At 38.5% G+C, this 72,089-nt stretch overlaps 2 non-coding genes across 2 annotated transcripts; one reads left to right on the top strand and one right to left on the bottom strand.

The window, feature by feature from the left end:
- Positions 1-2,826: 2,826 nt before the first annotated feature.
- Positions 2,827-2,934, bottom strand: LOC112788005 (small nucleolar RNA R71). The gene has a single exon (XR_003195386.1). It is a non-coding gene; the product is annotated as a small nucleolar RNA R71 (small nucleolar RNA).
- A 35,594-nt stretch (positions 2,935-38,528) lies between these two features.
- On the top strand, positions 38,529-38,636 carry LOC112787201 (small nucleolar RNA R71). Its single transcript, XR_003194627.1, has one exon. It is a non-coding gene; the product is annotated as a small nucleolar RNA R71 (small nucleolar RNA).
- The last annotated feature ends 33,453 nt before the right edge of the window (positions 38,637-72,089 follow it).

Genomic DNA, 72,089 nt, shown 5'->3' with positions numbered 1-72,089 from the left:
TGGACCTTTTTCACAAGAGGATGGGATGTAACCATTGACAACGGTGATGCCCTTACATAAAGCTTACCATGGAAAGGAGTAGGACTGATTGGATGAAGACAGCAAGAAAGTAGAAGTTCAGAAGAACGAAAGCACCTCTATACGCTTATTTGAAATTCTCACCAATGAATTACATAAGTATTTCTATCTTTATTTTCTATTTATTTAATATTATTATTCGAAAACTCCATAACCATTTGATATCCGCCTGACTGAGATTTACAAGATGACTATAGCTTGCTTCATACCAATAATCTCCGTGGGATCGACCCTTACTCACGTAAGGTTTTATTACTTGGACGACCCAGTGCACTTGCTGGTTAGTTGTGCGAAGTTGTGAAGTTATGTTTGGACCATGGTATTGTGCACCAGTTATTGGTGCCATTGCCAGGGAGAGAACGAACAACAAATTTTACAACCTCAGAGTAACAATTTCGCATATCAAGTTTTTGGCGCCGTTGCTAGGGATTGTTCGAGTTTGGACAACTGACGGTTCATCTTGTTGCTTAGATTAAGTAATTTTCTTTTTGTTTTATTTTCGAAAATTTTTCAAAAAATCTTTCAAAAAAAAATATTTTTATTTATGTTCTTCAGAATTTTTAAGAATGAATTCTAGTGTTTCATGAAGCCTGGCTGTAAAGCCTTGTCTAAATTCTTTTGGACTGGGGTTTCCAACCCAACATTATCAAGAGCAAGCTAGTTGTTGCTAATCCATCAGCTGCTGTATGCTTGATTTGTCACTTAAAGCTTGGCTGGCCATTGGCCATGTCTAGTGTTTTGAACCGGAATTTTCATTGAAAGCTTGGCTGGCTAGTGAGCCATGTCTAATTCCTGGACTGAAGCTTTAGACTAAGAATGCAAGATTCCTGGAATTCATATTAAAAATTTTGGAATCCTTATTTTTCTTTTTCAAATTAATTTTCGAAAAATACCAAAAAAAATTAGAAAATCATAAAAATAAAAAAAATATTTCATGTTTCTTGTTTGAGTCTTGAGTCAATTTTAAGTTTGGTGTCAATTGCATGTTTTAAAGTTTGCATAAAATTTTCGAAAAATTCATGCATTCATAGTGTTCTTCATGATCTTCAAGTTGTTCTTGGTAAGTCTTCTTGTTTGATCTTGATGTTTTCTTGTTTTGTGTCTTTTCTTGTTTTTCATGTGCATTTTGCATTCATAGTGTCTGAACATGAAAGATTTCTAAGTTTGGTGTCTTGCATGTTTTCTTTGCATATAAAATTTTCAAAAATAAGTTCTTGATGTTCATCATGATCTTCAAAGTGTTCTTGGTGTTCATCTTGACATTCATAGCATTCTTGCATGCATTCATTGTTTTGATCCAAAATTTTCATGCATTGCATCATTTTCATGTTTTTCTCTTTCATCATTAAAAATTCAAAAATCAAAAAAATACCTTTCCCTTTTTCACTCATAAATTTTGAAAATTTGAGTTGACGTCTTCAAAACTTTTTAAAACTTAGTTGTTTCTTATGAGTCAAATCAAATTTTCAATTTAAAAATCTTATCTTTTTCAAAATCTTTTTCAAAAATCAAATCTTTTTCATTTTTCTTATTTTTCGAAAATTTTAAAAATATTTTTCAAAAATCTTTTTCTTAATTTTATATCATATTTTCGAAAATATCTTCAACAATTAATGTTTTGATTCAAAAATTTCAAGTTTTTTACTTACTTGTTAAGAAAGATTCAAACTTTAAGTTCTAGAATCATATCTTGTGATTTCTTGTGAGTCAAGTCATTAATTATGATTTTAAAAATCAAATCTTTTTCAAAACTAATTCTAATCATATCTTCCTATCATATCTTTTTTTTTTTTAAAAATCTTATCTTTTTTCAAAAATTTGATTTTCAAATATCTTTTCTAACTTCTTATCTTCTTATCTTTTCAAAATTGATTTTCAAATCTTTTTCAACTAACTAATTGACTTTTTGTTTGTTTCTTATCTTTTTCAAAACTACCTAACTAACTCTCTCTATCTAATTTTCGAAAATCACTAACCCCTTTTCAAAATTTTATTTTCGAAAATCCTCTTTCTCTCTCATCTCCTTCTATTTATTTATTCATCTACTAACACTTCATCTCACCCAAATTCGAACCTCTTCCATCTGTGTTCGAATTTTCTCCTCTTTTCTTCTTTACATTACATTCTTTTCTTCTTCTACTCACACAGGGGAACCTCTATACCTGGGTAAAAAGGATCCCTATTATTATTATTTTTCTGTTCCCTCTTTTTCATATGAGCAGGAGCAAGGACAAGAACATTCTTGTTGAAGCAGACCCTGAACCTGAAAGGACTCTGAAGAGGAAACTAAGAGAAGCTAAAATACAACAATCCAGAGATAACCTTACAGAAATTTTCGAACAGGAAGAGGAGATGGCAGCCGAAAATAATAATAATGCAAGGAGGATGCTTGGTGACTTTACTGCACCTAATTCCAATTTACATGGAAGAAGCATCTCCATCCCTACCATTGGAGCAAACAATTTTGAGCTAAAACCTCAATTAGTTTCTCTGATGCAGTAAAACTGCAAGTTTCATGGACTTCCATCTGAAGATCCTTTTCAATTCTTAACTGAATTCTTGCAGATCTGTGACATTGTTAAGACCAATGGAGTAGATCCTGAAGTCTACAGGCTCATGCCTTTCCCGTTTGCTGTAAGAGACAGAGCTAGAATATGGTTGGACTCTCAACCTAAGGATAGCCTGAACTCTTGGGATAAGCTGGTCAAGGCTTTCTTAGCCAAGTTCTTTCCTCCTCAAAAGCTGAGTAAGCTTAGAGTGGATGTTCAAACCTTCAGACAGAAAGAAGGTGAATCCCTCTATGAAGCTTGGGAGAGATACAAGGAACTGACCAAAAAGTGTCCTTCTAACATGCTTTCAGAATGGACCATCCTGGATATATTCTATGATGGTCTGTCTGAATTAGCTAAGATGTCATTGGATATTTCTGCAGGTGGATGTATTCACCTAAAGAAAACGCCTGCAGAAGCTTAAGAACTCATTGATATGGTTGCTAATAACCAGTTTATGTACACTTCTGAGAGGAATCCTGTGAGTAATGGGACGCCTCATAAGAAGGGAGTTCTTGAGATTGATACTCTGAATTCCATATTGGCTCAGAACAAAATATTGACTCAGCAAGTCAATATGATTTCTCAGAGTCTGAATGGAATGCAAGCTGCATCCAACAGTACTCAAGAGGCATCTTCTGAAGAAGAAGCTTATGATCCTGAAAACCCTGCAATAGCAGAGGTGAATTACATGGGTGAACCATATGGAAACACCTATAATCCCTCATGGAGAAATCACCCAAATCTCTCATGGAAGGATCAACAAAAGCCTCAACAAGGATTTAATAATGGTGGAAGAAGCAGGTTTAGCAATAGCAAGCCTTTTCCATCATCCACTCAGCAACAGACAGAGAACTCTGAACAAAATACCTCTAATTTAGCAAACTTAGTCTCTGACCTATTTAAGGCCACTGTGAGTTTCATGAATAAAACAAGGTCCTCCATTAGAAATTTGGAAGCACAAGTGGGCCAGCTGAGTAAAAGAATCACTGAAACCCCTCCTAGTACTCTCCCAAGCAATACAGAAGAGAATCCAAAAGGAGAGTGCAAGGCTATTGAATTGACCATCATGGCCGAACCCACAATAGAGGAGAAGGACGTGAATCCCAAGGAGGAAGACCTCCTGGGACGTCCAGTGATCAATAAGGAGTTTCCCTCTGAGGAACCAAAGGACTCTGAGGCTCATCTAGAGACCATAGAGATTCCATTAAACCTCCTTACGTCTTTTATGAGCTCTGATGAGTATTCTTCTTCTGAAGAGAATGAGGATGTTACTGAAGAGCAAGTTGCCAAGTTCCTTGGTGCAATCATAAAGCTGAATGCCAATTTATTTGGTAAAGAGACTTGGGGAGATGAACCTCCCCTGTTCACCAATGAACTAAATGCATTGGATCAACTGAGATTGCCTCAGAAGAAACAGGATCCTGGAAAGTTCCTAATACCTTGTACCATAGGCACCATGACCTTTGAGAAGGCTCTATGTGATCTTGGGTCAGGAATAAACCTCATGCCACTCTCTGTAATAGAGAAACTGGAAATCTTTGAGGTACAAACTGCTAAAATCTCATTAGAGATGGCAGACAATTCTAGAAAACAGGCTTATGGACAAGTAGAGGACATATTAGTAAAGGTTGAAGGCCTTTACATCCCTGCTGATTTCATAACCCTAGATATTGGAAAGGATGAGGATGAATCCATCATCCTTGGAAGACCCTTCCTAGCCACAGCAAGAGCTGTGATTGATGTTAACAGAGGTGAACTAGTCCTTCAATTGAATGAGGACTCCCTTGAGTTTAAAACTCAAGGACATCCTTCTTTAAACATGGAAAAGAGGCACAGTAAGCTTCTCTCAAAACAGAGTCAACCAGAGCCCCCACAGTCAAACTCTAAATTTGGTGTTGGGAGGCCACAACCAAACTCTAAGTTTGGTGTTGAACTCCCATATCCAAACTCTAAGTTTGGTGTTGGGAAGTTTCAACAATGCTCTGAACATCTGTGAGGCTCCATGAGAGCCCACTATCAAGCTATTGACATTAAAGAAGCACTTGTTGGGAGGCAACCCAATTTTTATTTATTTAATTTTAATTTATTTTTATTATTATTTCATATTTTATTAGGTTCATGATCATGTGGAGTCACAAAATAAATATAAAAATTGAAAACAGAATCAAAAATAGCAGAAGAAAAATCACACCCTGGAGGAGGATCTTACTGGCGTTTAAACGCCAGTAAGAAGCATCTGGCTGGCGTTCAACGCCAGAACAGAGCATGGATCTGGCATTTAACGCCAGAAACAAGCAGCATCCTGGCGAAAATTTCAAAAATTTCTGTTAGGTCCTTGATAAATCACTATTTTATGGTTTATATTGTGTTTAATTGTGTGGTTTTATCATGATCCCGACCCACTTATTCATTAAAATATCATGTAATTATATTTCCTTCCTAAAATTATTACATGAGTGAAAACTGCTTCCTAGAGACTTTTAATTGTACATTTTACTTCTCCTTTATTCCATTCGATGCCGTGATCTGTGTGTTAAGCGTTTCAGGCTTTATAGGGCAAGAATGAGTTGGAGATTGGAAAGGAAGCTAGCAAAAATGGAAGGAAAACAAGAAATTGAGGAGATGACCAGCGAGAAGCGACGCGGCCGCATGGGCAACGCGACCACGCGGAGAAGATCAAATCGCAGTGACGCGGCCACATGGATGATGCAACCGCGCGAAATGGAAAAGTACGAGCGACGCGGAGGCGTGGACGACGCGTCCGCGTGGCAAAGCAAAAATGCGAATGACGCGTCCGCATGAGCGACGCGATCGCGTGACCTGCGCAATCTGCATAGTTTACAAATTCGCTGGGGGTTATTTCGGGCCCTATTTTGACCTAGTTTTCGGCCAGGAACAACAGACTAATGCCAGAGAACATGCAGGAACCAAAGACAACATTCATTCTACACAGTTTTTAGTTTTAGATCTAGTTTTGCTCCTCGTCTAGGTTTTCTCTCTACACATTCATAGTTCTTAGGATTTTAGTTTTCTCTTACTTTTTTGGCATTGGAACACTGAGAAGAGTTATTACCTCATCAAGACTTCGTCATTCTAGTTCGTTTTCTTTACTTGGTTTAATCTTCCATGTTCCTTGCTTTGTTTAATTTTACCATTGGAATATTCTTAGGATTATTTAATACAAGGATCACTTTTATTTTTAATTGACTATTTTAACTTTATTTACAATGTCTTTCTTTAATTCCTTTTTATATGCTATGAATTTTACATTCACAATGAGCGAGTAGTTCCCTAACTTGATGGGGAATTGATTGAAAGGAACCCTTGAGTTGGAAGGCTTGAAAGAAAAATTGCAATTGGGTTTATGGTTGGATTGCCTCCTAATCACTAACACCAATCCCTTTTTATTAAGTGGATTGCAACTTGTGAACGGACATAGCATTCCAACTTGTTTGACTTTCCTTCACCTAGCGAAGGATAACTAAACAGGATAACCTTTAATTGTCAGTTAATCCTGAAATTCATTCCAACAATAATAGGGATTCCAACTAATCAATTCCCAGTCAAGGCTTTTATTTACATTATTCAAATTTACCAATTTAATTTCCTATTTTCCCAATTCAAACCTTTTTTGAAAACCTCTGATTAATAAAATAGCACACTTTTCTGCGACTCGTTGGGAGACGACCTGGGATTCATACTCCTAGTATTTTAAATTCAATTTTCTGTGACACCTTTCTAAATTGAGGAGCAGATTTCTGGCAAGTTAAGAACTATACTTACAACGTAAATGTTTTAACAATTTTTAATTTGCCAATTTCTGCACACCATCAATTTTTGGCGCCATTGCCGGGGAGTTGCAATAGAGTGCTAAAGTTATTAATTAGAATTTATTTATTTGCATTTTATTTTATTTTGCTACTATGAGCTACCTGTTTCTTTCATCAAATGACGTGTTCACTTCCTGATCCGCGCTTGCTAGTATTCGATCCTGAAATTGAAAGGACTATTTCACGAATAAGGCGAGCTCGGCGTCGGTTAGTCCGCTCTGAGGGCGGATTTGAAAATGAACTTGAGGAAGAAACCAACTCCCGTTCTACTGATTCGATTGATTCACGTGCAGACGACATGGCAGCTAGGAGAGTTACCATCCAGGAGGAAGGAGCCCTTGATTTTACAATGCAACCGTTTCAAGCGCATCACCCAGCGGTGGCTACAAATTTTGAAATAAAGACCGCACTGCTCAATTTGATGCCCAAGTTTCATGGCTTACCTGCTCAAGAGCCCATCAAGCACCTGAGAGATTTCCACGCAGCCTGTTCTACTGTCAGGCGAGATGGTACAGATGAAACTTCAATTCTGCTGAAAGCTTTCCCGTTTTCTCTTGAGGGAAAGGCAAGAGAGTGGTACTACACTCAACCCCTAGCAAATGTATCCAACTGGGATACGCTCAGAAAAGAGTTTTTAGAGAAATTCTTTCCATCTGAAGTTACTGATAAACTGAGGAAAGACATTTCCACAATTTTTCAAGATGACAACGAGACTCTCTTTGAATATCGGGAGCGCTTCAATAATCTTCTGGAAGCATACCCCCACCACATGATTGATAAGATAGTGTTGCTCAGCTACATCACACAGGGTATGAGGCCCCAAGATAAGACCACATTGGAAAGTGTTAGCAATGGGTCTATGAAATAGTACAAGACCACTGATGAGGCATGGCAATTGATCAGTGACTTAGCTGAATCTACTAGGAACCACAGACAGAAGCAAGGCCGTTCAAAAGCCGTTGCAGAAGTATCTTCTAGCAGAGAGACTGCTGCTCTAACTCAGAGTATCTGTGAAATGACCAACTTGCTGAAGCAAATGCAATTGAATCAACAACAAGTTCAGCAAGCTCAACCTCCTTCACCACAGCAAGGCCAACAATTAGTCCCACAGGGAGTCTGCGAAATCTGTGCAGATTATAGCCATTATACTGATGAGTGTCCGCAGCTCCAGCAGGAAGATAACACCGTGGCAGCCACTCATAATTTCTACGACCGCCCCAACCAAGGGTACAATCAAGGTGGCAACTACAGCCATGGATGGCAGGTGATGCCAAGGCATCTTAGGCTAGTTTCACTAGCCTTTTTCTTTTATTTTTAGTTGTTTTATGCATTTTCTTGAGCCTTAAGTAATCATTTGGGCCAAATAATCATGCTTGTCTTAAATCATTCAACATGAAGATTTTGATGCAAATTCCATGAGTTTTTAGTTATATTACTTGAATGCTATGAATGGAAGATTTCTCATGAAATTTTGCAAGACTTTGATGCAATTGTTTGGATGATTTCAGGGAAGAAGAGGCTAGGCAAGGAAGCAACAAAATCAATAAAGGAAGCTTGAATATCACATGTGGAGTTTAAGTTCCAGTTTAAGCTTAAACTGGAACTTAAACTACCAAGCCATATAATGCTGGAATTGAAGTTTAACCTCCAGTTTAACCTTAAACTGGAGGTTAAACGCCAGAAGTGAGAATCTCACCAGGGGAGCATTTCCACGTTTAACCTCCAGTTTAACCTTAAACTGGAGGTTAAACGCCAGAAGTATGAAAGGCACCAGGAGCATTCCACGTTTAAGCTCCAGTTTAACCTTAAACTGGAGCTTAAACGTGTTCGACTATTTTTCTCCTCCAGGGTTGCTTTCTCATTTCCACGTTTAAGCTTCAGTTTAACCTTAAACTGAAGCTTAAACGTGCTCGAGCTTGTGCCTCCAGGGAGTGCCAGCGTTTAAGCTCCAGTTTAAGCTTAAACTGGAGCTTAAACGTGTTATATGGAACAGCTTGACCATGCCTTCTTCAAACATAAATAACTTGAACTACAAAACTCCAAATGAGGTGATTCAAAATGCATTGGAAAGAAGACATCTAGAGCTTTCCAAGCATATATGGCATGCATGGTGGATACTAAAAATTGAGGGAGAAAACAGCCCCGTAATGTGCATAGAAGAGCATAGTACCAACATGCAATCAGGCCAGCTGACCTCTTCACCTTCCATGGAGTATAACTCGAGTTGTAGAACTCCAAATGATGCGCTTCCAGTTGCATTGGAAAGTAGACATCCAGAGCTTTCCAACGATGTATAGAAGTATGGGGTGGACAATGCAACTGAGCTCCCAAAATTGGCATTTTCGAGCACGTTTAAGTGACTTAAACGTTGGCTTAAACGCTGTCAAACCAACCAGCAACCTTGTCACCTTCAATCAAGCATAACTTGAGCTATAGAGATCCAATTGAGGTGCTTCCAGTTGCGTTAGAAAGCTGACATCCATAGCTTTCCAACGAGGTATAATAGTCTATATTTGGCATCAAATTGGCAAGGTTGACAAGAGAACAAAGTGACGACTCAAGAAAGGGGGGTGCAACGTTTGAGTGTAGTTTAATGGATCATTATCCTTTTTGGATCAATTATGTCACTCTACCCTTCAAACAAGCAAGGCCCATCAACAACACCAAATCAAGGCCACAAGAATCATCTAGAATAGTTTATTTTCATTTGATTGTAATTTGCTTTGAATTTCATTTTCATTTTGTAATTTAGGGAGCCTATTTAAAGGCCTTAGTTTCTGCATTTGACGGGGGGATTGAAGGGGAATCCAGCCCCTGAGGGGGATCATCGGGAGAGAACTTTGGATCATTTTCTTTTAGTTTTGTAATTGAATTCAGAGCTATGACTCACTAAACCCCTTTCATTGGGTTAGGGAGCTCTATTGTAATTCAATGAATCAATAATAGTTTTATCTTCTTCTTCAATCTTTTCTCTTGAATTTTGTTAGAAAGCTTCTCGATCTAATTCCATTGGGTAGTTGTCTTGGGAAAGAAACTACCCATAATTGGAATCCTTCAGAACCTTGGGAAAGGAATGGAGGATTCATGCTAGAGAAGCTTTCTCACAGTGAATTGGATTGGGGTTTGGATGGATATTGTGACATGTAATCCTACCAAATTGTGGTTCATGAAACTGTGTGGTATAATCAGTGATCGAGCATCATCTCTTCTTATGAACATTTAAACCAAGGGATTGGGAATTTGTTCGTTTTTAGAGAGAATTGGTGAGCCAAGGGATTGGGATCCAATCATATAAGATTGCCAAGCAAAATTCAATGAATGCATTGGTTGAGGAAGGAATAAAAATGTTTTGATTCGGAGATCTCAATATCTCCTAACACCCAATGAATTCCCCATTTCTGATCTACCACTTTCTCTTTACATTCTGCAATTAAATTCATGCAATCACCCCATCCCTTTTAATTTCAGCAATTTAGCTTCTCGCTCTTTAATTCATGCAATTTTACATTCCGCAATTCTCATCTAAATTTTGATTCCGCTCAACTAGAACATACTTCTAATCCGAATTGCTCACTCAACCAATCCTTGTGGGATTCGACCTCACTCTATTGTGAGTTTTTACTTGACGATAACCGGTGCACTTGCCGGAAGGAATTTTGCCGATCGTGCAATTTCCTAAATCGTAGCATAACAAGTTTATGCGCATCAAGTTTATGGCGCCGTTGCCGGGGATTGGCTTTCGATTGACAATTCTCCAATTGGAAGTTAACTAGATTGAGCATTTTTTCTTTTCTTTTGTTAATAGTTTTTGTTTCAGTTTATTACTGCTAATTTCTGCAAATTTTAATTTGTTTTCTTTGCTTATTCACTTGTTAGCATACTAACCACTAGCTGTTTGTGATATTGCCTCACTATGGAATTTCCACTATCTTTGGATGAGTATTGTTTGAGACTGAGCACATTGCAAAAAAGAAAGGAGTATCCATCATCTTTTGGTCAATCAAAATTCATGAGAAACTCTCCACCACCACAGAATGATTCATGTTATTATGCTCATGGTGGGTGGGAGTATCAGGAACAGGAAACGGGGTACTTCCCAGAGCCACAAAATGGTCCATGTTTTGGTGAATTTGATCACTACTCAAGTTGTGGCTGGGAAGATCAAAACCAAAGAGATTTCACTTATTCACACCCCATTCATCAAGAGCCATCACCTCTGAATTATCCAACCTCACCTCCTTGTTTTACATATCCAAATTCTTCATCACTTGAGCATTTCTCAGCACAAAATTCCTTCTCAAATTCATACAATTCATTTCACTATCCACAAGACTCATTCCACTACACACAAGAGTCATACCACTACCAACACTCCAACCAAAGACTCTATCATACCACACAAAACACATACTCCCAGCCACCATATCACAGCCAAGATAATCAACCTCATCAACCCAATCCGAACCAACAATTTCAAGATCAATTAAACAGGATAGAAGGAATGATTGCAACTATGGGCAGAGATGTGGCCGATTTGAAAAGCTTTAAGGAAGAAGTGATATCCAACTTACAAAATCATGGTGCTGCCATTCAAAAGCTAGAAGCACAAATTGGATATCTATCAAAGCAAATCCCTACCCACAATTCTTCTAGTGATACCATGGCAAACCCAAGGGAGGAATCAGAAGAACAAGAAAGGGAGAAAGTCAATCAAGGGAGATCACACTCCAATGACACAGAGAGTTGCAAAGAGGAAGGGTTCATTGAACCACAAATTCAGGAAGCTTTTGATGAACAGGATACTCCAACTGTCCAACAACAACCAAGTTCTGAGATCAAGGATGTGAAGGCAGTAGAAACAAGCACCAAAATGAGGATTGTGACCGAGAAACAAAGAATCATATCCATGAAGAAGAGAAGGTCGAAGAACAATCCAACTCCTGAGCCAACAAGCAAGTTCACTCAAGCCAATCACAAGGGAAAGCTTGCTGGAAAGAAGCATTCACAACAAGGGGCACTAACTAGCTCCTTTATCCACTTGAAGTCATTCCTCTTAACAAACTGGAAGAAGAGGAAGAAAGTCAGGAACAGCATGTCAAGCTAATGACGTTAAAGAAGCGCTTGTTGGGAGGCAACCCAACCAAAGGTAGTTTTTCTTTTCTAGTTATTTCAATAAAAGAGTTAAGTAGATTTATCTGTATTGCAAGGAGCTAAGTTTGGTGTTGCACACCAAAACAATTCAAGGGTGAATGTGAGATTCTAAGTTTGGTGTTCCACCAAAAAACTTCATTAAAAGCACATTTCTACCTCAGCATGACTAGTCACTAGCTCCAACCAATCAGGGAAACTACTTAAACAATAGTTTAATTTCTAGTTCATAGTTTCTTTTTCTAGTTCATAGTTATTTTCTTAATAAAAGCACATGAGGTTTTCTGCATATGATCCCAATTGCTGCATATGGCAAGGAACTAAGTTTCGTGTTCACACACCAATCTAAGTTCAGAGGCCTACAAACATCCATGCATGCTAACCAATTCTCAAAGTGCTTGGGGAACAAGCAACTTCTAATAGCTTTGCAGGAAGACAATCAATCTCATGGAAGGAATATACATCATCATCAAAGAGAACACCAAGGCTAGGAAGGATGATGAACAACAAAGAAGATGCTAAAAGGTTGTATTGTCACTTAATTACTTGTACTTTGAATTGCTGATATTTGAAGTTTGCATGCACCCCTGCTTTAAGTTTGAGTCATTGCAGTTTTTGTTTGTCTGTTTGTTTAATTTCCAAATAAGTGATAGTCTAAGTGTCTGGATAAACTTCACTTGCTTAAATGTATGCTTGCCATGCTTGTTCTGTTTCCATAAAATAAAAGAAATGTTTGAACAAAAGTAACTCAATTCCATTTAGTAAGAAATCAAATAAGATTAAGTGGTGGTATGCATGTTTGATTGAATAGTCAGCTCACTAAGAAATAAAGTTAGAATTGTCACTTTTAGTGGAAATTAGGATGCTGTCTATGGATCTTGATGAATAAATGTCTTTGGCCATGAAAAAGAAAGAAGAAGAAGAAGAAAAAGCCACTGAAAAAGGGCAACCAAAAAGCAAAAAATTGAGAAAATAAGCTAGGCACCAATGGTTTGAACTTCTGAGACAAATGCCTGTGGTGTTTATGTATTAAGGATATGCTTGGATGAATAGGTTCTGAGGAGTGTTTCAACACTTGGTAACTTGGGTTAACTAACCCGGGATTATCAACCAAAAGTCCATTATCAAGAGCAACCTAAATACAAAACATTTAGTCACACAAAGAGGTGCTGGGTACCAATGTCTCAAGAAGAAATGTGAACTAAAATGCCTGTAGTGGATATGTGTAGTGCACTGATAAGAAAAAGAAAATGCCAAAGGCTTGTGCAACACATGACACTGAGCAACAAGGAGCAAATAAGCTCAAAGAAAAAGAAAAACAAAGAAAAGAAACTTGCCAAGGATATGTGAATAACAAGAGGCCATAGCAGTGTTTTAGTGGAAACATAAAAAGTGACATTCTTACCTAAGAAACAATAAAGTGATGCTGCAACAACTTTCTGCATGAACACGCCATTAATCAATGTCAATTACTTACTGATATGGCTAATGAATTTACTTTCTGTTTCATTCTTTCTTCTCAATAATTCAGAACTTGCTTGGGGACAAGCAAGGATTAAGTTTGGTGTTGTGATGCCAAGGCATCTTAGGCTAGTTTCACTAGCCTTTTTCTTTTATTTTTAGTTGTTTTATGCATTTTCTTGAGCCTTAAGTAATCATTTGGGCCAAATAGTCATGCTTGTCTTAAATCATTCAACATGAAGATTTTGATGCAAATTCCATGAGTTTTTAGTTATATTACTTGAATGCTATGAATGGAAGATTTCTCATGAAATTTTGCAAGACTTTGATGCAATTGTTTGGATGATTTCAGGGAAGAAGAGGCTAGGCAAGGAAGCAACAAAATCAATAAAGGAAGCTTGAATATCACATGTGGAGTTTAAGTTCCAGTTTAAGCTTAAACTGGAACTTAAACTACCAAGCCATATAATGCTGGAATTGAAGTTTAACCTCCAGTTTAACCTTAAACTGGAGGTTAAACGCCAGAAGTGAGAATCTCACCAGGGGAGCATTTCCACGTTTAACCTCCAGTTTAACCTTAAACTGGAGGTTAAACGCCAGAAGTATGAAAGGCACCAGGAGCATTCCACGTTTAAGCTCCAATTTAACCTTAAACTGGAGCTTAAACGTGTTCGACTATTTTTCTCCTCCAGGGTTGCTTTCTCATTTCCACGTTTAAGCTTCAGTTTAACCTTAAACTGAAGCTTAAACGTGCTCGAGCTTGTGCCTCCAGGGAGTGCCAGCGTTTAAGCTCCAGTTTAAGCTTAAACTGGAGCTTAAACGTGTTATATGGAACAGCTTGACCATGCCTTCTTCAAACATAAATAACTTGAGCTACAAAACTCCAAATGAGGTGATTCAAAATGCATTGGAAAGAAGACATCTAGAGCTTTCCAAGCATATATGGCATGCATGGTGGATACTAAAAATTGAGGGAGAAAACAGCCCCGTAATGTGCATAGAAGAGCATAGTACCAACATGCAATCAGGCCAGCTGACCTCTTCACCTTCCATGGAGTATAACTCGAGTTGTAGAACTCCAAATGATGCGCTTCCAGTTGCATTGGAAAGTAGACATCCAGAGCTTTCCAACGATGTATAGAGGTATGGGGTGGACAATGCAACTGAGCTCCCAAAATTGGCATTTTCGAGCACGTTTAAGTGACTTAAACGTTGGCTTAAACGCTGTCAAACCAACCAGCAACCTTGTCACCTTCAATCAAGCATAACTTGAGCTATAGAGATCCAATTGAGGTGCTTCCAGTTGCGTTAGAAAGCTGACATCCATAGCTTTCCAACGAGGTATAATAGTCTATATTTGGCATCAAATTGGCAAGGTTGACAAGAGAACAAAGTGACGACTCAAGAAAGGGGGGTGCAACGTTTGAGTGTAGTTTAATGGATCATTATCCTTTTTGGATCAATTATGTCACTCTACCCTTCAAGCAAGCAAGGCCCATCAACAACACCAAATCAAGGCCACAAGAATCATCTAGAATAGTTTATTTTCATTTGATTGTAATTTGCTTTGAATTTCATTTTCATTTTGTAATTTAGGGAGCCTATTTAAAGGCCTTAGTTTCTGCATTTGACGGGGGGATTGAAGGGGAATCCAGCCCCTGAGGGGGATCATCGGGAGAGAACTTTGGATCATTTTCTTTTAGTTTTGTAATTGAATTCAGAGCTATGACTCACTAAACCCCTTTCAATGGGTTAGGGAGCTCTATTGTAATTCAATGAATCAATAATAGTTTTATCTTCTTCTTCAATCTTTTCTCTTGAATTTTGTTAGAAAGCTTCTCGATCTAATTCCATTGGGTAGTTGTCTTGGGAAAGAAACTACCCATAATTGGAATCCTTTGGAACCTTGGGAAAGGAATGGAGGATTCATGCTAGAGAAGCTTTCTCACAGTGAATTGGATTGGGGTTTGGATGGATATTGTGACATGTAATCCTACCAAATTGTGGTTCATGAAACTGTGTGGTATAATCAGTGATCGAGCATCATCTCTTCTTATGAACATTTAAACCAAGGGATTGGGAATTTGTTCGTTTTTAGAGAGAATTGGTGAGCCAAGGGATTGGGATCCAATCATATAAGATTGCCAAGCAAAATTCAATGAATGCATTGGTTGAGGAAGGAATAAAAATGTTTTGATTCGGAGATCTCAATATCTCCTAACACCCAATGAATTCCCCATTTCTGATCTACCACTTTCTCTTTACATTCTGCAATTAAATTCATGCAATCACCCCATCCCTTTTAATTTCAGCAATTTAGCTTCTCGCTCTTTAATTCATGCAATTTTACATTTCGCAATTCTCATCTAAATTTTGATTCCGCTCAACTAGAACATACTTCTAATCCGAATTGCTCACTCAACCAATCCTTGTGGGATTCGACCTCACTCTATTGTGAGTTTTTACTTGACGATAACCGGTGCACTTGCCGGAAGGAATTTTGCCGATCGTGCAATTTCCTAAATCGTAGCATAACAAGTTTATGCGCATCAGCAGGACAATTCTAACCAGAATTGGAGGGACAACAATAACAGAGGAGGCAGAGATAATCAGGGAAATCAGAGGTAGAATAATAATAACAACACGTAGCAGAACCAACCTTATAGAGCACCTCACTTGAGTCAATCCCAAGGACCACAGAATACCCAACAGCAGACCTCTCAATTTACTCATTCTTCTTTATCTCCTAATGAAGAGTTACTACAATCTTTTGAGCGAAGGCAACAGACCATGGAAAATAACATTATGAATAACATTAATGCTAGTCTGAATGGTCTGACCTCTACTTTGCAAGCTCTTGTTTCACAGATTGGATCAATGCAAAATTCTAGTAACCAACCTTCAAGCTCCATTGGAATCTCCTCTCAACCATTACCCAATCCAAAGGGAGGCATTAATGCCATCACCCTGAGGTCCGGAACCACACTGCAGGAGAGGAATCAGGAGGAGCCAAGCTCACCAGGACACGCCTCCGCTGAAGAGGTAGTAGAAATAGAAGATGTTGAAGAGGAAGAAGACATACAGGACATAGCTGAAAAAGAAGAAGTCCAACCACAGGAGGAAGCACCGAGAGGCACAGACACTGCAGAAAACACTACTCCTATTCCATTTCCACAACTTTCAAGGAAGCCCAGGAAGCAGCTGGAACCCGATCCCAAAATGGTAGAAATATTCAAAAAGGTTGAGGTAATCGTTCCTCGTTTTGATGTTATTCAACAAGTACCTTAATATGAAAAGTTTCTAAAAGATTTATATATACATAAAGACAAAATTAATGAATTAGAAACTATTCCTTTAGTTAGTTCCATATCTGCTTTAATGGGAGGATTACCTGAAAAGTGTAGTGACCCAGGTCCTTGTATAGTTAGTTGTACTATTGGTGGAGTAGTAATTTATGATTGCATGTGTGATTTAGGAGCATGTGTCAGTATAATGCCTTTGTCCATATATGATATTTTGAGGCTCCCTCCCTTAAAAAGGTCGGCAGCTCGTTTTGTGTTAGCAGATAAAAGCATTATTACAGTGGCTGGAGTTGCTGAAGATGTTTTAGTGAACATTAAAGGACTTACATTTCCCACTGATTTTTATATCTTGGAAATGCCCCATAATGACTCGGATAATCCATCATCAATCCTACTTGGAAGACCATTCCTGAAGACATCAAAATTCAAATTGGATGCTTTTTCAGGAACATACTCTTTTGAAATAGATGGCCGCACACTAATTTTCAATCTGAATGGAGTCATAAACAACCTTCCAGAAGATCATTCTATCTTCCAGAGTGATGTCATAGATGAAACTGTAGCTGCAGTTCACAAGGAAGAATTAGAAGAGAGGCACACTGGACAAGGTCCAAGTGTGGGGACCCTCTTAACTGACAATAAGGGCACTTCGCCATTTTCACAAGCTCCAGATAATCCAGAGCCTGCCCATGATCAGAAGTTAGAGTTGAAACCCCTCCATCCACATCTCAAATATGCTTATCTTGAAGATGAGCAGAAGTTTCCGGTTATCATTACAAGGGAACTTACTTCTCAACAAGAAGAGCAGTTACTTGATGTACTGAGGAAGCACAAGAAGGCAATTGGGTGGAGTTTGGCAGACATAGTAGGCATCAACCCTCAAGTATGCGACCACAGAATATTTTTAGAAGAAGGAGCAAGACCTGTCCGTCAACCCCAAAGGAGATTGAATCCCACTATCTTGGAAGTTGTCAAAAAGGAAGTGACTAGACTATTGGAAGCAGGTATCATCTATCCCATTTCAGACAGTGAATGGGTTAGCCCAGTACAAGTGGTGCCCAAGAAGTCTGGAGTCACTACAGTGAAGAATGAGCATGGAGAGCTCATAGCAACTAGAGTTCAGAATGCTTGGAGAGTCTACATTGATTACAGGCGTCTCAACCAAGCAACCCGTAAGGATCACTACCCACTTCTATTTATTGATCAAATGCTGGATCGCCTGTCAGGTAAATCACATTATTGCTTTTTAGATGGTTACACAGGTTATTTCCATATTCATATAGCTCCTGAGGATCAAGAAAAGACCACTTTTACATGTTCTTTTGGGACTTATGCTTACAAACGAATGCCCTTTGGCTTGTGCAATGCACCAGCTACTTTCCAAAGGTGCATGATGAGTCTTTTCTCTAATCTTATTGAGGACTGTATGGAGGTTTTTATGGATAATTTTAGCGTTTATGGTGATTCTTTTAGCCTTCGCTTAGATGGATTATCTAGAGTATTAGATAGATGTGTTAATACAAACCTTGTATTGAATTTTGAAAAATGTCATTTTATGGTAAAACAAGGGATTGTACTAGGACATGTGGTATCTAATACTGGCATTTCTGTAGACCCAGCAAAGGTGAATGTTATTTCTAGTTTACCTTACCCCTCTTCTGTGAGGGAAGTCCTTTCGTTCCTTGGCCATGCAGGTTTTTACAGGAGATTCATAAAGGACTTCAGTAAGGTAGCACTTCCCTTATCCAGATTACTACAGAAGGATATTGAGATCGAGTTCGGTGAAGAGTGCAAGCAAGCGTTTGATAAGCTGAAGACCGCACTGACTCAAGCTCCAATTGTAAGAGGACCAGACTGGAGCCAGCCGTTTGAAATCATGTGCGATGCTTCCAACCATGCAGTAGGAGCAACGCTAGCTCAGCGCGAAGGTAAGGACCCTTTTGTTATTGCTTATGCGTCTAAGACCTTAGACACTGCCCAGTCTAATTATACTACTACTGAGAAAGAGCTTCTTGCTATTGTTTTTGCTCTGGATAAATTCTGAGCTTATTTACGTGGTACTAGAGTAGTAGTGTATTCGGACCATGCAGCTTTAAAGTATCTATTAGCCAAAAAGGAGTCCAAACTTAGACCTATACGTTGGATACTGCTATTACAAGAATTTGATTTAGAAATAAAGGATAGGAGTGGTAACCAGAATTTAGTGGCAGACCACTTGAGTCGCCTTGAGCACATTAAGGATGATTCTACTCCTATAGATGATAATTTTCCATTTGATAACCTACAAGCAGTATCTGAAGTATCCCCTTGGTATGCACCTGTAGCTAATTATCTAGTTAGCCGCACATTTCCTCCAAACTTTTCTAAGCACCAAAGAGACAAGCTGAAAAGCGAGTCTAAATATTATATATGGGATGACCCATATTTATGGAGATGTGGCGCTGATCAGGTAATTAGACGTTGTGTGTCTCAATCAGAATTCCAGTCCATTTTAGAGGCCTGTCACTCATCTGAGAGTGGAGGACATTTTGGCCCTCAGAGAACTGCTAGAAAAATCTTGGACTGTGGATTCTAGTGGCCTACTCTTTTTAGAGACGCTGCTGAGTTTTGTAAATCTTGCCCCCCATGCCAAAAATTTGGTAATATATCTAAGAGGGATGAGATGCCTCAACAAATTATGCTTTTTTGTGAAATCTTTGATGTTTGGGGCATTGACTTCATGGGTCCATTTCCAAATTCTAATGGATATTTTTATATATTGTTAGCTGTGGATTACGTTTCCAAGTGGGTGGAAGAAATTCCTACCCGCACTGATGATGCTAACACTGTTATTTCCTTTGTGAGAAACCACATTATTTGTCGCTTTGGATCACCACGAGCAATCGTGAGCGATCAAGGCACCCATTTTTGTAACAGGAGACTAACAGGACTAATGAAGAAGCATGGGATAATTCATAAGGTTGCAACAACATACCACCCTCAGACCAATGGGCAAGCCGAGGTGTCAAACAGAGAAATAAAGCGTATCTTGCAGAAGATAGTCAAACCCCATAGAAAAGACTAGAGCACCAGGCTACAAGATGCACTCTGGGCATATAGAACAGCATATAAAACACCCATTGGGACAAGTTCTTTCCGCTTAGTTTATGGAAAAGCTTGTCATCTTCCAGTTGAAGTGGAGCACAAAGCCTTTTGTGCAGTCAAGGAGTGCAACATGGAAATTGGGAAAGCCGGAACTGAAAGGAAGTTGCAACTGCAAGAACTGGAGAGTCTTCGCCTAGAAGCTTATGAGAACTCAAAACTATACAAGGAAAAGATGAAGGCTGTACATGATCAGAACATCAAGAAAAAGGAGTTCCAGCCTGGGGATTTAGTCCTCCTTTACAAATCTCGACTGAGGCTCATGCCAGGCTAATTGAGATCAGGATGGGAAGGTCCATACAGAGTAGAGAAGGACGAACCGTACGGAGTTTATCACCTAAGCCATCCTTCACACTCTGAACTTATCAAAGTTAATGGACACCGTTTGAAGCTATACCATGGCGAGAAGATACAGAAGAATAAAGAGCTTGAGATCTTCCTCTTGGAAGACCCCCACATAGCAGAAGATTAAGCAAGTGGAGCGTCCAACTTACAGACGTTAAAGCAAAGTGCTAGGTGGGAGACAACCCACTATGGTATGATCGTTCTTTTCTTTATTTCTAGTTTCTCATATTCAATAACTCTTCTCTTTATCAGTACTTTTGTGCATCTACATCTGCATATTTATTAAAAAAAAAAAAATTTGCCACGCGACGCGACCGCATCAGCGATGCGTCCGCGTCGCATGGAGAGCGGAGAAAAATAAAAACGAACAGAGAGTCACGCTGGAGCGTGGCTAGAGGTGTGCCAATGACACAAATCATCCCACGCGACCACGTTGCAGACGCGATCGCGTCATATGGGCATACTGACCTCCCACGCGACCGCGTGCCCCACGCGACTGCGTGCCCTGATTTTCGACGTAAAAAGATGCACAGCTGAAAGTTGTGCTAGAGTGGTGCTGGACAGGCGCTGGACGCGCAATCTCCTTCACGCGACTGCATGCTCCACGCAGCTGCGTCGTTCCCTTCTGAAGCCTACTCACGCGATCGCATGCCCCACGCGATCGCATCACCTAGAATTTGGAATTTAATGATTTCGAACAGAGAGTTGTGCGAGTGCGAGGCAACCCTTGCGCCACTGGCACAAATTGGTTCATGCGACCGCTTGGCCGACGCGACCGCGTCAACCACCTTAAGCGCAAGTCGCGCGACCGCATGCCCCATGCGATCGCGTCGCTTGCGGCGCATAGTTTCTTTAATTTTGTCAAATATCATATCTTTTTCTCTCCAAATCCTATTTTTCTCTTTTCCCTCTCTACTTCTTCCTTCTCTCTTCTTCCTTCTATCTCACCTTTCACTCTCTGTCCCTCACCTCCATTAACAAGGTTTTATTTTCTTCTTCACCCTTTTCTCTTCTATCATTCTTCTTATTTTATATGTTATTTTCTTTTCTTTTCTTTTTCTTTTCATTATTCATATTTTCTTCCTACTTCTTTCCTATTTACATGGTGTTAGAATTTTATTTGAGTCATTATTTTTCATTATATGCTTGTGGATTGTTGCAAATTGTTTGACAATTATATATTATTTTCTTTAAAGGGTTGCTTGCATGTTCACTTTAATACTTTCTATAATTTATTTACCTTGCATGCTATGTGTTTGTAAAAAAGTCCATATGGCATTATGCACTTCTCTATGTTATTCTACTATTCAATGCTTGCTTTTCACAAATCCTCTTTACTATTATATTAATTAAATTTAATTGTCAATACAAACGTGATGGTTTGTTACAAAGTAATGCTTGGTCTATGCTACTCATGCCCTTTGCCGGCATGCCAATAAACACCTTGCATTCACTTGTCATCATATGCACTAACTATTCTCCATTAATGATCTTTCACATGTACTCATGAGCATGTGTTGACATCATTTACCTTTTAATGTGCATTTACAACCATCCCTTTTTCGTTCTCTTCATTGCTATATATCTCTTTGAATTTAATTTCCCTTCTCTTCCCTTTTTCAGGATGGCCACCAAGAAAGGAAAAGAGAAAGCTACTCCCAAACCTCCAGCAAGAAGAGGAACTAAAAGAGCACTAGTGGCAGCGCCTTCTTCAACTGCAGTCAAGCTCTCAACAAAAAGAGTTAAGAGGATCATAAAGGTTGATTAAAAGGAGAAAGCCTTTCCAGTGAAGGACACTGCGCGATTTTCCAATCGCTATTGTGAGCAGATGTTCCCTATTCTAGCTGAAAGGAGTTAAACAACGAACACCTTCTTATCCTCCCGCCCAATATTGCTACTTTTGTTAAGCCACAAATTGCATGAAGACAATGGGGTTTCCTACAGAGACAACAGAAGCAGGTCAATCTTTCTTGGATAGTCGAGTTCTACTCTAACTTCTACCTACCTACTCTGCAGTCTGTCTATGTACGTCAGAAGCAAGTCCCATTACAGAAGAGGCTATCCAACAAGCTTTGAGTCTTCCCCCTATTCCAGAAGGAATGGACGCCTTTCAAGAAGCCGCACTCAAGTGCCAGATATACCAATTTGACTGGGAAGCTGTTCTCAGAGTTATCGCACTACCTGGCAGCCGTTGGATCTATGGATACCATCGTACCCGCCCTAAGGGTATATTGGCTTCAGCACTTACCTTGGAGGCTCGCGTATGGGCACAAATTATGTCCTATTACGTCTTTCCGAGCACTCACGAGTCCTCCTTCACTGTGGACATGGCCGTTCTACTATGGTGCATCCTTACAGACCAGCCTCTGAATCTACCAAGACATATCCGGAATGCCATGGGACACGTACAAATTGCGGGAAATTTACCTTTTCCCGCCTTGGTCTTAGATCTTGTCTCAGCAGCCAGAGTTTCCTACAGAGCTGGAGACACCAAAGCCATGCTCCCACGGGATGATCAGTATGTCCCTAATGGGAAATACCTCAGACTTTCAGCAGCCACTACAAGCCTTCCCACTGCTCCGGTTGAAGATATCCATTCTCCACAAGCACCTACAACAGATGAACTACTCCAGCAGATAATCCAAAGGTTGGATCGGCAAGACCAGAAAATGAAGTTAAGAGAGCGCCGTAACGAGCGCCGATTCAAACACCTCAAGGAGCTACTCAAGGGAAAATTCAAGGACTCAGATACCCCGGACTCCACTTCCTTTACCAGCACAGGGAGCCATGATGGTCCCGACTGTGGAGATACTGCTACCAGCCCACCCTTGTTCCTGACAGATGGCACCGAGGATGGTGCAAAGCCTTAAGTGTGGGGAGGTCGGTCAGTACCTGACTTCTGGAGGTAATTTCTCTTCCCTAGCACTAATAAATTAGGATATTTAGTTAGATTTTCTTTCTTTTATAGAATAGGATAAATTGCATAGTAATAGGTTAGTTGCATGCATGTGCTACTTGATTGAAAAGACAATAAGTTTCTTCTAAGACTCTATCTTTGGAACAAAATTTCACTAATTTTCAAAATTTTTATGATAAATTTGCTTGAAGTTATATTTGGAACATGATGTTTGAGCTAAAGAACACACAACCCGTGAGATTTGAGCCTTTATGAATGGTTACATTATTTAACCATAATTATTTTATTCTTGTGTGTTTACTTCTCTATGATTGTAATCTATATTTTGTTTTATCTTATATGTCTAATATTTATTATATTTGTATGCTTGCATATGATTGAGGCCATTATTTGTTTAGCTTACTTATCCAAATTAAGCCTACCCTTTTAATTACCTTTGTTAACCACTTTGAGCCTTTAAATCCCATTTGTTCTATATTTCACCACATTACTAGCCTTAAGCGGAAAAACAATTGTATATCCCAAATTGAATCTTTGGTTAGCTTAAGATAAAATTGTGTATGCTAGTTAAGTATGGGAAATTGTGGGAACAAAAGTTATTAAGGGAATATGTCATGATAATACAATAGGAATTTGGATACCTACTTATGTGAAACTATAAGAATTAAAAATCTATGTGCATTGATAAGCTATGTTTATTTTTATGTTAAAAAAAAGCAATAAATAAATAAAGGGACAAAATTACCCCAATGTTGAATTAAGAATTCAAGGATCAATGCACATATGATAAAAATTGAAATAAAAAGTTGATACATGAGTATGGAATGTAAAAGGGGAGCTCTGGGTAGCTAGGCATGAATTCTAAAGTCATGTAAAATATATAGGTTTGGTTGAAGCTTAGGTTAATTAAAGATTCAATTTATAAGCTCACTTGACCATATATGTATCCCTAGCTTTACCTTAGCCCCATTACAACCTTGAAAAGACATCATGATGTTTGCATTGGTATGTTAACTGTTGTTGATTGATTATGAGAAAAACAAAAGTTAGAGAGCATGATTAGAGAAGGATAGAGTGATTACCCTATACACTAGAGAGAATACACCATCAGTGAGGGTTCCATGCTTGAATTTCTATGTTCCCTGCTATCATGAGCTATCCTCTTGCATTTTTATCTGCTCTTACTTTATAAGAATTGAATTAGTGGAATTTTAATTATAATTGTTTTGAAGAACTTATTTACTTTTGATCAAGTGGACAAGAATCATATAGTTGCATTCATATATATATAGGATTGCATTGCATTGCATGAGTTTTTGCATGTTCATACTTGTTTACTTTATCTCCTTCAATTAAGCATGAGGACATGCTAATGTTTAAGTGTGGGGAGGTTGATAAACCACTATTTTATGGTTTATATTGTGTTTAATTGTGTGGTTTTATCATGATCCTGACCCACTTATTCATTAAAATAGTATGCAATTATATTTCCTTTCTGAAATTATTACATGAGTGAAAACTTCTTTCTAGAGACTTTTAATTGTACATTTTACTTCTCCTTTATTCCATTCGATGCCGTGATCTGTGTGTTAAGCGTTTCAGGCTTTATAGGGCAAGAATGAGTTGGAGATTGGAAAGGAAGCTAGCAAAAATGGAAGGAACACAAGAAATTGAGGAGATGACCAGCGAGAAGTGACGCGGACGCATGGGCGACGCGACCGTGCGGAGAAGATCAAATCGCAGTGACGCGGCTACATGGATGACGCAACCGCGCGAAATGGAAAAGTACGAGCGACGCGGAGACGTGGACGACGCGTCCGTGTGGAAAAGCAGAAACGCGAATGACGCGTCCGCATGAGCGACGCGATCGCGTGACCTGCGCGATCTGCATAATTTACAGATTTGCTGGGGGCGATTTCGGGCCCTATTTTCACCCAGTTTTCAGCCCGAAACAGCAGACTAGAGCCAGAGAACATGCAGAAACCAAAGACAACATTCATTCTACACAGTTTTTAGTTTTAGATCTAGTTTTGCTCCTCCTCTAGGTTTTCTCTCTATACATTCATAGTTCTTAGGATTTTAGTTTTCTCTTACTTTTTTGGCATTGGAACACTGAGAAGAGTTATTACCTCATCAAGACTTCGTCATTCTAGTTCGTTTTCTTTACTTGGTTTAATCTTCCATGTTCCTTGCTTTGTTTAATTTTACCATTGGAATATTCTTAGGATTATTTAATACAAGGATCACTTTTATTTTTAATTGACTATTTTAACTTTATTTACAATGTCTTTCTTTAATTCCTTTTTATATGCTATGAATTTTACATTCACAATGAGCGAGTAGTTCCCTAACTTGATGGGGAATTGATTGAAAGGAACCCTTGATTTGGAAGGCTTGAAAGAAAAATTGCAATTGGGTTTATGGTTGGATTGCCTCCTAATCACTAACACCAATCCCTTTTTATTAAGTGGATTGCAACTTGTGAATGGACATAGCATTCCAACTTGTTTGACTTTCCTTCACCTAGCGAAGGATAACTAAACAGGATAACCTTTAATTGTCAATCAATCCTGAAATTCATTCCAACAATAATAGGGATTCCAACTAATCAATTCCCAGTCAAGGCTTTTATTTACATTATTCAAATTTACCAATTTAATTTCCTGTTTTCCCAATTCAAACCTTTTTTGAAAACCTCTGATTAATAAAATAGCACAATTTTCTGCGACTCGTTGGTAGACGACCTGGGATTCATACTCCGAGTATTTTAAATTCAATTTTCTGTGACACCTTTCTAAATTGAGGAGCAGATTTCTGGCAAGTTAAGAACTATACTTACAACGTAAATGTTTTAACAATTTTTAATTTGCCAATTTCTGCACACCATCAGTCCTCTCCAGAGAGTTGTGCTTTAGCTTCTCTTAGCTTCCTCTTCAAGGTCCTTTCAGGTTCAGGATTAGTTTCAACAAGAATGCCCTTGTCCTTGTTCCTGCTCATAAGAAAGAGAAGACAACAAGAAAGTATGGAATCCTCTATGTTAGTATAGAGATTCCTTGAGGTGTCAGAGGAAAACAGGAATAGAGGGATGAGGTAGGTAGATAAGAATTCGAACATATGAAGTTAGAGAGAGTCCAAATTGCTAATTGAGGAGGAGTGTTAGTCCTTAAATAGAAATAGATGAGAGAGGTTATTTTTAAAATTTTTTAAAAGAAACAAAATAAAATTAAAATTTAAAATAATTAGTTAATTAAAAGAAATTTTGAAAAATGGTTAATGGTTTTTCAAAAATTAAAAGTGAGAAAGTTGTTAGGTGATTTTGAAAAATATTTTAAAATCAGTAATCAAAAATATATGATTGAAAAATATTTTGAAAAAGATGTGGTTGAGAAGATATAATTGAGAAGATATGATTGAAAAATAATTTAAAAAAAAAAATTAATTAATGATATGATTGAGAAGATATGATTGGAAATTAATGACTTGGCTAACAAGAAATTTAAAAGATATGATTCTACAATTCAAATATTGAACATTTCTTAATAGGCAAGTAACAACTTGAAATTTTTGAATCAAATCATTAATTGTAGCAAGGATTTTTGAAAATATTGAAAAATAATTTAAAAAAGATTTGATTTTGAAAAAGATATGATTGATAAGAGAGGATATGAAAAAGATAAGATTTTGAAAAATTAGTTTTAAAACTTTCAAAATTGAAAAAGATTTGAATTGAAAACAAAATTAACTCCTTGATGCTATCCTAGCGTTAAACGCCCAGAATGGTATCCATTCTGGCGTTTAACGCCCAAAGTACTACCCTTTTGGGCATCTAACGCCCAGCCAGGTACCCTGGCTGGCGTTTAAATGCCAGTTTTCCTTCCTTACTGGGCGTTTTGAAAACCCAGCTTTTTCTCTGTAATTCCTCTGCTGTATGTTCTGAATCTTCAATTCTCTGTATTATTGACTTGAAAAGACAGAATTTTGAACTTTTTTTTTGAATTTTTAATCATGAGAGAGAACAACAACAAAATGAAACTAATCATAAAAAAAAACTAAGATCAAATAAACAATGCATGCAAGAACACGTTGAATGTCAAGATGAACATCAACATATATTTTTAAGAAAAGAAAGACATGCAAGATACCAAACTTAGAAATTTTCATATTAGAGGCACTAACAAATTGAGAATGCACATGAGAAACACAAAAGACACAAAACAAGAGAATTTAAAGATGAGAACCAAGAAAATCATCAAGAACAACTTGAAGATCAATGAAGAACATAATGCATATATATTTATTTATTTTTTTCGAAAATTTTTAAGATAATTTAAAGTTATGCAATTGACATCAAACTGAAAATTTGACACTAGACTCAAACAAGAAACACAAAATTTTTTGTTTTTATGATTTTATGAAATTTTTTTGTATTTTTCAAAAATTATTTGGAAAAAGAAAAAAATAAATAAAGTCAAAAAATTTTAATATGAATTCCAGGAATGATGCAATGTTAGTCTAAAGCTTCAGTCTAAAAAAGATTAAACATGGCTAGCCAAGTTTCAGCAGGACATTACATACAACAACCAAATTGATGGGAATAAAAAAGGCTCCTGTGATGATAAAAGCATCATCTGAAACTCTAGAATTCATTCTTAAAAATTCTGAAGAACATAGAATAATTTATTTTTGTTTTTTTTGAAAAAAATTTTCGAAAATAAAAAGCTTAAAAATAAAATAAAATTACCTAATCTGAGCAACAAGATAAACCGTCAGTTGTCCAAACTTGAACAATCCCTGGCAATCTCAACTCTTTTTCACAACCCCACACAACTAACCAGCAAGTGCACTGGGTCGTCCAAGTAATAAACCTTACGTGAGTAAGGGTCGATCCCACGGAGATTGTTGGCTTGAAGCAAGCTATGGTCATCTTGTAAATCTCAGTCTGGCATATTCAAATGGTTATGAGGTTTTGAGAATTAAAATATAAATAAAATATAAAATAAGATAGAAATACTTATGTAATTCATTAGTGGGATTTCAGATAAGCGTACGGAGATGCTTGTTGCTTCTGAATCTCTGCTTTCCTACTATCTTCATTCAATCATTCATACTCCTTTCCATGGCAAGCTGTATGTTGGGAGATCACCGTTGTCAATGGCTACTGTCCGTCCTCTCAGTGAAAATGGTCCAAATGCGCTATCACCGCACGGATAATCATCTGTCGATTCTTACTCATGTTGGAATAGGATCCATTGATCCTATTGCATCTGTCACTACGCCCAACATTCACGAGTTTGAAGCTTGTCACAGTCATCCCATCCCAGATCTTACTCAGAATACCATAGACAAGGTTTAGACTTTTTGGATCTCAAGAATGCTGCCAATTGATTCTAGCTTATACCACGAAGACTCTGATCTCAAGGAATTGAAGGCTCTGTTGTCAGGAGAGATAATCAAACGCATGGACCAGGAATCCAGGAGATATGCATTCAAGCTTGTTTTCATGTAGAATGGAAGTGTTTGTCAGGCATGCGTTCATAAGTGAGAATGGTGATGAGTGTCACTTGATCATCACATTCATCATGTTCTTGTGTGCGAATGAATATCTTAGAATAAGAATAAGCTTGAATTGAATAGAAAAATAATAGTACTTTGTATTAATTCATGAGGAACAGCAGAGCTCCACACCTTAATCTATGGGGTGTAGAAACTCCACCGTTGAAAATACATAAGTGATAATGGTCCAGGCATGGCCGAATGGCCAGCCCCCAAAACATGATCAAAGATGAAAAGATATAAAGATGATCTAAATATTCATTCTCCGATGTGAAATAAATTACTAAAAGTAGTTTTTATACTAAACTAGTCACTCAGAAATTGAGTAACTAAGTGCAGATAGCGCAGAAATCCACTTCGAGGGCCCACTTGGTGTGTGCCTAGGCTGAGCATTGAAGCTTTCACGTGTAGAGACTCTTCTTGGAGTTAAACGCCAGCTTTGGTGCCAGTTTGGGTGTTTAACTCCAGCTTTGGTGCCAGTTTGGGTGTTTAACGCCAGAATAGGGTAGAAAGTTGGCATTCAAACGCTAGTTTGCATTATCAAAACCTGGGCAAAGTATGGACTATTTTATATTGATGGAAAGCCCAATATGTCTACTTTCTAACGCAATTAAGAACGCGCCAATTGGGTTTCTGTAGCTCCAGAAAATCCATTTCCAGTGCAGGTAGGTCAGAATCTAACAGCATCTGCAGTCCTTTTTCAGCCTCTAAATCAGATTTTTGCTCAGGTCCCTCAATTTTAGCCAGAAAATACCTGAAATCACAGAAAAATACATAAACTCATAGTAAAGTCCAAAATTGAAATTTTTCTTGAAAACTAATAAAAATATACTAGAAAGTAGCTAGATCCTACTAAAAACTACCTAAAAACAATGACAAAAAGCGTATAAATTATCCGTTCATCAGCGTCGCTGTAAAATGCTCCAAGTCATGCGCATGCGTCAGCCGTGCGTGCACGTCGCTCCTTGCTTCTCAGTGATGGACCCCGTGGACTATGTTGGTATAGAATTTCTCAATAAAATCCCGTTGCAAATATAGCTCTTCCCAACAACAATCCTCGAGTATCAAATTTAGAAGGGAATTTGGTTGTCACAAGTTCAACCCCAATAAAATTAACCGAAGTATTCAAACCTCGTGTTCTCTCACAAGGAATGGGCAAACATGTGCTTCAACATTGGTTAGAAATCCGGGATTGCAAGTCATGAGCAAGAAATTAAACTAGGAATCTTAACAAGCAAGTATTCTTGAAATGCAAGAAACTAATTCAAACAACGAGAGCAAATTGTAAATAATTCCGAACTCATAAAATAACATCCAATGTAATTCTATTCTAAACTAAACAAAAAACTATAACTAAGACAAAATAATCAAGATTTTTGGGTTTTCAAATATGAATGATAAAAATAACTCTTGGCTAGACATGGGAATTGGGGTCACTATCCTTGTCTAATAACCATATCTTGACAATTATGAGGAACCAAACTCATTAAGTCTACATCTATACTTGAAGTATGTTAAATGGTTTGGTCAACATTAACCCATAAGGTCCACCCTAACTACCAATTAACTTGATAGTAGGCTAGTGTCAATGGCTATCAAATTGACCACTAAGGGTTCCCAAATCATCAAATTCATTAGACCCAATGACTCAAGTTTACCCGATTCCCTTAGCCTAGGCCAAGAGTAAAAAGGACTACTCCATAATCAAAGGAAACATTTCATCAAACACATGGTAAGCATTAATAAAAGACCTATTCAAACTGCAATTAAATTGGAACTAACATGTACCCACTAACAATTATCAACATACAATCACTCAAACAACACAATTAATCATGGAAATCATCAATGCAAAAATAACAAATCAAGATCTACAAGATTCATGAAATGGGTATAAAATAACAAACAACAAGAAAACATAAAACTAACACAAGATCTAAACAAAATTATACTAGAGAATTCAAATTAAAAAATTAAAACTAGTAATTGACAAGATCCAATTCAGAATTCAACAAGGGAAGATCAAATAAGAGCTAGATCTAGAGAAGAAGAAGGATTTCTCTCTCCAGAAAAACAAAGAACCAAAAACTAACTAAAATTATGTCTAAGTGTAAAATGATTAATCCCCCTTTTCCCCCTAGCATCCTTGGGTCTTTTCCATGCAGGAACAGCTTGAATTTGGGCCTGATGAGCCTCAGAAATCGCCAGGCACAATTTCCTTTAATGAGGTCATGTGCAGCTTTCCGCGCATGCGCGCCGATTGCTTTTGAAATCCACGCGTGCGCGTCGGTGGGAATTCTCTGATCCGCGCGAATGCGTCCATCCTTGCGCGCCGCTTCCAACTATCTTCATCCACGCGTGCGCGTCTGTGCTGAGGTTCCCAAAATCTAAGTCTTCATGTTCCTCCCTTTTGTGCATGCTTTCTTTCTCTCTTCTAGGCCATTCTTGTCCTATAAATCCTGAAATCACTCAACAAATATATCACGGCATCGAATGACAATAAAAGAGGATCAAAATATAGCAATTCTAAGGTAAAATAAGCATGTTTTTCATCATGAAGCAATATTAGGAAGAGAACACAAAATCATGCATTTTTTGTGGATAAGTATGAGAAATATTGACAAAACCCCCCAAATTCTACACAATATAAGCCACAAAATTGGGGTTTATCAAATCTCCCCACACTTAAACTAAGCATGTCCTCATGCTTAAAATAAAAAGACAAAAGATCATGGTAAGAAAGGGTTTATGCAATGCAAATTTCCTAAATGAATGCATGCAACTAAAGTGAAATCATCTATCTACTTGGTCAAAGGGTAAATCTATCCTCCAAGAACACATATGAGCATACGGGGTGAAAATGATATGTAGTTCATGAATCCTACCAATTTGAACATCAACATGAAGTGCATATAACTTGCTAGATGAACGCTTGTGAAAGCCGGGAACAAGGAGTTGAGCATCGAACCCTCACTGGAAGTGTATCCGCTCTATTCGCTTGAGTGTATAGGGTTCGTCACTAAATCCTCTCCTAATCATGCTTTCAAAGATTTGTCTTTCATCTAACAATCAACAATTACTTAAGGCATGCTTACAAGTATCATGAGGTCTTATTCATGGGTTGTAACGGGGCTAAGGTGAAGGTATGGATGTATATGGTCAAGTGAGCTTAAAATTTGAATCCTTGGTTAACTTAGGATCCCACTAGATACATAGAACAACCTATACAACTATAATACAATACCTAGCTACCCATATGTTTCACTTTTTGCATATTCATGCATTCTTTTCAGTTCACATCCCATATGCATTGTTATTATTACTTTGTCTTGGGGTATTTTTGTCCCCTTTCATTTCTTTCTCTTTTTCTGTTTTTGTTTCTTCTATTTTTCTATTTCTTTTTTGGTCCCCTTTTTCTTGGGGTTTCATGTACAAAAGTTCCAATGCACATGGCTCAATCATTCAATACATGAGTATGTTCCCACTTCCTAAAATTTACAATTACAATTACAAATACACACCTTTATATCTACCCAAGTTCCCAAGTACACCCTCCCAATTGAATGACACACACCCTAACTTACCTAAGCTAATCAAGGATCCAAATCTAGGGACATTCATTATTTTTCACTTAGGATTGTTGATGTGCTCTATTTAAGAACAAAGAGGGTTTATCATAGGCCCAAAACTGGTTAGCAATGGTAGATAAAAGGGTTAAGGACGTTTGGGAAAAGTGACTATTGAAATGATGGCTTCAATCATGTAAATGCATTCATACACAAAGTAATAGACATATAGAATCAGACAAAGCAAGGATTACAATCATAGAGAGAGAATAATGCACACAAGAATGGAAAATAATGGTTAGAAGATGTAACCACACAATAGGCTCAAAACTCACATGCTTGTGTTCTTAGCTCAATCACTATGTTCCAAAATACATTCTCGAAGCAAGTTTATCGCAAAAATTTTTTTTCAAAATTGGTAGGGAAACCCAAAACACAGCTTCTTGGGGAAGAAGTTATTATTTTGACCAAGTAACTCTATAGGAACTAACTATCATGCAAGGAGTATTTACAAGCAAGACTGACTACACATGCAATGTACTAACTACTAAGCAAAAGATAAATCCATCGGTGTTGAAAGGAAGAGATTGTTACCCATGGAGATCGAACGAACGACCTCTCCACATTTAGAATTTAGCACGGTCCTCCGTGCTACCAACAATGCTCAAAGAACGGTCGGGACCGGAACCTTCACTATCCCTTCCATCAGAGCTCCCATCACTTGGGTTTGAGGTAGATGTGAATATTTCGGGTTCCTCCATGCTAGGGGTAACTGGTATGCAAAATCGTGATCGTTCATTCCTTGGAAATGGCGTCAAAAACTTAATACGCACGTTCATAATTTTAGTTCTTTGTCACAACTTCACACAACTAACTAGCAAGTGCACTGGGTCATCCAAGTAATAAACCTTACGTGAGTAAAGGTCGATCCCACGGAGATTGTCGGCTTGAAGCAAGCTATGGTCACCTTGTAAATCTCAGTCTGGAGAATTTAATTGGTTATAGAGATTTGATAATTAAAAGATAAATAAAATATAAAATAGGATAGAGATACTTATGTAATTCATTGGTGAGAATTTCAGATAAGCGTATAGAGATGCTTTTGTTCCTCCTGAACCTCTACTTTCCTGCTGTCTTCATCCAATCATTCCTGTTCCTTTCCATGGAAAGCTTTATGTAGGGCATCACCGTTGTCAATGGCTACTTTCCGTCCTCTCAGTGAAAATGGTCCAAAATGCGCTGTCACTGCACGGCTAATCATCTGTCGGTTCTCGATCATACTGGAATAGGATTCAGTAATCCTTTTGCGTCTGTCACTACGCCCAGTACTCGCGAGTTTGAAGCTCGTCACAGCCATCCCTTCCCAGATCCTACTCGAAATACCACAGACAAGGTTTAGACTTTCCGAATCTCAAGAATGGCCGCCAATAATTCTAGCCTATACCACGAAGACTCTGATCTCACGATCAGGAGGCTAAGAGATACACATTCAAGCTTGTTTGCATGTAGAACGGAAGTGTTTGTCAGGCACGTGTTCATAAGTGAGAATGATGATGAGCGTCACATAATCATCACATTCATCATGTTCTTGTGTGCGAATGAATATCTTAGAGAAGAAATAGGCTTGAGTTGAATAGAAAAATAATAGTACTTTGCATTAATTCATGAGGAATAGCAGAGCTCCACACCTTAATCTATGGGGTGTAGAAACTCCACCGTTGAAAATACATAAGTGAAAATAGGGTAGACATGGCCAAGTGGCCAGCCTCAAAAACATGATCAAAGGATCAGAAGATAATCCAAAGATAAAACTTCTGATTTAAATACAATAGTAAAAAGTCCTATTTATATTAAACTAGTTACTAGGGTTTACAGAAATGAGTAAATGATGCAGAAATCCACTTCCGAGTCCACTTGGTGTGTGCTTGGGCTGAGCATTGAAGCTTTCACGTGTAGAGGTCTTTCTTGGAGTTAAACGCTAGTTTGTAACATGTTTTTGGCATTTAACTCTGCTTTGCAACCTGTTTCTGGCGTTTAACTCCAGAATAGGGTAGAGAGCTGGTGTTGAATGCCAGTTTGTGTTATCTAAACTCGGGCAAAGTATGGACTATTATATGTTGCTGGAAAACCTGGATGTCTACTTTCCAACGCAATTGAGAGCACGTCATTTGGACTCCTGTAGCTCCAGAAAATCCACTTTGAGTGCAGGGAGGTCAGAATCCAACAGCATCTGCAGTCCTTCTTCAACCTCTAAATCTGATTTTTGCTCAAGTCCCTCAATTTCAGCCAGAAAATACCTGAAATCATAGAAAAACACACAAACTCATAGTAAAGTCCAGAAATGTGATTTTTATTTAAAAACTAATAAAAATATACTAAAAACTAACTAAATCATACTAAAAACTATGTAAAAACAATGCCAAAAAGCGTATAAATTATCTGCTCATCACAACACCAAACTTAAATTGTTGCTTGTCCCCAAGCAACTGAAAATCAAATAGGATAAAAAGAAGAGAATATACTATAAATTCCAAAATATCAATGAAACTTAGCTCCAATCAGATGAGCGGGACTAGTAGCTTTTTGCCTCTTGAATAGTTTTGGCATCTCACTTTATCCCTTGAAGTTCAGAATGATTGGCATCTATAGGAACTCATAATTCAGATAGTGTTATTGATTCTCCTAGTTTAGTATGTTGATTCTTGAACACAACTACTTTATGAGTCTTGGCCGTGGCCCTAAGCACTTTGTTTTCCAGTATTACCACCGGATACATAAATGCCACAGACACATAATTGGGTGAACCTTTTTAGATTGTGACTCAGCTTTGCTAGAGTCCCCAATTAGAGGTGTCCAGGGTTCTTAAGCACACTTTGTTTTTGCTTTGGACCTCAACTTTAACTGCTCAGTCTCAAGTTTTCACTTGACACCTTCACGCCACAAGCACATGGTTAGGGACAGCTTGGTTTAGCTGCTTAGGCCAGGATTTTATTCCTTTAGGCCCTCCTATCCATTAATGCTCAAACCCTTGGATCCTTTTTATTACCCTTGCCTTTTGGTTTTAAGGGTTATTGGCTTTTTTCTCTTGCCTTTTGGTTTAAAGAGCTTTTGGCTTTTTCTGCTTGCTTTTTCTTTTTTTTTCGCCATTTTTCTTTTTCTTTTATTTTTGTTTTTTTTTGCAAGCTTTTGTATTCACTGCTTTTTCTTGCTTCGAGAATCATTTTTATGATTTTTCAGATCATCAAATAACATTTCTCCTTTTTCCTTATTCTCCAAGTGCCAACATATTTAACATTCATAAACCACAATATCAAAAGACATATGCACTGTTCAATCATTCATTCAGAAAATAAAAAGTATTGTCACCACATCAAAATAATTAAACTAGTTTCAAGGATGAATTTGAAACCATGTACTTCTTGTTCTTTTGTAATTAAAACATTTTTCATTTAAGAGAGGTGATGGATTTATAGGACATTCATAACTTTAAGGCATAGACACCTAAACACTAGTGATCATGTAATAAGACACAAACATAAATAAAACATAAAGCATAGTAAACGAAAAACAGAAAAATAAGAACAAGGAGATTAAGGAACAGGTCCACCTTAGTGAGGGTGGCGTCTTCCTCTTCTTGAAGAACTAATGGTGCTCTTGAACTCCTCTATGTCTCTTCCTTGCCTTTGTTGCTCCTCCCTCATAGCTCTTTGATCTTCTCTAATCTCATGGAGGATGATGGAGTGCTCTTGGTGCTCCACCCTTAGTTGTCCCATGTTGGAACTTAATTCTCCTAGGGAAGTGCTAATTTGCTCCCAATAGTTTTGTGGAGGAAAGTGCATCCCCTGAGGCATCTCAGGTATTTCATGGTGAGGAATTTCCTCATGCTCTTGTTGAGGTCCATGGTCTCTTATTTGCTCCATCCTCTTCTTAGTGATGGGCTTGTCCTCTTCAATGAGGATGTCTCTTGGCCACAACTTCGTAGAAGTGGTCTTGATGGACCTTTGAAATGAATCTCTCCATCTCCCATGACTCAGAGGTGGAAGCAATTGCCTTCCCTTTCCTCTTTCTTGAGGTTTCTCTGGTCTTAGGTGCCATTAGTGGTTATGAAAAAATAAAAAGCTATGCTTTTACCACACCAAACTTAAAATGTTTTCTCGTCCCCGAGAAAAAGAAGAAAGAAAGAAGTAGAAGAAGAAGAAAAATGGAAGAGAGGGAGAGAGATGTGTATTTGGCCAAGGGGAAGAAGAGAGGGTTGTGTTGTGTGAAAATGAAGAAGGAATGAGGGGTTTATATAGGAGTGTGGGAAGGTTTAGGGTTCGGCCATTAGGGTTCGGTTTGGGAGGGAAAAAATTTTGAATTTTAGAGGTAGGTGGGGTTTTTGGGGAAGAGAGGATAGATGTGAGTGGTGAAGAAGTGATGGGGAAGAGTGATTGAGGTGATTGGTGAGGGGTATTTGTGGAAGAGAGTCATGAAAAGGTGTGAGGAGGAGAGAAGAAAATGTGGGGATCCTGTGGGGTCCACAAATCCTGTGGGGTCAAGGACTTAACATCCCTGCTCCAATTAGGCGTGTAAAACGCCCTTAGCATGCATGTCTGGCGTTAAACGCCAGCTTGCTGCTTGTTTTTGGCGTTAAACGCCCAAATGTTGCTTGTTTCTGCCATTTAACGCCACTTACATGTTCTGTTCTGGTGTTAAACACCAGTCTGGTGCTTGTTTCTGGCGTTTAATGCCAGCTTGATGCTTCTTTCTAGCGTTAAATGCCAGTTTGATGCTTTTTACTGGCGTTTAAACGCCAGTAAGTTCTTCCTCCAGGGTGAGCTATTTTTAAAGCTGTTTTTCATTCTATTTTTTATTTTTTAATAGTTTTTGTGACTCAACATGATCATCAACCTAAAAGAATAAAATAAAATAACAATAGAATAAAATAGATATAATTAAATAACACTAGGTTGCCTCCCAATAAGCACTTCTTTAATGTCAATAGCTTGACAATGAGCTCTCATGGAGCCTCACAGATGTTCAGAGCATTGTTGGAACCTCCCAACACCAAACTTAGAGTTTGACTGTGGGAGCTTTGGTTGACTCTGCAGTGAGAGAAGCTTTTCATGCTTACTCTCCATGGTTACAGAAGGAGATCCTTGATTTTTAAACACAAGGTTGTCCTCATTCAGTTGGAGGACCAACTCTCCTCTATCCACATCAATCACAGCTCTTGCTGTGGCTAGGAAGGGTCTTCCAAGGATGATAGATTCATCCTCTTCCTTCCCAGTGTCTAGGATTATGAAATCAGCAGGGATGTAAAGGCCTTCAACCTTTACTAGCACGTTCTCTACTAGTCCATAAGCCTGTTTTCTTAAGTTGTCTGCCATCTTTAATGAGATTCTGGCAGCTTGCACCGCAAAGATCCCAAGTTTCTCCATTACAGAGAGTGGCATTAAGTTTATTCCTGACCCCAGGTCACACAAAGCTTTCTCAAAGGTCATCGTGCCTATGTTACAGGGAATTAAGAATTTACCAGGATCCTATTTCTTTTGAGGTATTTTCTGCCTATCCAATGCATTTTGTTCATTGGTGAGCAAGGGAGGTTCATCTTCCCAAGTCTGATTACCAAATAATTTGGCATTCAGCTTCATGATTGCACCAAGGTACTTAGTAACTTGCTCTTCAGTATTGTCTTCATCCTCTTCAGAGGATGAATACTCATCAGAGCTCATGAAGGGTAGAAAAAGGTTCAATGGAATCTCTATGGTCTCTAGATGAGCCTCAGATTCCTTTGGTTCCTCAGAGGGAAAATCCTTATTAGTCACTGAGCGTCCCAGGAGGTCTTCCTTACAAGGATTCACGTCCTCCTCCTCCTCTTTGGGTTTGGCCACACCAAGTAAGGTAATGGCCTTGCACTCTCTTTTTGGATTCTCTTATGTATTGCTTGGGAGAGTACTAGGAGGGGTTTCAGTGACTCTTTTACTCAGCTGGCCCACTTGTGCCTCCAAATTTCTAATGGAGGACCTTATTTCATTCATGAAACTTAAAGTGGCCTTAGATAGATCTGAGACTATATTTGCTAAGCTAGATGGATTCTGCTTAGAATTCTCTGTCCGTTGCTGAGTGAATGATGGAAAAGGCTTGCTATTGCTAAACCTATTTCTTCCACCATTATTAAAGCCTTGTTGAGGCTTTTGTTGATCCTTCCATGAGAAATTTGGATGATTTCTCCATGAGGGATTATAGGTATTTCCCTAGGGTTCCCCCATGTAATTCACCTCTGCTATTGCAGGGTTCTCAGGATCATAAGCTTCTTCTTCAGAAGATGCCTCTTGAGTACTGTTGGATGCAGGTTGCAATCCATTCAGACTCTGAGAAATTATATTGACTTGCTAAGTCAATATTTTGTTCTGAGCCAATATGGCATTCAGAGTATCAATTTCAAGAACTCCCTTCCTCTGAGGCATCCCATTACTCACAGGATTCCTTTCAGAAGTGTACATGAACTGGTTATTTGCAACCATGTCAATGAGTTCCTGAGCTTCTGCAGGCGTTTTCTTTAGGTGAATGGATCCACCTGCAGAATGGTCCAATGACATCTTCGATAATTCAGACAGACCATCATAGAATATATCCAGGATGGTCCATTCTGAAAGCATGTCAGAAGGACACTTTTTGGTTAGTTGCTTATATCTCTCCCAAGCTTCATAGAGGGATTCACCTTCTTTCTGTTTGAAGGTTTGAACATCCACTCTAAGCTTGCTAAGCTTTTGAGGAGGAAAGAACTTGGCCAAGAAAGCCGTGACCAGCTTATCCCAAGATTTCAGGCTATCTTTAGGTTGAGAGTCCAACCATATTCTAGCTCTGTCTCTTACAGCAAACGGGAAAAGCATAAGCTTGTAGACCTCAGAGTCAACTCCATTGGTCTTAATAGTATCACAGATCTGCAAGAATTCAGTTAAGAACTAAAAAGGATCTTCTGATGGAAGTCCATGAAACTTGCAGTTCTGTTGCATCAGAGAAGCTAATTGAGGCTTTAGCTCAAAATTGTTTACTCCAATGGCAGGGATTGAGATGCTTCTTCCATGTAAATTGGAATTTAGTGCAGTAAAGTCACCAAGCATCTTCCTTGCATTGTTATTATTTTCGGCCATGTCTCCTTCTTTTTCGAAAATTTCTGTCAGATTTTCTCCAGAGAGTTGTGCTTTAGCTTCCCTTAGCTTCCTCTTCAGAGTCCTTATCCTTGTTCAGGATCAGCCTCAACAAGAATGTTCTTATCCTTGTTCCTGCTCATATGAAAAAGAAGAAAACACAAAAGAAAATATGGAATCCTCTATGTCACAGTATATAGATTCCTTTATGTGAGTAGAAGAAGAAAAGAAATTCGAACACAGAAAGAGGGAGTGGGTTCGAATTTTTAAGAAAGAGAAGTGTTAATAGATAAATAAATAATTAGAAGGAGGTGAGAGAGAAGAATTTTTGAAAATAATTGAAAAGAAAAGAAAAATATTTTTGTTTTTATTTTGAATTTTGGTTAGAATTCGAAAATTAAGAAAAAAAATAAAATTAAATCAAATTAAATTTAAAACAAATAGTTAATTAAAAAGGAATTTTGAAAAAGAGGTTAGTGATTTTCGAAAATTAGAGAGAGAGAATTAGTTAGGTAGTTTTGAAAAAGATAAGAATCAAAGAGGATAAGATTAAATAGAAAAAGATTTGAAAATCAATTTTGAAAAGATAAGAAGTTAGAAAAGATTTTGAAAAGGATGTGATTGAAATTTATTTTGAAAAAGTTTTGAAAAATAAATTTTAAAAGATTTTATTTTGAAAATTAAAGTTGATTACTTGACTAACAAGAAACAAAAAGATATGACTTTAAAATTTAAAGATTGAACCTTTCTTAATAGGCAAGTAACAAACTTTAAAATTTTTGAATCAGTCATATTAGTTGTTAGTAAAGATTTTGAACTTATGAAACAAAATAAGAAAAAGATTTTTGAAAATCAATTTGAAATTTTCGAAAATATGAAAGAAAAAATGAGAAAGATTTGATTTTTGAAAAAGATTTGAAAAAGATAGGATTTTTTTAAATTGAAAATTTGATTTGACTCATAAGAAACAACTAGATTTTAAAAATTTTGAAAAAGTCAACTCAAATTTTCGAATTTTATGAGATGAAAAAGGGAAAGATATTTTTTTATTTTTAAATTTTGAATGAAGAAAGAGAAAAACACAAAAAAGACACAATGCATGAAAATTTTGGATCAAAACAAATGATGCATGCAAGAACACTATGAATGTCAAGATGAACACCAAGAACACTTTGAAGATCAAGATGAACATCAAGACTTATTTTTGAAAATTTTTAAGAAAAGAAGAGCATGCAAGACACCAAACTTAGAAATTTTTAATTTTTAGACACTATGAATGCAAGAATGCATATGAAAAACAAGATGCAACACACAACAAGAAAATATGAAGATCAAACAAGAGGATTCATCAAGAACAACTTGAAGATCATGAAGAATGCAATGCATGAAATTTTAAAAAATGCAAGAAAAAGATAAACATCCAATTGACACCAAACTTATAAATTGATAATAGACTCAAACAAGAAACACAAAATTATTTTTGGTTTTATGGTTTTAAAAATTTTTTGGATTTTTCGAAAATTATTTTGAAAAGGAAAATAAGGATTTCAAAATTTTTAATAAGAATTCTAGGAATCTTGCAATGTTAGTCTAAAACTCTGGTCCAGGAATTAGACATGGCTTACTAGCTAGCCAAGCTTTCAGTAAAAGTTCCAGTCCAAACCTCTAGACATGGCCAATGGCCAGCCAAGCTTTAGCATACATAGTTCAAGCATGTGAAGAAGAAGCCTCAGTCTAAAAGAATTTAGACATGACTTTACAGCCAGCCATGATTCAACATTTCCCATGAAATTCTAGAATTCCTTCTCAAAAATTCTGAAGCCATAGAATAATTTATTATTTTTTTAATTTTTTTTGAATATTTTTCGAAAATAAAAGAATAAAAAGAAAAAGCTTCAAATTAAAATAAAATTACCTAATATGAGCAACAAGATGAACCGTCAGTTGTCCAAACTCGAACAATCCCCGGCAACGGCGCCAAAAACTTTGTATACAAAATCGTGATCGTTCATTCCTTGGAAACGGCGTCAAAAACTTAATACGCACGTTCATAATTTTAGTTCTTTGTCACAACTTCGCACAACTAACCAGCAAGTGCACTGGGTCGTCCAAGTAATAAACCTTACGTGAGTAAGGGTCGATCCCACGGAGATTGTCGGCTTGAAGCAAGCTTTGGTCACATTGTAAATCTCAGTCAGGCGAATTCAATTGGTTATGGAGATTTGATAATTAAAAGATAAATAAAATATAAAATAGGATAGAGATACTTATGTAATTTATTGGTGAGAATTTCAGATAAGCGTATAGAGATGCTTTTGTTCCTTCTGAACCTCTGCTTTCCTGCTGTCTTCATCCAATCATTCCTGCTCCTTTCCATGGCAAGCTTTATGTAGGGCATCACCGTTGTCAATGGCTACTTCCCGTCCTCTCAGTGAAAATGGTCCAAAATGCGCTGTCACCACACGGCTAATCATCTGTCGATTCTCGATCATACTGGAATAGGATTCAGTAATCTTTTTGCATCTGTCATTACGCCCAGCACTCGCGAGTTTGAAGCTCGTCAAAGCCATCCCTTCCCAGATCCTACGCGGAATACCACAGACAAGGTTTAGACTTTCCAAATCTCAAGAATGGCTGTCAATAATTCTAGCCTATACCAGGAAGACTCTGATCTCACGATCAGGAGGCTAAGAGATACACATTCAAGCTTGTTTGCATGTAGAACGGAAGTGTTTGTCAAGCACGCCTTCATAAGTGAGAATGATGATGAGCGTCACGTAATCATCACATTCATCATGTTCTTGTGTGCGAATGAATATCTTAGAGAAGAAATAGGCTTGAGTTGAATAGAAAAATAATAGTACTTTGCATTAATTGATGAGGAACAGCAGAGCTCCACACCTTAATCTATGGGGTGTAGAAACTCCACTGTTGAAAATACATAAGTGAAAATAGGGTAGACATGGCTGAGTGGCCAGCCTCTAAAACGTGATCAAAGGATCAGAAGATAATCCAAAGATAAAACTTCCGATTTAAATACAATAGTAAAAAGTCCTATTTATACTAAACTAGTTACTAGGGTTTACAGAAATGAGTAAATGATGCAGAAATCCACTTCCGGGCCCACTTGGTGTGTGCTTGGGCTGAGCATTGAAGCTTTCATATGTAGAGGTCTTCCTTGGAGTTAAACGCCAGTTTGTAACGTGTTTTTGGCGTTTAACTCTGCTTTGCAACCTGTTTCTGGCATTTAACTCCAGAATAGGGCAGAGAGCTGGCGTTGAATGCCAGTTTGTCTAAACTCGGGAAATGTATGGACTATTATATATTTCTAGAAATCCCTGGATGTCTACTTTGCAACGCAATTGAGAGCGCGTCATTTGGACTCCTGTAGCTCTAGAAAATCCACTTTGAGTGCAGGGAGGTCAGAATCCAACAGCATCTGCAGTCCTTTAACCTCTGAATCTGATTTTTGCTCAAGTCCCTCAATTTCAGCAAGAAAATACCTGAAATCACAGAAAAACAAAGAAACTCATAGTAAAGTCCAGAAATATGATTTTTATTTAAAAACTAATAAAAATATACTAAAAACTAACTAAATCATACTAAAAACTATGTAAAAACAATGCCAAAAAGCGTATAAATTATCCGCTCATCAGTAACACAATGCAGAAGCTTCTTGATATAAGTATATCGGCGTTGGTTGCGTCGCTCATATCTATCAATCTTCCGGTGTAGATTTTCTATCCTTTGATGTGTGGATCTTTGCAGTGGTAGTGATGATGAGGTAGAAGGAATAGTAGATGGAAGGGCTATGTCAAGGCTTGGGTTGATCATGGGAAGATGTAAGTATTTTCCGCTTGGGACCACATCGCCCTTAGCCGGAATTATAGCCTTCGTGTCTATATCTTCCCAAGGAACACCTGCGGTAGCAACTAAATTGGATACCAATGCTGGAAATGGCAAATTACCACGACCGAGGACTTGACCCATCGCTTGCTTGACAAGAGGCGGAATGTTCACCAGTCTCTCCGTGAGAATACACCAAACAAGCAAAGCGAGATCCGCCGTGAAGGACGACTTGTGGTGCTAGGTAGCACATAGTGGGATAGGATCTGGGCCCAAGCTCTAGCTTCTACAGTGAGGAAGCGAGTGTCAATGCACTTGGGCCTCATCCAGAGTCGACCATGGGTCCAAAATGCCTCTGGTTCAGCAATGACTCGGAGAATCGAGTCCCAATCAAATCCAAACTTTTCTTGCTGATGTAAGACCTCTTGGTAGCCATCCATGTCACTTGGTACTGGTAAGACATTAAGCACATGCTGAATAGCCTCTTCTGAAACTGAAACTTGCTTCTGACGCACATATACCGATTGAAGAGAGGGAAGATGGTAGTTAGTGTAGAAATCTACCACCCATGAGAGATTGACCTCTTGTGGTTTTCTTAGAAGAAACTCCCATCCTCGCTGTTCAATGCGGGGTAAAATAGAAGGAGCAACCTTGTTCGGGGAAGCGAGTAGATGCTCAGCATGATAGTTCCTCTCAACCATGGCAGAAACACAAGTTCACAGAAGCGGTTGGGGAACTTTGAAGAATCCTTTGCCAGTTTGCTCTTCTCGTTTTCATCAATAGGAGCGGGTGCCTTCGCTTTCTTAGATAGCGGTTTAGCTCCTAATGAAGAGTGTGCCTTAGAGTTTGACCTTTGGAGTGCCCTCTTTGCGGCCGGTTTCCTTGAAGCTTTCTCCTTGCCTTTCTTGGTGGCCATCCTGAAAAAGGAAGGGAAAAAAAAAAGAAAACATGAAACCCAAATAATCATCTCAACAAAAACATGAAAGTGAAAGATAGTACCCAAAAAAAATATTGCAACAAAATAATCATAGAGACATGGGTCACAACACTTGGCATGGGATGCAAGAGGGAGTAAGGCATGCAAAATGGCATGAGAAGAATAATCTCAAACATCCATAACAACGAGCAAGTCATGTTCAATGAGTATCTGATTAGCAAGTGATAAGCAAGGTGGACTCAATGCATTTAGAAGAGAGCAAGTGAATGAGGAGGGAGCACCAAATTGAAGATACATGATTAAAATAAACCAAAATGGCATTTGTGCATTTTCTCGAACACTTGGTGTGCAATTATCAAGCAATGAGAAATTATGAGATACTCAACCAATCAGAAGCTCAAAATGAAACATCAATCATCACACAATATCACTTACATGACAAAGATAATGAAAAACAATCAAGAAGATCTATTGACACAATTGAAAACTCAAATTCAACATCCATGGAAGAACAAGAAAAAGGGAGAAGAAACAAACAAAAAGCAAGTAGTATAATCATGTAGCTAAAAGAGAAAATAAGTAATCAACAAGAAAAATCTACCAGAAGAAGAGATTATGCAAAGAAAGTACTAAATGAGATATGGAAGAAGTAGAACTTTGAGAGGGAGAAAAGAAGAAAGTGAACTTCTCTTCTTGTGAGAATGAGAAGGAGAGAAAAAATGTAGGGCCACCGAAAGCGGTGGTGATCGCCGGTAAGTAACCAGAGACAGTGATGGTGGATTGTGGAAGAAGAAGAAGAGAGAGAGGCGATGGGGTAGGAAGAAGAAGAAAGAAATAAGAAAGAGAGGTGGGAGAGGGACAGAATAGGGCACGCGCACACACGGTGCGCTGGCGCGTCGGTGAGGGTTGGGCAAGGGGCATGTATGCGTCAATGTCAGACGCGCGAGTACAGCTGTGCCCCTAGCATAGGATTGGCACAAAGTTGGCCTAAGTTTCGGGTAATTTGTACCAGAGTTGGCATGCAGCACAGGTGCGCGGACACGCACAGTGCGCGGACGCGTGCCTGAGTGAATTGCCGACCGACGCGGATGCGAGCAGTGCACGGGTGCGTCAATGTGGGCACAGGCTAGGCACAAGTGTGGCACAACTCTCTGATTTTTGTACCAGGGAGTTTATGTAGCACCATCAGCGCGCGCGCCGCACGTACGCTGACGCATGGGTGCCTAGCACGAAATGGGCATGAAGTGGGCATGAGTCTCGGGTTTTTGGCCCAAGAGTTTGAAATACACTTCCGGCGCGCGCGCGCACAGTGCGCTCGCGCGCACAGTGCGCTCCCGCGTGGATGCCCATTTTCCTTGCTTTTTGCTTTTTTTTTAAACAACATAGGGAAAAGCTATTCTAACACATCTTTGGCAGGTGTTCAAGCTAGGATTCAAGAAAACACTCATAAACTCTTCACCATTCAAGACAAGGCATTTTCTCTAACTTCAATAATTTATCCATACCAAAGTGATGAAAACTATATGAACATCCTATCGATCTAACAAGATCAACAAAACTAGCAATCCTATGCAATCAACAACATCAAGAAGTCACAAAATTCACAAGAATCTAAAACTAAAACAAGATGGTATACACAAATAAGATCTTACCACGGTGGTGTGCCTCCCACCAAGCACTTTTCTTTAACGTCCTTAAGTTGGACGCTCAGTCGCTTAAGCTTCTCCTCCTCTAGGTGCATCCATTAGCAGGAACACCTCTAGCTCCTTTGGGAGCTTGTAGCCATGGTACTTCTTCACTCTATGTCCATTCACCTTGAAAGTTGCTTCACTTTTAGGATCAAACAATTCCACCACTCCATAGGGCTTTATCTCGTTCACCTTGAAGGGTCCTTCCCATCCAGAACGGAGCTTGCCAGGCATGAATCTAAGCCTCGAGTTGTAGAGGAGAACCTCATACGCTTCGCTCCTCGAACACTCGAGCTCCTCTAGCTGTAATTTCCTGGCCACTCCCACCTTGGTTAGATCCATGTTGCACTGCTTTACTGCCCAATAGGCTTTGTGCTCGATTTCCACCGGAAGGTGGCATGCCTTACCATAGACAATCCGGAAGGGACTCATCCCTAACGGAGTCTTGTAGGCCGTCCTATACGCCCACAGTGCATCTCCTAGCCGGAAGCTCCAATCCTTCCTTTGTGGATTGACCACTTTCTTCAAGATTCTCTTGATCTCCTGGTTGGACACTTATGCTTGTCCATTGGTCTGCGGATGATAAGTAGTGGCAACCTTATGCAACACCCCATAGCGCTTGAGCAGTGCCTCTACTTTTCTGTTACAAAAGTGGGATCCTTGGTCACTCACGATTGCTCGTGGCGACCCATAACGGCATACAATGTGATTTCTAATAAAAGAAACAACGGTATTGGCGTCGTCAGGGCGGGTAGGTATTGCTTCTACCCACTTTGACACGTAGTCAACCGCTAACAGAATATATAGATACCCACTTGAATTGGAAAACGGTCCCATAAAGTCAATACCCCATACATCAAATATCTCACAGAACAACATAGGTTGCTGAGGCATCTCATCCCTTTGGCACGTGTTTCCCGACTTCTGACACTGATGGCAAGACACACAGAACCAGTTAGCATCCTTGAATAAGGTTGGCCACCAGAATCCACAATCCAGCACCTTTTTAGCTGTCCTTTGTGGGCCAAAGTGGCTACCACATTCGGATGAATGGCAAGCTTCAAGAATGGGTTGAATTTCAGATTTTGGCACACATCTTCAAATTACTTGGTCTACGCCCCTCTTCCACAAGTGAGGGTCATCCCAAATGTAGTATTTGGAATCACTCCTCAACTTGTCCCTTTGGTTTTTAGAAAAGTTGGGAGGGAAGATTTTCGCAACCAAGTATATCGCCATTGGGGCAAACCAAGGAAAGCTATCCGACACAGCATGCAAACTATCCAATAGGAATGAGTCATTGATCGGAAATGGGTCAAATTTTAAATTCTCAAGGCTGCTTAAATGATCCGCAACCAAGGTTTGAGACCCACTCCGGTCCCTAATCTCAATGTTGAATTCTTGCAAAAGCAAGATCCAACATATGAGTCTAGGCTTTGACTCATTCTTTGTCAATAAGTACTTTAAAGCTGCATGATCCGTGTATACCACTATCTTGGATCATAGCAAATAAGATCTAAATTTATCTAAGGCATGAACAATAGCTAGGAGTTCCTTTTCTGCAGTGGTATAGTTGGATTATGCTGCATCCAGTGTTTTAAAAGAGTAAGCAATGACATAAGGGAGTTTACCATCATGCTGTGCAAGCACGGCACCGACAGCATGGTTTGACGCATCGCACATTATCTCGAATGGCAACATCCAGTTGGGGTCTCGCACAACCGGTGCTGTGGTATGAACTCTCCTTAGCTCTTCAAACGCTTTCACACATGCACTGTCAAACTCAAAATCCACATCTTTTTGGAGTAGGCGCGACAATGGCAAAGCAATTTTGCTGAAATCTTTGATAAAGCGCCTGTAAAATCCTGCATGTCCCAAAAACAAGCGAACCTCCCTCACGGATGAGGGGTGAGGTAAAATGGTGATAACATCGACCTTGCCCGGGTCTACAGAAATGCCTTCATGAGAAACTATATGTCCCAACACTATGCCATGTCTTACCATAAAGTGACATTTTTCAAAGTTCAAGACAAGGTTAGTGTCACCACATCTAGCTAAGACCTTGGCCAAGTTCTCTAAGCAACAATCAAATAAAGTTCCATAAACACCGAAGTCATCCATAAAGACCTCCAGACAATTCTCCATTAGATGGAAAAGACACTGGTCATACACCGCTGAAAGGTAGCAGGTGCATTACATAGTCCAAATGGCATTCTTTTGTAGGCAAAGGTGCCAAAAGGGCAAGTAAATGTTGTCTTTTCTTGATCTTTAGGAGTAATCTGAATCTGGAAGTAACCAGTGAATCCATCAAGAAAGCAATAATGGGATTTACCTGCCAAACGGTCTAACATCTAATCAATAAAGGGCAAAGGGTAGTGGTCCTTTCTTGTAGCGGCGTTCAACCTCCTATAATCGATGCACACTCACCACGCATTTTGTACTCTCTTGGTGACCACTTCACCATCATCCTTTTTAACCGTAGTGACGCCTGATTTCTTGGGAACAACCTAGAATGGGCTCACCCATACACTGTCAGAAATTGGGTATATGATACCCGCATCAAGTAGTCTAGTGACCTCCTTCTTTACCACATCAAGGATGGTCGGGTTGAGCCTCCTTTGCGGTTGCCTAACCGGCCTAGCTCCCTCTTTGAGAAATATACGATGCATGCACTTGCGAGGGTCAATCCCCACAATATCAGCTAGGCTCCAACCGATTTCCTTCTTGTACCTTCTTAGAACATCTAGGAGCTTTTCTTCTTCTTCACTCGAAAGCTCACTAGCAATAATGACCGGAAACTTTTAATTGTTCTCTAAGAAAGCATACTTTAAATGAGATGGAAGAGGCTTCAGTTCACTCTTTGCCTCAAGCTGAGGTTCCTTTTCATCAAGCTCATGGAGTTCACTTTCAACAACTTTCTCATGTTCATCCTCTTTGTCATCCGTCTCTTCAACAATAGGGTAGCATAGCTTGTTGTGGTCTTCTTCGTGCACTTCCGCTACCACTTCATCAATTACATCACATCGGAGAATGGAATGCTCTTCGGGAGGATACTTCATGGCTTCTTCCAAATTGAACTTGATAGTCTTGTCTCCAACCTCAAAGAAATATATGCCGGTGAAGGCATCTAACTTGAATTTAGAAGTCTTGAGGAAGGGTCTACCTAGTAGAACGGAGGATGAGCTTCTATTTTCTGTTGGAGGCATTTCAAGGATGTAAAAGTCAACCAGAAAGACCAAGTCCTTGATTGCCAAGGAAGGGAATGGACTCATCCACTATAGCTTTCCTCTTGGGAATGGGATAGGAATGGACTTATCCACTATAGCTTTCCTCTTGGGCTCCTTAAGGCTTACACCTTCTTCATCATGCTTTTTGTCTACCTTCTCCTCTTCATGTGGAGCTTCAACAACCACTTCTTCCTCATGAATGTCTTCCCTGACCCTAGGAGGTATCTCCTCCAATATAGTCCCCGACCGTAGAGTGATGGCGTTGAGACTGCCCTTGGGATTTGGTTGGGGTTGGGAAGGGAGGCTAGAAGAGCTTGAGGGTTGGTTGGTATTGTTAGAGGACATGGCCATCTTTGAGATCATATCGGTGATATTGGCCAATTGAGCATTCATGGCCTCGAATTGAGCCTTATAGCCCTCGTCCCGTTTATCCACAGTGGCTCTAAGCTCATCAACTTGATTGGTGGAAGATGAAGAGAATTGGTTAGATTGTTGTCTATGGTGTGGTGCTTGGTATTTGGTGTAGTTGTTTTGGTTTTGGTTGTGGTGATTTTGGTTGGATTGGTGGTTCTTGTTGTTGTGATGGTATTGAGATGAAGGTTGGTTGTTGTTGTAATGAGAAGAAGAGTTGTTCCACCTTTGGTTTTGATTGCTCCCTTCTGCATTATCCCTCCACCCTTGATTTTGATTACTACCATGAGAGTAGTTATTTTGGCGTTGAGAAGGATAGAGCGGACGGTTGTAGTAATTCACATTGGCCACAATAAGAGCATGCTCCTCTTGAATTTGATGGCATTGATCGGTGTAATGCGTGGTGCTAGAGCACAAACCACAAATTCTAGGACGGCCTTCAAGTTGAGAAACTTGAGGTGGGGCTTGGATGGCTTGGATGGAGTAGTATTCCTTTTGATCTTTTTGTATTTGAGTGAGGATAGTAGTCATGTCCCCAAGCGCCTTGGTTAAGCTTGCTTCGGAAGGGGATGGTTCTACCACACCCTTGAGAGGATTACTTCTCACCCTTACATGTTGTGTAGCTTCGGCAACATCATTAATCAATTTCCAAGCTTCTCCTTCCGTCTTGTTCTTTGAAAGGGAACCACCACTAGAAGCGGTGAGCAATCTTCTATCTTCCGCACAAAGACCTCCGGTGAAGTAACTAATGAGCAAGTGAGTGTTCAATCCATGGTGTGGACAAGATTCCAATAGCCTCTTGAACCGAGTCCAATACTCATACAAACTCTCTTAGTCCTTTTGTATTATACCCGAAATCTCCTTCTGGATGTGGTCAGTCTTCTCCGGTGGGAAGAATTTATCTAGAAACTCTCTTATCAAGAAATCCTAATTAGTCACAATTTCATCCGGTTGTGAATAAAACCACATCTTTGCTTGCCCTTCAAGAGAGAAAGGGAATTTAAAAACCATAATAGCCAACTCATCGGCTCCATGCCTTCGAGCCGTAGAACAAGCAACTTGAAAATCTCTTAGATGTTGGATGGGGTCTTGACCCGGCAACCCATGATACTTAAGAAGTAGATTTATCAAGCTACTCTTCAACTCAAAGTTTGGATCAAGGTTGGGATACCTTGCTTGCAAAGGTTGAAGTATGATATCCGGAGCTCCTTGCTCATGCAAAGTGATCCGTCGTGGCTACGCCATGTATGGCTCACCTGTAGGATGCAAAGATGTATTAGTGGTGCCAACAGAAGAATAGGAAGTAGCGGACTCCAAGTCACTCTCGGTGCCGTCTAGTGATTCGGTATGTTCCTCAAGAGAGGCCGAAGTACTAGCTATATAATCCAACCGCCGTCTAGCTTGCCGAGTGTGTAGCAAGGTTCTTTCAATCTCAGGATCAAACTCGGCTAAGCTAGAATTCGGTTGAGACCGAGTCATCAAACTTGGGAGTCATAGCACACATATAAAAGAAATCTAAACTATAGCTAAGTATTAAAAGAAAGTAAACTATCTACAATATTCACATATTCACATAACCAATATCAAGGCATATGTTGAAACCATTCCCCGGCAACGACGCCAAAAATTTGATGGACCCCGTGGACTATGTTGGTATAGAATTTCTCAATAAAATCTGTTGCAAGTATAGCTCTTCCCAACAACAATCCTTGAGTATCAAATTTAGAAGGGAATTTGGTTGTCACAAGTTCAACCCCAATAAAAATAACCGAAGTATTCAAACCTCGGGTCGTCTCACAAGGAATGGGCAAACATGTGCTTCAACATTGGATAGAAATCTAGGGTTGCAAGCCATGAGCAAGAAATTAAACTAGGAATCTTAACAAGTAAGTATTCTTGAAATGCAAGAAACTAATTCAAACAACGAGAGCAAATTGTAAATAATTCCGAACTCATAAAATAACATCCAATGTAATTCTATTCTAAACTAAACAAGTAACTATAACTAAGACAAAATAACCAAGATTTTTGGGTTTTCAAATATGAATGATAAAAATAACTCTTGGCTAGACATGGGAATTGGGGTCACTATCCTTGTCTAATAACCATATCTTGACAATTATGAGGAACCAAACTCATTAAGTCTACATCTATACTTGAAGTATGTTAAATGGTTTGGTCAACATCAACCCATAAGGTCCAACCTAACTACCAATTAACTTGATAGTAGGCTAGTGTCAATGGCTATCAAATTGACCACTAAGGGTTCCCAAATCATCAAATCCATTAGACCCAATGACTCAAGTTTATCCAATTCCCTTAGCCTAGGCCAAGAGTAAAAAGGACTACTCCATAATCAAAGGAAATATTTCATCAAACACATGGTAAGCATTAATAAAAGACCTATTCAAATTACAATTAAATTGGAACTAACATGTACCCACTAACAATTATCAACATACAATCACTCAAAAAACACAATTAATCATGGAAATCATCAATGCAACAATAACAAATCAAGATCTACAAGATTCATGAAATGGGTATAAAATCACAAACAATAAGAAAACATAAAACTAACGCAAGATCTAAACAAAATTATACTAGAGAATTCAAATTAAACAATTAAAGCTAGTAATTGACAAGATCCAATTCAAAATTCAACAAGGGAAGATCAAATAAGAGCTAGATCTAGAGAGGAACAAGGATCTCTCTCTCTAGAAAAACAAAGAACCAAAAACTAACTTAAATTATGTCTAAGTGTAAAATGATTGATCCCACCCCTTCCCCCTAGCATCCTTGGGTCTTCTCCATGCAGAAACAGCTTGAATTTGGGCCTGATGAGCCTCAGAAATCGCCAGGCATGATTTTCTTTAATGAGGTCACGTGCAGCTTTTCGCGCGTGCGCGCCATGCGAGCGTGCTATTGCTTTTGTGATCCACACGTGCGCGCTATGTGCGCGTGCGCGTCGGTGGGAATTCTCTGATCCACGCGAATGTGTCCATCCTTGCACACCGCTTCCAACTATCCTCATCCACGCGTATGCGTGAAGTGCACGTGCGCGTCGGTGCTGAAGTTCCTAAAATCCAAGTCTTCATGTTCCTCCCTTTTGTGCATGCTTTCTTTCTCACTTCTAGGCAATTCTGGTCCTATAAATCCTGAAATCACTCAACAAATACATCACAGCATCGAATGACAATAAAAGAGGATCAAAATATAGCAATTCTAAGGTAAAATAAGCATGTTTTTCATCATGAAGCAATATTAGGAAGGGAACACAAAACCATGCATTTCTTGTGGATAAGTGTGAGAAATATTGACAAACCCCGCCCCCCGCCCCCTAAATTCTACACAATATAAATTACAAAATTGGGGTTTATCACTCAGCTCCTTAGTTTCTTGTGTTCCTTCCACTTTAAGATCCTTCCTCTTCATCCTTCAAGACATTCATGCCCTGTAAACCTAAAAATACTTCACAAACACATCACGGCATTGAATGGTAATAAAGAAGAATTAAAAATTGATAATTTAAAGGCTGATGAATGAGAATTCTTGTATGGTTCGGAATTAATCAAAAACAAGGATCAATTCGTTGGTAGCATAGTCTAAACCAAAAATGAATTCTCAAGATCAAATATTAAATCCAATACAAAATAACCGAGAGAAATTAAACCTTGGGTTGTCTTCCCTAGGTGTTGTAATGAAATGTCATATTATTGGCTATGGGAGGAAATGGGTAATTTGGAAATGAAAGCAAGAGAGCAAGAAATGTAAATAGCAAGAATGAAAACAAGCTTGCAAGGAATTAAAAGTCAAAGCAATGAAAATGGAAATTAAGTGCTAAAGAGGGCTCTTAGTGAGAATTGGGTAATTTAGGATTCCTATCCTAGTTATGGGCTACAAACATGGTAATTGTGTGGAATCAATCCAAATCAGTCAATCCTCCTTGAGAATTAGTCAAAACGCGTAATTGGTCTCAATCCATAAGTCCTAGTCAACTCACTAATTACTTAGTGAAAGACTAGCGTCAATGTAAACCAAACCAATTAACCATTCTCACACAATGCGGAATGGACATCCACAACTCAATTCGACCCAATCACCCAATTTCTCAACCAAGAGTGTGAAAATTAAACATGCAAGAAATTAAACATGAAAGCAATTAAATAAACATGCAAGGAATTAAAAGTCAAAGCAATTAAATGCAAGGAAAGGAAACTTAAAATGCAAGAAAACCTCTTGGCAAGCAATTGAGAGCTAAGGTTACCTATCCTAGCCATTGACCACAATCACATGACGATTATGAAGAGTTAATCCTACTTAGTCAACCTTACATCGAAGATAAGTCAAATAGGCATAGTTAATTTCAATCCCTAAGTTCTATGTCAACACTAAGGGGTCACTGATGACAAGTCATCTTATGCTAGTTTTACAAGCATTTTTCATTAGTTTCATTAGGTTTTATGCACTTTCTTGCACAATAAGTAAGTGATTGGAGTGGATTTTCATGATTATATTTAATCAATCAACCATCATTTATTTTACACAAAATCATTGGTTTTATGCTAGAATTAATTGATTTCATGAATAATGCAAAGACCTTGTAATTTTGGTGATACTTTGATTGTTTGTTTGGTTGCTTGTAGGTGAAGAAATGAAGAAAATGGGGAGGCCAATCAAGGGAGCAACGTTCAAAGAGTGAACTTGGAGTTCACTAATGCAACGCATCAAAGAGGCAAGGGATATCGTTCAAAAAGTGAACTTGGCATTCCCTTTATGAACTTTATTGTGGGTTTTAAGCCTTGGGGAGGAAGCTCAAGCCAAATGCACCAAAGAAGCAAAGGGTGGCGCTCAAACTTTGAACGTAGCGTTCAATAAGTGAACGCCCAAGGAAGGCCATCACGCACCAAGGAAACAAGCGCACCAAGGCGTGCAACAAAGGGTAGCGTTCAAAAGTGAACGCCACGTTCACTTAGTGAACGTTTTCGGAGAGAGAGCCAAGGGAAACAATGCACGTGTCCAAGACAGCACCCAACCAAGTGTAGCGCTCAAAATTTGAGTGCAGCGTTCAAATAGTGAACGCTAGAGGCAACAAGGCGCAACAAAGGCGCACCAAGGGAGAAGTGAACGCCAAGTTCACTTTCCAAACGGAGCGCTCCACTGGTGCATGCATCTCCAACCCAATTTTATTAAAGGCCAAAATTAAAAAGCCCACTCCAAGTTTTGAAGATTGAGAATAGAAAGTGTATAAATAGGAACAATTTTGATTAGAGAGTGACCTTTAGCTCATTCTTAGTTTTTCACTTTTAATTTTCATTTTTGAATTTGGGAATTTGGGGATTGGATCTATTTTCTTTCTGTTTGTTCTTTCTTCTGCAACTTCTACATTCTGTTCTAGATTTTGAATTGAAATTGGAGGACTCTATTGAATTCTTCATCTTAGAATCATCTTTTACTTTTCCCTTTTGTCTTTCTAAGAATTAAAAATTAGATCTGAACTTTCTTTTCTGTTTTTATTTTCATTTCCCCTGCAAATTACTTTTCTATTTTGTCAAGAGAGTAATTGAGATCTAGATCTGCTTTCTGTTCTCATTACTCTTCTTTAATTGTCAAATTCTCTTTGAGAATTTCACAATTGAGCTAAGTTTTCTTACTGTTTGTTTCTTCAAGTAATTTTCTATTTCTGCTTTGCTACTGAGATCCTGATCTGATTTTTTTCATCTCATAGCTCTTTGATTTACATTAATATGCACTTTCTAGTTCAATTTGAATCTCAACACCCAAATCCCTTTTATTCTTTAAGAAATTTACATTTCCCAACAACTTAGATTCAGCAATTTAAGTTTCTTGCACTTTAAGTTTCAGTCATTTACCTTTCTTGCAATTTAAGTTTCAGCTCTTTTACTTTCTTGCACTTTAAGTTTCTACAATTTACTCCTTCTACACTTTAAGATTCAGTCAATTCACCCTCTCCCTTTTATTTACTTGCAATTTAGCTCCTGTTAATCAAGTTTCACTAAATTTATCACCTAACTAAAATTGCTCAATCCATCAATCCCTGTGGGATAGACCTCACTCTTGTGAGTTATTACTACTTGATGCAACCTGGTATACTTGCCGGTGAGTTTTGTGTGGAATCGTTTTTCCCTCATCAGTCACATAGAGTCAAGGGAGACCAAATCAACTAACTACTCTAGTATATCAAACAAGAATAGACATCAATGAGTCAAGGATCACTAAAGTCAACAATTCCAAGCCAAGAGTGAAGAAAAACTAAGTAAAAACTAAGCCAAGAATTTTATCAAACACTTGGTGTGCATAAAAATAAAATAATATTAAAATAAATTAAAAATAAATTCTAACTACCAAAAGCAAGAAAATCATAACAACAACTAAAGAAAGCAATAAATGAACATGAAAACATAAATTGCATTAATTGAAATTAAAGTTAACAAGAGTATCCATGAACATAAAAAAATAGTGAAATAGACGAAATAACAAGAGGAATTAAGAAGATAAAGACAAGAGAACAAGAAAACATAAAGGAAACTACATTAAAATAAGAATTAAAGTGCTGAAATTAAAAAGAAACTAAGCTAAAAACCCTAATTCTAGAGAGAGGGGGGGAGCTTCTCTCTCTAGAAAACTATACTAAAACATGATAAAATCCAACCCTAATTGCCCCCCTTCACAAGGAGTGAGGCCTTCCTTCATATAGCACTCAATCAGCTTCAGAAAGTCCCAAAATTGGGCCTTGGAGGCCCAGGAATCGCCCCTAGCGATTTGCAATAAATGAGTCACGCACTGGGACGTGTGCGTACGTACAGGTGTGTGCGTATGCACACTTGCTGATTTTCTTCTTATGCATACATGGTTTAGTGACTTTTGTGCGTACGCACAAGTGTTTGTGCGCACGCACACTTCAATGTGTGCTTCTCCTTTGTTTTCTTCATGTTTTCTCCCTTTGTACATGCTTCCTTCCACTTTTGCCTTGCCAAACATGCCTTTAGGACCTAAAATTACTCAACAAACATATCATGGCATCGAATGGCATAAAAGTGGGATTAAAATCACTAATTTAAGCACAAAATAGCATGTTTTCACATTTAGGCACAATCTAGAGAGAAAACAAAAAAGCATGCTAATTGGATGAATAAATGTGGGTTTATATGATGAAATCCATCCAAATTAAACCAAAATACACCAGAAAATATGGACTCATCAATTCCCCGACACTTAAACAATAGCACGTCCTCATGCTAATCACAACCAAAGGAGAAGAATAAGGAGGACAAGCAATTTATTAAATGCAACTAACTATATGTATGCAACTATACTAAATGCTATCTATCTATATCTACACTATGGTTCCTATTGAGTTTGGCAAAAATAAATAAAAGAATCTCAATCAATCCAAAATAGAACTTAGGGCCAAGACAAGAAGATATAATCAATGTAATCAATGTCTAAAGATTTGATTTGAAATTTTCAAAGACTAACAACAACTTGCAAGAAGACACAATATGAGCGATGGAATCATAGAATTGAGTGATTAAACCCCTCACCGGATGTGTTTACACTCTAATCGCTCAGTGTTTAGGGATTAATCACTCAATCCTCCTTTAATCACGTTTTCAAAGATTTGGAAGTCATCTAACAATCAACTAATATTTGATGAATGAATGCAAATATCATGAGGTCTTTTGTGGGTTGTAATGGGGCTAGGGTAAGGGTAGGATTAATATGGTTAAGTGGGCTAATAGATTGGATCTTTGATTAGCTCAAGTATCCCACCTAATCCTATATCATCCCTGGTGCACGAATTGGAAATTACACTTTTCACAACTTGTACCACTAACCAGCAAGTGCACTAGGGTCGATCCCACGGAGATTGTCGGATTGAAACAAGCTATGGTTATTTTGTATTTCTTAGTCAAGAAATCAATTATAATTATTAGTTTAGATTGCGAAAAATAAAAGAGCATGAATTAAATACTTGTTATGCAGTAATGGATAATATGTTGGAGTTTTGGAGATGATTTGTCTTCTGAATCTCTGCTTTCCCCCTGTCTTCTTCTTCACACACGCAAGGTTTCTCCTATGGCAAGCTGTGTGTAGGTGGATCACCATTGTCAATGGCTACCATCTGTCCTCTCAGTGAAAATGGTCCAGGTGCGCTGTCACCGCACGGCTAATCATCTGTCAGTTCTCACTCATGCTGGAATAGGATCCATTGATCCTTTTGCGTCTGTCACTACGCCCAACCCTTGTGAGTTTAAAGCTTATCACAGTCATCCAATCCCTTAATCCTACTCAGAATACCACAGACAAGGTTTAGACTTTCCAGATTCTCAAGAATGCTGCCAATGGATTCTAGCTTATACCACGAGGATTCCGATTAAGAAATCCAAGAGATACTCATTCAATCGAAGGTAGAACGGAGGTGGTTGTCAGTCACGCGTTCATAGTTTGGGAATGGTGATGAATATCACGGGTCATCCCATCCATCATATTGAAGTGCGAATGAACATCTTAGATAGAAACAAGCGTGTTTGAATAGAAAACAGAAATAATTGAATTAATTCATCGGGACACAGCAGAGCTCCTCACCCCAACAATGGAGTTTAGAGACTCATGCCGTCAAAGAGTACAAAGTTCATATCTAAAATGTCATGAGATACAAAATAAATCTCTAAAAGTTGTTTAAATACTAAACTAGTAACCTAGGTTTACAGAAAATGAGTAAACTATGATAGAAAGTGCAGAAATCCACTTCCGGAGCCTACTTGGTGTGTGCTGGGGCTGAGACTTAAGCTTTACATGTGCCTAGGCTGTTTCTGGAGTTAAACGCCAGGTTGTAACCTGTTTTGGGTGTTTAACTCCAACTTGTAACCTATTTCTGACGTTTAACGCCAGAATAGGGCAGGGAGCTGGCGTTGAACGCCAGTTTGCGTCATCTACACTCAGGCAAAGTATAGACTATTATATATTTCTGGAAATCCCTGGATGTCTACTTTCCAACGAAATTGAGAGTGTGCCATTTGGACTCCTGTAGCTCCAGAAAATCCAGTTCGAGTGCAGCGAGGTCAGAATCCAACAGCATCTGCAGTCCTTTTTCAGCCTCTGAATCAGATTTTGCTCAGGTCCCTCAATTTCAGCCAGAAAATACCTGAAATCGCAGAAAAACACACAAACTCATAGTAAAGTCCAGAAATGTGAATTTTGCATAAAAACTAATCAAAACATAGTAAAAACTAACTAAATCATACTAAAAACTATGTAAAAACAATGCCAAAAAGCGTATAAATTATCCGCTCATCAATCCCATATACATGACAAAACAACCTAACTTCCCATTTATTTCTTTTCTCACATTCATGCCATGACCCTAAGCACTCTGTTTTCCAGCATTACCACCGGATACATGCATGCCACAGACACATAACTGGGTGAACCTTTTCAGATTGTGACTCAGCTTTGCTAAAGTCTCCAATTAGAGGTGTCCAGGGTTCTTAAGCACACTCTTTTTTTTTTTTTGCTTTGGACCTTGACTTTAACCGCTCAGTCTCAAGTTTTCACTTGATACCTTCACGCCACAAGCACATGGTTAGGGATAGCTTGGTTTAGCCGCTTAGGCCAGGATTTTATTCCTTTAGTCCCTCCTATCCACTGATGCTCAAAGCCTTGGGTCCTTTTTACCCTTGCCTTTTGGTTTTAAGGGTTATTGGCTTTTTGCTCTTGCCTTTTGGTTTAAATAGCTTTTGGCTTTTTCTGCTTGCTTTTTCTTTTTCTTTCTCCCTCTTTTTTTTGCCATCTTTCTTTTGTATTCACTGCTTTTTCTTGCTTCAAGAATCATTTTTATGATTTTTCATATCATCAAATAAAATTTCTCCTTTTTCCTTATTCTTCAAGAGCCAACATATTTAACATTCATAAACCACAATATTAAAATACATATGAACTATTCAAGCATTCATTCAGAAAACAAAAAGTATTGTCACCACATCAAAATAATTAAACTAGTTTCAAGGATGAATTCGAAACCATGTACTTCTTGTTCTTTCGTAATTAAAACATTTTTCATTTAAGAGAGGTGATGGATTCATAGGACATTCATACTTTAAGGCATAGACTCTAATCTTTATTTATTATTTAATGGAATTAATATAAATTAGGCATAAAAGCAGACACTTAGCAATAAATAAAGAGAAACTAAAGACATAAAGACAATTGACTCTAATTTTAATACTCATATACTAATAGATAAAAGGTTATCACAGAGTTAGGACTCAACAACTTTTGCTGTGGGAGGTAGATGCCTCTTTAGTTTGTGGGGCGCTTGGCCCTTCACGAGATAGCTTCTGGCGCTTCAGTTCTTTCAGTTCACGCCCTTGCTCTTCTTGTTCCCTAAGCAATTTACAGAGCGTTCTATCTTTATTTTGCTGTTCTTCCTTCAGTTGATCCATAACTTCTTGCAACTTGGTGATAGATGCTTCTAGGCGCCCCCAGTATTCAAATTGAGGAATTTCCGGGAGGAACTCTTGTGCTCTCCTCTTGATGGGGTCGTCCTGCACTTGTCCTTCCATTGACTTTTTGGTGATTGGTTGCTCAACTGAGATATACTCATCTACTCCCATTTTTACCCCAGCATCTTTACATAACAGAGAGATCAAGCTTGGGTAAGCCAATTTGGCATCTTTGGAGTTCTTGTTTGCAATTTTGTAAAGCTCACAAGAAATCAGTTGATGAACTTCCACTTCTTTTTCCAGCATAATGCAATGAATCATCACTGCTCTTTTGATGGTGACTTCAGAGCGGTTGCTAGTGGGCAATATAGAGCGCCCAATAAAGTCCAGACAGCCTCTAGCAACTGGTTTGAGATCACCGCTTTTGAGTTGGTTTGGGACACCCTTTGTGTTGGTTGTCCATTTGGCTCCAGGGAGGCATATGTCCTCTAGGATTTTATCCAAGCTCTGATTTGGTCTCATCATTCTCCTATTAAAGGAGTCTGGGTCATCTTGCAATTGAGGCAGCTTAAAGATCTCCCTTATTTTGTTAGGATGGGTGTGAACAATCTTTCCTCTGACCAGAGTTCGATAGTCATAGAATGGGTTCCAGCTATTCTTTCCCTGTCTGTTTGCCACAGATTAGAGTAGAATTCCTAAACCATGTTTCTTCCCACCTTTGTTTCAGGATTAGCTAGGACTTCCCAGCTCCTGTTTCGAATTTGCTCTTGGATCTCCAGATATTCGTCTTCTTTCAGATCGAATTTAACTTCCGAGATCACTGACCTTAGACCCATTATTTTGTAGTAATGGTCTGAATGTTCTTTGGTTAAGAACTTCCCTTGATTCCAAAGTGGTTTTAGAATATTCTCTTTCTTGCCTCTTGAGTTGGTTTGTTTTCCCTTAGGAGCCATGATCTTGGGGGGTATTGGCTTAGTGATCACGGATAAACACACCAAACTTAGAGGTTTGCTTGTCCTCAAGCAAAAGAAAAGAAAGGAGAGGGATAAAGGGAGAGCCAAGTTCGAATTATGGAAAAGAGGGGGAGGCCGAACGAGGATTTAAAAGGGAAAGGGGTGGGTTTTCGAAAATTTTCGAAAAAGATATGATAGAAGATGTGATTTGGAAAAGATAAGTATGATAGGAATAAATGTAATTTAAAATTGAAAAGATATGAAAGATATTTGAAAAAGATAGATTTGTTCTAAAAAAATTGTGAAGATTTGAAAAAGATATTGATGAGTATGGAAAAAATTTTGAAAAAGATAGATTTGTTTTGAAAAAAATTGAGAAGAGGTTGAAGAAGAATTGAGAAAGATTTAATTTTAGGATTAAGATATTAAAAAAAATTTTTTTTTTGAAAAAAAGTTTGAGAAATGAAAATATGGGAACATGTTTATGTAAGAAAAATGGATGGACATATGAAATTTTGAAAAAAATCCAAGTAGGGAACAAAAACTTGCTCCCCTCCACAATCCTGGCGTTAAACGCCCAACTGCTGCATGTTTTGGGCGTTTAACGCCCCTCTGTAGCTTCTTTTGGGCGTTTAACGCCCAGCTGCTGCTTCTGGCTGGCGTTAAACGCCAGAATTCCTTTGTCACTGGGCGTTTTTCCTGAACGCCCAGGACGCTGCAAGCATGGCGTTAAACGCCCAGAATGGTACCCATTCTGGTGTTTAATGCCCAGAAAGGTATCATTACTGGCGTTTAACGCCCAGTAGATGCTTTTTTTCGGTGTTTAACGCCCAATTGTACCTCTTACTGGCGTTTTCTTGCCAGTGAGCTCCTTTTTCCCGTTTTGTGCTCTGAATCCTTCTGTAACTCCTGTGAACTTATGCAATTGATTCTTTACCTTGAAGATTATTAATATTGAACTTGTATAATTTAAAAATAAATAAAATAAAGAATAGAATAAAATAAAATAATAGAAAAAGTTTCGCTAATGGTTGGGTTGCCTCCCAGCAAGCGCTTCTTTATTGTCTTTAGCTGGACCTTGCTGAGCTCTTAATCTAGCTTCAGCCTTGAGCATTCTTGCTCAACATTGCCTTCAACATAATGCTTGATTCGCTGTCCATTAACAATGAACTTCTTATTAGAATCAATGTCTTGAAGCTCCACAGAGCCATATGGTGACACACTTGTAATCACATATGTTCCCCTCCACCGAGATTTCAGTTTCCCGGGAAATAGCCAGAGCCTAGAGTTAAACAGCAGAACCTTCTGTCCTGGTTCAAAGACTCTAGATAATAGCTTTCTGTCATGCCACCTTTTTTCTTTCTCTTTGTAAAGCTTGGCATTTTCGAAAGCAGTGAGTCTGAATTCCTCTAGCTCATTTAGCTGGAGCAATCTTTTTTCTCCAGCTAATCTGGCATCAAAGTTTAGGAATCTGGTTGCCCAGTAGGCCTTATATTCCAGTTCCACGGGCAGATGACAGGCCTTACCATACACAAGCTGGTATGGGGAGGTCCCTATAGGAGTCTTGAATGCTGTTCTATAAGCCCACAGAGCATCATCCAAGCTTCTCGCCCAATCCTGTCTACGGGTACATACAGTCCGTTCCAGGATTCTTTTTAGTTATCTATTAGAGACTTCAGCTTGCCCATTTATCTGTGGATGATATGGAGTTGCCACCTTGTGGCTAATTCCGTACCGGACCATAGCAGAGTAAAGCTGTTTATTGCAGAAGTGAGTGCTTCCATCACTGATTAGTGCTCTAGGGACACCAAACCTACTGAAGATATGTTTCTGGAGGAACTTCAGCACTGTTCTAGTATCATTAGTGGGTGTGGCAATGGCCTCTACCCATTTGGATACGTAGTCGACTGCCACCAGAATATAAGTGTTTGAGTATGATGGTGGGAAAGGCCCCATGAAGTCAATACCCCATACATCAAACAACTCAATCTCCAAGATTCCTTGTTGAGGCATGGCGTAACCATGAGGCAGATTATCAGCTCTCTTGCAAATGTCACAGTTACGTACAAACTCTCGGGAATCTCTATAGAGGGTAGGCCAGTAGAAGCCACATTGGAGGACCTTGGTGGCTGTTCGCTCACCTCCGAAGTGGCCTCCATATTGTGATCCATGGCAATGCCATAAGATCTTCTGTGCTTCTTCTCTAGGCACACACCTACGGATTATTCCGTCTGCACATCTCTTAAAGAAATAGGGTTCATTCCACAAGTAGTACTTTGCATCAATAATTAATTTTTTCTTTTGTTGCCTGCTGTACTCCCTAGGTATGAACCTTGCAGCTTTATAGTTTGCAATGTCTGCAAACCATGGTGTTTTCTGAATGGTGAACAAATGCTCATCCGGAAAGATTTCAGAGATCTCAATAGAGGGAAAGGACGCCCCTTCTACTGGTTCTATCCGGGACAGATGATCAGCCACTTGGTTTTTCTGTCCCTTTTCTGTCTCTTATTTCTATATCAAACTCTTGCAGAAGTAACACCCATCATATGAGTCTGAGTTTTGAATCCTGCTTTGTAAGTAGATATTTAAGAGCAGCATGGTCAGTGTACACAATAACTTTTGATCCTACTAAGTATGATCTAAACTTATCAATGGCATAAACCACTGCAAGCAATTCTTTTTCTGTGGTTGTGTAATTTTTCTGGGCATCATTTAAAACACGGCTAGCATAATAAATGACATGCAAAAGCTTGTCATGCCTCTGCCCCAATACTGCACCAATGGCATGGTCACTGGCATCACACATTAGTTCGAATGGTAATGTCCAGTTTGGTGCAGAAATAACTGGTGCTGTGACCAGCTTAGCTTTCAGAGTTTCAAACGCCTGCAGACACTCTGTGTCAAAGACAAATGGCGTGTCAGCAGCTAGCAGGTTGCTCATAGGTTTTGCGATTTTTGAAAAATCTTTTATGAACCTCCTATAGAATCCTGCATGCCCCAGAAAGCTTCTGATTACCTTAACATTGGCAGGTGGTGGTAATTTTTTAATTACCTTTACCTTAGCTTGATCTACCTCTATTCCCTTATTCAATATCTTGTGCCCAAGGACAATCCCTTCAGTCACCATAAAGTGACATTTTCCCCAGTTTAAAACCAGGTTAGTCTCTTGGCATCTTTTCAGAACCAGTGTTAGGTGATCAAGACAGGAGCTGAATGAGTCTCCGTATACTGAGAAGTCATCCATGAAGACTTCCAGAAATTTTTTCACCATGTCAGAGAAAATAGAGAGCATGCATCTCTGAAAGGTTGCAGGTGCATTACACAACCCAAATGGCATCCTTCTGTAGGCAAATACTCTAGATGGACATGTGAATATTGTTTTCTCTTGATCTTGGGGATCTACTGCAATTTGGTTGTAGCCTGAATAGCCATCCAAAAAGTAGTAATAATCATGACCTGCTAGTCTTTCTGGCATATGGTCTTTGAATGGTAAAGGAAATTGATCCTTTCTGGTGGCTGTATTGAGCCTTCTGTAGTCAATACACATGCGTCACCCTGTAACTGTTCTTGTAGGAACCAGTTCATTTTTTTCATTATGAACCACTGTCATGCCTCCCTTTTTGGGGACAACTTGGACAGGGCTCACCCAGGGGCTATCAAAAATAGGATAAATAATCCTAGCCTCCAGTAACTTGGTGACCTCTTTCTGCACCACTTCCTTCATGGCTGGATTTAGCCACCTCTGTGGTTGAACCACTGGCTTAGCATCGTCCTCCAATAGGATTTTGTGCATGCATCTTGCTGGGCTGATGCCCTTAAGATCACTTATGGACCACCCAAGAGCTGTCTTGTGTGTCCTTAGCACTTGAAGTAGTGCTTCTTCTTCCAGGTGATTTAAAGCAGAGCTTATGATCACCGGAAAAGTGTCACCTTCTCCCAGAAATGCATATTTCAGGGATGGTGGTAATGGTTTGAGCTCGGGTTTAGGAGGTTTTTCCTCTTCCTGAGGAAGTTTCAGAGGCTCTTTCAATTCCTCTGAATCCTCCAGATCAGGCTGAACATCTTTAAAGATGTCTTCCAGCTCTGATTCGAGACTCTCAGCCATGTTGATCTCCTCTACTAAAGAGTCAATAAGATCAACTTTCATGCAGTCTTTTGGTGTGGTTGGATGCTGCATGGCCTTGACAGCATTTAACTTAAACTCATCCTCATTGACTCTCAGGGTTACTTCCCCCTTTTGGACATCAATGAGAGTTTGTCTAGTTGCTAGGAAAGGTCTTCCTAGAATGAGAGTAGCACTCTTGTGCTCCTCCATTTCCATCACCACAAAGTCAGTGGGAAAGGCGAATGGCCCAACCCTGACAATCATGTCTTCAATCACGCCTGATGGGTATTTAATGGAGCCATCAGCAAGTTAGAGACATATCCAGGTTGGTTTGACTTCTTCAGTTAAACCAAGCTTTCTGATAGTGGATGCATGTATTAGGATGATGCTTGCCCCAAGATCACATAAAGATGCTTGCCCCAAGATCACATAAAGCTGTCTTGGTGCAATTACCCTCTAATATGCATGGTATCATAAAGCTCCCGGGATCTTTAAACTTTTCCGGGAAGCTTTCCAGAATGACTGCACTGCATTCTTCAGTGAGGAGAACTCTTTCAGTTTCTCTCCAATCCTTCTTATGACTCAAGATCTCTTTTATGAACTTGGCATAATAGGGTATTTGCTCAAGTGCCTCTGCAAACGGAATCTTTATTTCAAGAGTCCTGAGATAGTCTGCAAAGCAGGCAAATTGCTTATCCTGCTCCTCTTGGCTGAGTTTTTGAGGATAAGGCATCTTGGCTTTGTATTCCTCAACCTTGATTGCTGCAGGTTTATTTCCTACAGAGGTGGTTGGAGAAACCTTTTTAGAGGAGTTGTTATCAGCACTTGTGTGTGTCTAATCCCTCACTGGCATTTGAATGCCAGGGTTAGAAGCTTGATTGGCGTTGAACGCCAGCTTCTTACCTGTTTCTGGTGTTTGAATGACAGAACTGAGCTTCTATTGGGCGTTTGATGCCAGCTCCTTGCCTGTTTCTAGCGTTTGAACGCCAAAATTGTTCCTCTCTGGGCTTTTACTGTCCTCAGAGTGATTTTGGATAATGTTTTGCTCATCCTCTGTCAGTTGTTCTTTCCTTGGCTTTCTGCTGCTCTGAAGTGAGGTATTTAATGTTTTCCCACTTCTTAATTGAACTGCCTGACACTCTTCTGTTATCTGCTTTGATAACTACTGTTTTGTCTGATTCAATTGTGCTTCCATATTTTTATTAGCATTTTTAATGTCTTGTAGCATCTCTTTGAATTCTGCTAGCTGTTTTGTTAGAAAACACAATTGTTGATTGAGTTCAGCAACTTGTTCTAGAGGTCCAAGTTTAGTAGACACTGCTTTGGCTTCTTCTTTTATGGAGGACCCATTACTTATGTACAGATGCTGGTTTCTAGCAACTATATCAATAAGCTCTTGAGCCTCTTCAATAGTTTTCCTCATGTGTATAGATCCACCAGCTGAGTGGTCTAAGGATATCTGAGCTCCTTCTGTAAGCCCATAGTAGAAGATGTCTAACTGCACCCACTCTGAAAACATTTTAGAGTGGCATTTCCTTAACATCCCTCTGTACCTCTCCCAGGCATTCTAAAGGGATTCGTCATCCTCTTGTTTAAAGCCTTGGATGTCCAGCCTTAGTTGTGTCAACCTTTTTGGAGGAAAATATTGATTCAGGAATTTGTCTGATAACTGTTTCCATGTCCTTATGCTTGTTGTGGGTTGGTTATTTAACCACCTTTTAGCTTGATCTTTTACAGCAAACGGAAATATTAACAGTCTGTATACATCCTGATCTACCTCCTTGTCACGTACTGTGTTAGGAATTTGCAAGAATTGTGCCAGAAACTCAGTAGGTTCTTCCTGTGGAAGACCGGAATACTGGCAGTTTTGCTGCACCATGACAATGAGCTGAGGATTTAGCTCAAAACTGCCTGCTTTGATGGGGGGGGGTATACAGATACTACTTCCATATGCTGCAGTATTGGGATTAGCATATGATCCCAGAGTCCTTCTAGACTGTTCATTTCCACTTAGATCCATGATGGATAAAATGAAATTGATGTGAATTGCAAAGAAGATATATTTTTGTTTTTACTTTATTGAAGTAGAACAAACCAAATTATTAAGATAAATAAAAATAATAAGATAAAATTAAATAAAATAATTAGAAACTAAAATGTAAATTTCGAAAACCAAGGGAAAAATAAATTTGAAAATGAAAATAATTGCTTAATTGAGAAGATTTGAAAAACTCTAGATATGATTTTTGAAAAAGATTTTGAATTTTGAAAGGATTTGATTTTAAAATAAAAATCTGCATTTTTAAAAGTAATTTTCGAAAATTAAATTTAAAATAAAGAGAAAAGATATCTTTGAATTTAATGAGGAAAGAGAAAAACAATAAAATGACACAAGACTTAAAATTTTTAGATCTAATGCTCCTTATTTTCGAAAATTTGGAGAAAAATACCAAGGAATACCAAACTTAAAAATTTTAAGATCAAAACACAAGAAAGACTCAAGAACACCTTGAAGATTCACAAGAACACGAAGAACAAAAGTCAAAGACTCAAAGGACTCAAGAACATAAAAAAGAACACCAAACTTAAAATTTTTAGAAAACCAAAAATAAATTTTCAAAAATTAAATAAGAACTAACAAGAAAACACCAAACTTAAAACTTAACACAAGATTTAATCAAAGAAAAATTATTTTTGAAAATGTTTTAAAAGGAGGATACCCAATCACCAAGAACATAAGCACAATGCTCTAGCCAATTGAGCTATAAATTGAAAGTGTTTTAATAAAGGTATTTCATATATAAAATATTTAAAAAAAAATTTGTTTTTGGATACTAATAATTCGAAAATGCACAAGAAAAACAAGAAAAATCACAAAACAAGGAAAACTAAAGATCAAATAAGAGAAATAAACAAGAACAACTTGAAGATTAAGAAAGAACAATGAACACAAATTCGAAAATTTAAAAGAAAATAAAAAACATGCAATTGACACCAAACTTAAAATATGAAACTAAATTCAAACAAAAAAACTCAATTATCAGTTTATAAAATTTTCGAAAAATTTAAAAAGAGAAAATAAGGATTTAAAAAAAGAAATTTCAACCAAAAATAATAATAGAAGACTCTAGACCAAAAAGAAAAATTTTTCCTAATCTAAGCAACAAAATAAACCGTCAGTTGTCCAAACTCGAACAATCCCTGGCAACGGCGCCAAAAACTTGGTGCACGAATTGTAAATTACACTTTTCACAACTCGTACCACTAACTAGCAAGTGCACTGGGTCGTCCAAGTAATACCTTACGTGAGTAAGGGTCGATCCCATGGAGATTGTCGGCTTGAAGCAAGCTATGGTTATTTTGTATTTCTTATTCAGGAAATGAATTATAATTATTAGTTTGGATTGCGAAAAATAAAAGAGCATGAATTCAATACTTGTTATGTAGTAATAGAGAATATGTTGGAGTTTTGGAGATGATTTGTCTTCTGAATCTCTGCTTTCTCCTGTCTTCTTCTTCACGCACGCAAGGTTCCTCCTATGGCAAGCTGTGTGTTGGTGGATCACCGTTGTCAATGGCTATCATCCGTCCTCTCAGTGAAAATGGTCCAGGTGCGCTGTCACCGCATGGCTAATCATCTGTCGGTTCTTACTCATGCTGGAATAGGATCCATTGATCCTTTTACGTCTGTCACTACGGCCAACCCTTGTGAGTTTGAAGCTTGTTACAGTCATCCAATCCCTGAATCCTACTCGGAATACCACAGACAAGGTTTAGACTTTCCGGATTCTCAAGAATGCTACCAATGGATTCTAGCTTATAGCACGAGGATTCCGATTAAGAAATCCAAGAGATACTCATTCAATCGAAGGTAGAACGGAGGTGGTTATCAGTCACGCGTTCATAGTTTGGGAATGGTGACGAATGTCACGGATCATCCCATCCATCATATTGAAGTGCGAATGAACATCTTAGATAGAAACAAGTGTGTTTGAATAGAAAACAAAAATAATTGCGTTAATTCATCGGGACACAGCAGAGCTCCTCACCCCCCAACAATAGAGTTTAGAGACTCATGCTGTCAAAGAGTACAAAGTTCAGATCTAAAATGTCATGAGATACAAAATAAATCTCTAAAAGTTGTTTAAATACTAAACTAGTAACCTAGGTTTACAGAAAATGAGTAAACTATGATAGATAGTGCAGAAATTCACTTTCGGGGCCCACTTGGTGTGTGCTGGGGCTGAGACTTAAGCTTTACACGTGCCTAGGCTGTTTCTGGAGTTAAACGCCAGGTTGTAACCTGTTTTGGGCGTTTAACTCCAACTTGTAACCTATTTCTGGCGTTTAACGCCAGAATAGGGCAGAGAGCTGGCGTTGAATGCCAGTTTGCATCGTCTAAACTCCGGCAAAGTATGGACTATTATATATTTCAAGAAAGCCCTGGATGTCTAATTTCCAACGCAATTGAGAGCGTGCCATTTGGACTTCTGTAGCTCCAGAAAATCCATTTCGAGTGTAGGGAGGTCAGAATCCAACAACATCTGCAGTCCTTTTTTAGCCACTGAATCAGATTTTGCTCAAGTCCCTCAATTTCAGCTAGAAAATACCTGAAATCACAGAAAAACACACAAACTCATAGTAAAGTCCAAAAATGTGAATTTTGCATAAAAACTAATCAAAACATAGTAAAAACAAACTAAATCATACTAAAAACTATGTAAAAACAATGCAAAAAAGCGTATAAATTATCCGCTCATCAATCCCATATACATGACAAAACAACCTAACTTCCCATCTATTTCTTTTCTCACATTCACTCATGCATCCTTCTTTTCAATTCAACTACATATGCATCTCTTATTTACATTCTTGTGATCATTTTTTTATTTTTCTCTTTTTTTTTTTACTTGAAAAGGTATATACACCAAAATTTTTCTTTTATCTACAAAGAGAGATGCATATGTTTCAAATGATGGATGCATGAGTGCTTACCCATTTTGCCATATTTTCACAGTAAAAATCCAAAGTAAAGTAACTACCAAAGTTTTCCACAAATTCCCCCACACTTGATTAACACACACACTCAAACCTAAGCTAATCAAAGATACAATACATGGACATAATGGTTTTTCACTTAGGGCAAAAGATGTGCTTAAAATTAGAGCAAAGGGGAATTAAAAGACTCAAAAAGTGGCTTACAATTGTAAATATAAGGGTTGGCCATATGGGTTAGTGAGTTCAAATTCAAAAATGGCCTCAATCATACTAAATACAATTCAAAACAACAAGTATAGGACATATAATTAAAGCAAATCTAAGATCACAATCATAAAAGGGGTTTATCATACAAGAAAAAAATTTGTGGTTGAAAATATGCAACCAACCAATTGAAGCTCAAATCTCACTTGGTATTTTGTTCAAGCTCTTTTCTATGTTCCTTAAAAATACTTCAAGAAAGCTCGAAAACAATTTTTTTCAAATCTAATCAATGGAATGCCCTAAAAGAGATTTCTTGAAAATTCTTTGTTGTTTTACCAAACTTATTCAATCTAACATGCAACATACAAGTATTTACTATCATATAACTATAAGCATTAAAGAGATATATACCAACAAACCAATCCAAACAAAGTGCAAACAAAAACAAAATTTGCAAAAATTAAAGAAAGAGGAACAAAAAAAGAATGTTGCAAAGTGCCTAAGAAAAGAAATTTTACCCCCCTTGAAGTTAGCGATCTTCCCCCACACTTAAATAATGCACGGTCCTCCATGCATACACATGATTTGGGGGTGAAGGACTGTGAGGCTCCACCTTCAGCTGGTGGGCTCTGGGGTTTCCGGGTTGCTATATAAACAAATAAACAGCAATTGAGGAGAAGTAAGTTGTGTGGTATGATAAAAAGGCAATGTGCGTATTCTAAATGCGCATGGTTTAGAACACAACACATTGGTCAATTAAAAATAGAAACTACACAATCAAAAGAAATAGCATGTTCCTCAATCAAGTAGTCCTAGGTTGCAAGTAATAGATAAGCAAAACTTAAGGCACAAACAACCTAGGTAACCACAACTAAAGTGAATTGAGTATATAAGCCATTGGTTATCGAAATCATGCAAGTGAAAGCGCATGGTGAATAGAAAATGGCACAATCAACAACAACCAATTCAATGATGAAAAGAGACTACTTATTCACCCTTAGGAATAAGGAAATAATCACATGTATAAGGTGCTTGTTACAAAAAAGTGACAAGTCTTGATAAGAATCAAGTTAAGTCAACTCAAAAAAAAAAAATGCAAAGCATTAACAAGGAACAAATACCTTGTTACGTGATTATTTTCACTTAAGAACCATGATGGCTAAGTAGCTCAACTCAATTCACTAAAGTAAAAGTGTACAATTCATGATGCCAATCAAAGATAAAGTTTAATGCATATGGTAGCTAAAACATATGAATCAAACTCACAAGATATCTAGGCAATTAAACAAGGACTTAATGCTCAGTGCACATATTCATCAAAAATTAAACTAAAATTTAAGCAAGAAGCAACTCAATCAATCATCAATCAAACACTTGCAATTTATTCAAATAACAACTATTAAACTAAAACTAATATAATTACTAAAATAAAAAAGAGATTCAATAAAAACTAACAAGAATAAGTAGAAAATAGGGCAAAAGTAAGAGAAGAGAGGGGTGGAATAAAAAAGAAGAGAAGTAGAGAGGAGAAAAGAAAAGAAGCATAGTGGGTGAAAACAGGGGTGTGCGTACACACAAGTACGTGTGCGACGCACACTAGGCGGAAAAGGGGGTTATGCGCACGCACAGCAGGGTGCGGGCGCTTCGAACAGAATGAACATAAGGGCCTGTGCGCACGCACAAAGGCATGTGCGGGCGCAAAGAAGGGGAAAAGAGGGGGTGTTCCCACGCACAAGAGGTGCGTGTGCTACGAGCAGAGGGGGTTCCTAGGGATGTGCGTGCGCACGCACAGGTAAGTTTTTTTTTTTAGTATGAAGTTAGATCATGTGTGTGCGCGCACACAGGTCCGTGCGCGCGCACAGAAGCATAAGAGGGCAGGGGTTCATATGCACAGGATGTGCCAACGCTCTCACCCGAAAGGAAGCAAGTTGGTGTGCGGACGCACACGTCTATGCGTCCGCACAAAGAATGCAAAAAAGAGCATGTGTGCGTATGCACAAGTACGTGCGCACGCATAGGTCGCAGGAAACAGGGGAATGCACACGCACAAGGCGTGCTGGCGCTGCGGACAGAGGGCATAAAGGCTTGTGTGTGTATGCACATGATAAACCACTATTTTATAGTTTATCTTGTGCTCAATTGAGTAGTTTTTATCAACTCTTTACCCACTTATTCATACTATTTGCATGGTTTTACATTTGCCTTCCTAATTATGTGCTTTGATTGAAAAC

Source organism: Arachis hypogaea, chromosome 20 (genome assembly GCF_003086295.3).
Source record: "Arachis hypogaea cultivar Tifrunner chromosome 20, arahy.Tifrunner.gnm2.J5K5, whole genome shotgun sequence".
Lineage (NCBI taxonomy): Eukaryota > Viridiplantae > Streptophyta > Magnoliopsida > Fabales > Fabaceae > Arachis > Arachis hypogaea.
Note: the sequence above shows the minus strand (reverse complement) of the source record. Positions and strands in the feature narration are given on the sequence as shown.